Consider the following 56,623-nt stretch of genomic DNA (forward strand, 5'->3'; position numbering starts at 1 on the left):
TAAGCATCTTTAAAAAGATTAGGCCAATACAAACCACTTTCTAGTATACGCGCAGCTGTCTTGTTTGCTCCAAAGTGGCCTCCACATTCCATTGAATGGCAGAATTTAAGGACACTTTCTAATTCAGTTTCCGGTATACATCTCCTGAAGAGCTGATCACTACAATACTTGAACAAAAATGGCTCCTCCCAATAGTAGAATTTGATATCATGAAAATTTTTTTTTCTTTGTTGGTAAGAAAAATTGGGAGGAGGAATTTTGCAAACAAGATAATTAACAATGTCAGCGTACCAGGGGGTTTGAGCATTTGCCACTAGAAGAAGTTGCTCATGAGGAAAGCTTTCATTGATTTATAGCTCGCTTGTGTCTTCTTCCCCCAATTCAAGCCTGGAAAGATGGTCAGCAATGAGGTTCTCGGTCCCCTTTTTGTCGCGAATTTCTAGGTCAAACTCTTGTAATAGAAGTACCCAACGAATGAGTCTTGGCTTTGCATCTTTCTTTTCCAGCAAGTATTTGATGGCGGAGTGATCTGTGTAGACTATTGTTTTAGCTCCAATTAGATATGCCCTGAATTTGTCAAAAGCAAAAACAATAGCTAGCAGTTCTTTTTCCGTAGTTGCATAATTTAATTGTGCATCATTCAATGTGCGACTTGCATAATAGATAACATGCAACTTCTTGTCTTTTCTTTGTCCAAGAACAGCTCCTACAGCATGATCACTAGCATCACACATGAGTTCAAAGGGCAAAGTCCAGTCTGGTGTAGTGATGATCGGGGCTGAGATTAACTCCTTCTTCAACCTGTTGAAAGCATCTAAACATTCTTTGTCAAAATCAAAAGGTACATCTTTAACTAATAAATTGCAAAGAGGTTTAGTAATTTTTGAGAAATCCTTTATGAATCTCCTGTAAAACCCTGCATGCCCAAGAAAACTTCTTATGCCCTTCACTGTGTTAGGGGGAGGTAGTTTTTCAATTACCTCAATTTTTGCCTTGTCTACTTCAATCCCCTTTTGAGAGATTTTATGCCCTAGGACAATACCTTCACTAACCATGAAGTGACATTTTTCCCAATTTAACACAAGGTTAGTATCTTCACATCGTTGCATCACTAAAGATAAATTATGAAGGCATGCATCAAAGGAAGAACCAAATACAGAAAAATCATCCATGAATATTTCAATAAATTTTTCCACCATATCAGAAAAGATGGACATCATGCACCTTTGAAAGGTTGCAGGGGCATTGCATAGCCCAAAAGGCATTCTCCTATAGGCAAAAGTGCCATAAGGACAAGTGAATGTAGTTTTCTCTTGGTCTTCAGGGGCTATAGGTATTTGAAAGTACCCTGAATAGCCATCTAAGAAACAATAAAAAGGATATCCTGCAAGCCTTTCAAGCATTTGATCAATAAAGGGAAGGCGAAAGTGATCTTTGCGTGTTGCTTTATTTAATTTTCTATAATCTATACACACACGCCAACCTGTGACTGTTCTTGTGGGGATTAATTCATTATTTTCATTAGAAATAACAGTCATACCTCCCTTCTTTGGAACAACTTGGACAGGACTTACCCAATTACTGTCTGAAATTGGATAAATGATGCCGGCATCTAAGAGTTTAATAATTTCAGCCTTAACTACCTCCTTCATGTTAGGATTCAGTCGCCTTTGGTGCTCGATTGAAGGTTTGTAGTTTTCTTCCATCAAGATTTTATGCATGCACACACTTGGGCTTATTCCTTGTAGATCTGAGATAGACCATCCTAATGCTTTCTTGTGCCTTTGTAAAACCTGCAACAACCTTTCCTCTTGATCAAGCGTTAAGTGAGAAGAAATAATAACAGGAAAAGAATGGTTCTCACCTAGAAATGCATGTTTTAAATGAGGTGGAAGTTGTTTCAGTTCATGCTTAGGAAGTTCCTTTTCTTTTTCATTCAAGATGCTTGACTCATTAGCATTATTTTCAACATGCAAAGTGGTCTCCACACATTCATCGACTACGTCAATTCTAAAACAGTCTCCATGATCCATAGGGAGTTTACAAGATTTAAGTACATCAAATACAATCTCTTCCTGTCCAACTCTAAGAGTCAACTTACCCTCATAGACATCTATCAATGCTCTTGCAGTTGCAAGAAAAGGTCTTCCAAGGATTAGAGATCCTTCCCTGTCTTCATCAATATCAAGAATAACAAAATCAACAGGAAAGATGAATGTACCTACCTTTACAAGCACTTCTTCTACAATCCCTCTAGGATATTTAATTGAACGATCTGCTAATTGCAAAGACATCCTTGTTGGTTTGAGCTCTCCCATACCTAACATCTTAAAAACTTCATAGGACATAAGATTAATGCTAGCACCTAAATCTGCCAAAGCCTTTTCAAAGTCAAGATTACCAATGTTACAAGGGATAGAAAAACTTCCTGGATCTTTTAACTTTGAAGGCAGTTTGTTTTGGATAATTGCACTGCACTCCTCAGTTAACATCATTGTTTCTTGATCATCAATTTTTCGTTTCTTGCTCAAGATATCTTTTAGGAATTTAGCATAGCTATGCATTTGAGCAAGAGCTTCAGCAAAAGGAATATTGATTTGAAGCTTTTTAAACACATCCAGAAACTTGAGGAAGCTCTTGTCATCTTGTGCTTTCTTTAATCTTTGTGGAAAGGGAACAGGGGGAACATAGGGTTTTACCTTTTCTTTTTCCTCTAAATCAATGATAGGCACTTTTGATTGTTCTTTTTCCTCCTTTTCTTTCCTCAGTGGTTCATCTAATTGTTTGCCACTCCTCAAGGTGATAGCCTGCACTTGTTCTTTTGGATTCTTTTCAGTATTGCTAGGTAACGTACCTTGAGGTCGAGATGCCATCATGTTTGCGAACTGCCCTAACTGAATCTCCAAATTCCTGATTGCAGCTTGCTGGATTTTATGGTTCTCCCTGGTTTCATTCATGAATTCCATGTGTGATTTGGAGAGGGCAGTGAGGAGGTCATCATGAGATTTCTTTTCTGGAGGGTGGAACCCTGGGGGTGCATTCAAGGCATTGTTAGGATTACCATAAGATAGGTTAGGATGATTCCTTAACCTGTTATCATATGAATTTGAATAAGGGTAATTCTTTCTTCCTTGATTCATCACATAGTTCACTTGCTCCAAAGTCTGCGGATTTAAGGAGTCCATGATGCATTCCCCAATTCCATGTTGTCCATTGCACCTATCACACACTTGCATAATCGAATTCACAGGATTAGTAGTTAACATGTCCAATTTCCTTACCATGTTATCTACCTTGGCATTAAGTGCTGTAATGGCGTCTATTTCATAGACTCCTGCGGTTCTTCTTCTTTCGGTATTATTTTGGTAGTGGCTGTTGCTTGCCATCTCCTCTATCAATTCATAAGCTTCATCAATTCCTTTTTTTTCAAAAGATCCACCTGCAGCTGCATCTAGAGTAATTTTGATGTTAGGAGATAATGCATTATAAAAAGTTTGTACCTGTAGCCACTTGGGCAAACTGTGATGCGGGCACTTCCTTAGCAAGTCCTTGAATCTTTCCCAAGCTTCGTACAAGCTCTCTTGATCATGATGAGCAAATGTCATTATCTCATTACGCAGCTTGGTGGTTTTTGAGGATGGGAAGAATTTAGCTAGAAATTTTTGAGCTAATTCATCCCATGTTGTAAAACTTCCAGCGGGACACGATTGTAACCATGATCTAGCTTTATCCCTAAGAGTAAAAGGAAAAAGCCTCAACTTGATTGCATCTTCAGAAACACCATTTTGTTTGAATGTGTCACAAATTTCCAAAAAATTGGTGATGTGAGCATTAGGATCTTCACTAGGCAAACCTCCATATTGGATCGAGGTAGAGAGCATTTGGATAATTGCAGGTTTAATCTCAAAGTTATTAGCTTCTACCCTAGGTCTTGTAATACTTGAGGTTGTCCCATTCAGATTAGGTGTTGTATAATCCCTTAAGGTACGGATCGGATGTTGAAGTGGTGGTCCAACTACGTTTTCGTTTCTATTTTCGTTTTCGTTGGCCATGTCTGCTTGTTGTTCGAGTTTTATTTCTCTTGCTTTTCTCGCAGCGTTGTGCCTACGAAAGGTTCTTTCAATTTCTGGGTCAAAGACTAGAGGTTCAGTCGTCCTTGATCTTCTTTGCATAAAACACCTGGAACAGCACTTAAAAGAAAATTAAATAAAAACGAAAGAGTGTCTAAATTAATAACAGGGTAATTCGTATTGATATTGATACGCCAATCCCCGGCAACGGCGCCAAAAACTTGACAGCGGTTTTCGCAAGTATACGAAATCGCAACAAGTAATATAGAGTAAGAAAGTATCGTATCCACAGGGATTGTTTATCAATTACCAAAATTATGTTAACCTATTATTATTTAGACGATGATAAAAGGAATTCGCTGTAAGTAAATAAAATTCAAAGTAAAAGAGATCAAACACAAAATTTAGGTGAAAAGAAATTAGGGGATTAAGCTACTAGGGAATTTGATTTCATTTAATTCTATCCAGCTTATTCTATTAGTTCATTAATCAAGTTTAATTGTTCAAGTAAGAGAAAACAACCCTAAGGTTACTAACAAGCTCTCCCGATTTATTGTTAGCTATTCTAATCCAATTTAATCACCTATCTTAATAGTGAAATTAAACATGAATCAGATCATTAGGTTTTATGGTTGTTTTATGAATTCACAACTTAATACTTTATTAACTTATGAAAGCCCCCCTTGAGTCAAACCATATAGTTTCCACATCAAGTTATTATTCTCAAGTAAATTATTACCTTGTTCATATCAATAACTCTTCTCCCGAATGTGATTATTGAAATAATTCAATCCAGGGGAATTTTTCTGCCTGGAAGCCTTAAGCACAATAATAAGTTATAACAAGAACAAAGAAAAATAAATCTAATATTATAAGCTGGAATCGAATTAAATTACATCAAATCCCTAGTATAAAAGTTTAGCTAGACATAGTAATTAAATTAAGCTCAATCATACTTGAATCATTCATTATATTTAAAGACAATAATAAAGAAAGAAACAAGATGAAGAGTTTAGAATAAAAACTGTATCACAACTATGTTGATGGCTTCCTTGAATCTTAGCACAATTATTTGAAGCTTGAAATCTTTGAGAAGAAGAGAATTATGTAAAGTGTTGCACAAAAAATGAGATCCCCTACTATGAGAAGTTCCTCCCTTTATATAGAGATCCTGAAGGCAAGTCTGACTCCTTTTAGGAAAATAGAATCCTTATTTAGCACAAAATCCTTTATAGGAGATCATAACTGTTTAGGCTCTTGATTTCTTCTTGATTAGGACTCCTTTTTCTTCAAGAATAGGTCCAGGTCTTGTTTAGTGTGTTTAGGAAACTCCCTGAAGTCGGCCCATGTGAGAAAGGCTTGATTTGCGTGTTAAATTCACGCTGGTTCCGCCTGGGCAGCACGGGCGTGCTTCATGGCACGGGCTGGGCGTGCTCTTCTCTGGAAGTCTGTCTAGAGTTGCCATGGGCGTGCTATGCTTGACACGCCCTGGTCCCATTGTAGCATGGCCGTGCCTTTTGACACACCCTGGCCGTGCTCTCTTCTGTCTCTCCTTTGGTTTACTTGGCTTCTAACACGGGCGTGCCTTCCAGCACGGGCTGGGCGTGCTAGAAGCTGAGTGCCTTGCATTCTAAAGTTCTTTTCTGCGCCAAATTTCTGCAATTTTCTCTTAGATCAAGCGGATTAAAAACCAAGGAAGCTTTTAAACACAATTATACTAAAAGTGATTTAAAATTAAATTAAAGAAGTAAAAACTTACTAAAATTCTAATAAAAACTATATTAAAAACACTATAAAATTTACACTTATCACTAATATTGCTCTTTTCTCTCATATTGAACACTCCCTAACGCAATCTTAGTAGTGTTAAGTTGTTTGAGTAACTTTTTCTCAAACGCTAAAAGCTAAACGTTAGATAGGTTAACTTTTTATAAAACATTATCTTAACCTTTAAAAGTTAATTCAAATATTGTGTTACCAGACACTATAAAAATACACTCTTTGTCATAATATATAGTCATTTAAGGTTTTTCACGGAAATTAAGGAAATAATTAATTCTTTTAAATTATATTAAACTTAAGAGTAACTTGACTATATTATGCTTTATCTCAAAACTATAATTTGTGAATGTAGTTATTGTATCTATTATAAATAAGGTTAGCATTAAAAAAATATTATTTATTACTCCTTAAAATACTCAAAACACTTATATTTTGGGATAAAATAAACACCCAAAAACAACTTATATTTTAGAACAGATGAAGTACCGTTCAATGTTTTGATTAGTCAAAAACGCTAAAAGTTATTTGAAGACAGACCGTGGAATACAACCTAGATAATAAAAGAGGGATGGGACAGATACACAACCTTATGGTGCGATCACTTGTAGAAAACTAGAGTAATTTTCTAGAAAAATTTTCCAAGAAAACTAGAAAACAGAGTTTTGTGTTTAAATCAGTCAGTTTTCTATTTGAAAAACTAGAAAACAGTTTTCTAAAATTTAACTAAAATTTGGAAAACAGTTTTAAGTTGTTTTCCAGAATTTTCCTTTATAACAAAAAAACATGTTTTCCAACTGTTTTCCACTTTTATAAAATGACATTTTCATAATGAAAATTATAATATTTATAAATAATTTTTTCTATAAAATATTTTTATTTGAAAAAATAAAAATATTTAAAATAATAAAATTTTTATATTATGCTTTAATAAATAATTAATTTTATTATTACAAATATATTATATCCTTTATTTTTAAAAAATTTGAAAAAATGATAAAAAATGATATTATTATTATAAATAATCTATAGTAAAAATTCAAAAACTTTTACATACCAAATTTTTAAATTTATTTTATAATATTTTATTTCTTTTAATTATGAAAGTTATGAATAATGTTTATGAAGTTAAATTAAAATATAATTTTTTTTATTATTATCAAGATAACGCATTTTTCATTTTTTATTTTCTAATTTTTATTTTTTTAAAAAATTATTTTATTAAAAGATAAAAAATAAAAAATAAAACATAAAAAAAACGGTTTTTTGTAAGCAAACGCAATTTTAATGTCTTTCTACTCCTAATATCGCTCGTTTCTTTCTTGTTGAACACTCACATCGTAGGCTAGGCTTAAGCTAGTTATAACAGCTATACAAATTAAGACTAGCTAGCCTAGCTGCATAATTTGCTTGTTCATTACCCTCAAAATTTCTATAAAATTAGAAATATATTTAATTATATTACTTTTCTTTAATTGTAATTAATAATTACATTACCTTTTATTACAATTTATTCGTGAAATCATAATTAAGAACTGAAATAAATGACCAATCCTAAAATTTTGATAGACATACATGCATAGATACACACCTACACTAACATATATATATATATGTGAATGAGTATAAATCATTTGGCATTATTATTTTGATAAAAAACCTTATTATAATTAATCTCTTTTGTTCTTTTATCCATTGCATAATTAAGAAATTTTGAGAAGTAATAAAAAACACACACAAAAAAAAAATATATTGATGAATGAGCACAAAATAAAAATGCAAGGATTTTACCTAAAAATTACAAATCTAAGAAATATAAATGAGCTCATTGAATTGATAAACTAAAAATTTAATTATATTTTATCTAAATTGAAAAGAAACAAAATTATACATGTATATAGAATTAAATTGAATCAATCAATTTAATTTGAATTTTAAGCAAATTAACTTATTTTCTATAAATAAACCGAAAATCAAAATTAAAGTTATCTAAATAATAAAAGAATATAATCGATCAATAAAAGAAAATCAAACTATATTAATTCAATTTAACTTTTTTTATTTTACCCTATGTGTGTTAATTTTTTGAAAGAGAGGGAATGTAATTTTCAAGGCACAAGTGAATGGAATATATTTCTTCGGATAAATAAACACGGTTGCTCATAGGTTAGCTAGAAAAGCTTGTAATCAAGTTGATTTTCCCTTGTGTACAAAAAGTTCTATCCTCTCATATGCTATTCTTGGTCAATAAATTATCCCTTTTCATGTCAAAAAAAAAAAAAAATGAATGGAATATATGTCTTCAGGTAATTTTTTTTAATCTATAAGGAATTTAATTTTTTTTAAAAAATATTTTGATTTACACATTGAAATTAATATTGAGTTTAAAATATAATTTATAATAATTAATTTTATTTAATTTTTTTGGATACATATTTAATATTTATTTTCATTTTGATTTCATGTGATGTGATAGACATCATACAGGCACAGGTTGTGGAGAAGCCAAGGACGAGTGACGTTATTAGTTTATTAATTGCAAGAGGTTGACAACTTAAGCTGCCTTCCAAATGGTAACTGAGCACAATCCGCAGGAAATTCTGACCCGTTTTTAAATCTCTTCCTAATTTTTATTTTCAACAAAAATTTAATAGTTTCGAAAGTTTTTTGAAATGAGATAGGTTTTTTTTTTTATTCGAATCAACTTATTTGAAATCCGATTCAATCTGATTTTAGCGATTCCGGATAGTGAATAAACGGATTTCGGACGGATTCAAGTATTTGAGTATCTGCTGCTCGCTACCCTTTATCTGTTATACGTTTAATTAATATTTTAAAAATATTTAAATTAATTATTTTTTTATATATACCTTTTGATTATAATTAATGTCATAATTATATTTAATATTTATATTATATTTTTATTAAGTCAAAATAATTATTTTATAATTTTCACTTACTCTTTATTTTTAAAAAATAAAAATAAAAATATTTTTAATGTTAAATACTGCTTTATGATGAGTTCATGTTCTAAAAGTGAATTTTTGAGTAGATTTGGGTCTTAATTAATAATCGGGTTCGGATAGTGTATTTTTAAGCGGGTTCTCAACCTGTCATCCTTACTTATAACTATTCAAGTTCCATTTCATCCTACCTATTCTGAAAATTGGGTATCTCTCTCTTTTTTTTTTTTTTTTTTTTTAATCTCAAATCAAATCCATAAAAATCACTTCTAGTCTTTTTATTTTTAGTTTTTTTATAGCACCAATCACTCGTTAAGATACTAGCAACATTAAACGAAATAAATGTATTTTTCTAAATATAAAAAATAGATCAATTAATTAAACAAACTTTTCAAAATAGATTTGTCTCTATTATTTTTCTGCATGTATTAAGTAAATCTTTGTGAATAAATTTTTATTAAACACAAAAGAGGAAAAATTAATCCATAAAAAAAAGAAAACATTAACTATAATCTAATTACTACTAATTATACTTAATCCTCTTATTATTTTATTTTGAAGACGAGGTTGAGATTATTCAACTTGACCTACCATGAGAAAACTTATTTTTCTATGGATTTGCTCCCTTCAAGTCAAGTAACAAGGGCAGAAGCTTAAATACAATATAATTTTTATATTTTTGTTTAGATGAATAACTGGGTGATGAAATCAACATTTGACATTTGGATTTTAAACTGCTATTTAAGGGTTTTTTACTCTCCGATTGCCAATTGTCAACTACTACCAGTTAACCGCTAATGCTATGTTTGAGAAGAGGGAGGAAGTAAAATAAAGGTGGAAGTAAAATAAGGGTGTAAAATTTTACAACTTATTTTCATCACAAAATGAAGTGAAAATAGAGTAGAAATGGTGTAAATCAATTTATTTTACATTCTCTTTCATATATCTAACCAAACAAGAGATTTTGAGAATCTCAAGGCATTCTCACCTCTATTCTATATTTTTCTTATATTTTACCTCCATCCAAACAACCTATAATCGCTATATGTCATCAGGTAAATAATTAAGAGAGCAAAAATAATATTTTATATATCAAATCAACATTATCATTATGGTTTGGATTGGTGGAAAATAAGAGAGGAAAAAAATTGAGAAGGAAAATAGTACCAATTTTCTTTCTTCCACTTATCTGGGAATGAAGAAAATATGGAGCGAAGGAAAGTATAGAGAAAAAATGAATTATGGGACCAACATGTCATTTTCTCTCCAATTAGAAAAATGATTAAAATTACAATTTTATCCCCATTCATTGTAATTTATTGCAAAAAAAAAAAAAAAAAAAAAAAAGGTTAAACTCATAATTTTATTATTCATAAAATCGTTTTCCCTCCTTATTTTTCTTTCAAATATCCAAATATGAAAAGGTAAACTCGATGTTCTTGTAGTCTAGCAATGATCCTATGGGATGTAATACTTTTCGTTGTGAAGTTGGTGAAAGGAGAATTGGATCTTCTTACTTGTGCGCGTTCCTCTATTTTTTTTTTTTTTTTTTTTAAAAATACCTAAATGTATTAATCTGACCCATAATAGAGTAACAAAACATTAGTAATAAAGTTCCAATATTGGGAACGAGCATATATGTAGGAGGCTCTAGCTAAGGTGTCAGCCTCCTACATTTACTCATCTCCTAATCCATCTAACGTTCACATTAGATTTTTGATCTAAAATCAACCTGCAATCTGAAATCACAATATCCAATTTCAACAAGTCGCCCTTAGAGGGCTGAAGAGCAAGAACCAAAGATTGAGAATATGAAAAAACACAATCAGGAGAGAAAATATTATTTTCAACCCAGCTTAGATAATGTCAAAGAGCAAGGGCTTCAACCATCAGAAAGTCCCTGTAGTTATTTAAAAAATCTTGAGAGAGCCTTGATAAACCTTCCTTCCATAACCTCAATGACCACGCCATAAGCTGCCATGTGAAGATTGTTGAAAATTATCCAAACCACAAAGCCTTGCCACTCGTGAGTATGAGGGGATTGAGTTGGATGATTTGAAAGAGGAGCACAACCATAAAATTCCATAGACTAATTAGTTAAAGGTGGTTGAGAAGAAATTTAAGGATGTCGACTCGTCGTAATTAACGCTAGAAAATGTAGCTGCATGGACTTGTGTTGCACATGACATATTTGCGTGCTAGTTGGGCACTTTAAATACACAGAGGAGTTGAACTTTGCATAATTCCTCCAATCTTGAATTTGTATACTTGAATTACCGAGAATAAGTAGATAACTCCTCATTATTCTAAAGCAACCAATTTCTAGCCCTCCATAGGTCTTAAACAATAAAAGATATCTTCTTTTTTGTCAGACCTAAGATTATCAATAACTTGCATCAAAAAATTTTTAAAACAAGAAGCATTAAGAGGAACAATAATACCAAAATGATCCCACTGCCTTATGACGCTTATAAAGGACTCGAGAACAATCCTCATCTATGCTACAATTAAGATAATTCCTAACCACATTAATACTGTTGTCACTTCACTTACCACCGGTAGGGATGATACCCATTAAGGCCCTCCAAGTAAATTCTCTCATCTTAGAAGGGATAATTAATTAGGCACCAAATTTTATTACAACTAATAACATCTTCTTTTTCCACCCTCTCCCAAGGATTCTAAGACTTAAACATCCCAATTTAACACTGTAAACGCTCTTTTTCTCAAAATACTAGATAAGTCTATCTACCCTTATTAGCCAAGCTCAAGAGAATATTAAGGATGGCTCTACAATTCCTTAAATTAAAAAGCTCAATTACTTTATCCTTATCCCACTCTTTAGTGCCAGTTTTAATAAGGTCATAAACTCTCATGTCCAGATCAATAAAATATGACCTCCTCAACCATAAAAATATTATCCTTAGGAATCTAGGGATCCATGCAAGCTAAAATACTCTTACCATCCTTCACTCTCTATCGGATGCCTTATTTTAACATATTCGTTGCAAACACAGTACTCTTCCAAGTGAAACTCAAATTATGTCCTATAGACGTCAACAAAAAATCCTTATCAAGAAAATATTTAGCTTTGAGAACATTATGAATAAGAGTATTAGGCTCGATAATTAGCCTTATCCCTACTTGATTTGCATAGCAATGTTAAAATAATGCAAATCTCTAAACCCCATCCTACCATCTGTCTTACTTTGACACATCTTATCCAAGAGAACCAGTAAAATCTTATTATTGTCATTGGCTTTTGCCCCACCAGTAAGCATTCATAATCTTTTGGAGCTCGTCACATATAGACATGGGAAGTAAGAAAACATTCATATGATAAGAAGGCATCACTTGTGCGACAAACTTAAGCAAAATCTCCTTTTTAGCCATAGACAGAGTTCTATTGTTCCTATAATTAATACGATTTCAAAATCTCTCTTTTAATTAATTAAAGATATGCTCTTGTTACTATCTATTAAAGAAGGTAATTCTATATAATTACTGATAATAAAATAAAATAAAATATATGATTATTCTAATATATAAATATATTTAATAAATCTTATAAAATCTACTTGATCCCACTATCCCTAAAAATCCTCAATTAAAAAGGATATTTTGACGGCTAATAGTGGAAAGATTCTCTCCACTACCCCACCTCTTATTTCCCTATGTAAAACGTTGAAACAAATATAGACAGACAATTTTCTAATAATTCATATTCCTTCTAAATCAAACTCGGCTAAAACACAAACTATATTTTTGAGATTAAGAATTACCACCACTTAAGGGATTAAAGACTCCTAAGATTCTGGTGACTAAAACCTTATTATCCTCATAAACATTCGAGCTAAAAATAATGCCCGACTTCTCAAAATTTACAACATGACCTGAGGCCTCCTCATAGCAGCTTTTCACCTTTAATTAATTAGTTTATTTAGATTTCTTATATTTTCCATGAAGCAAATTTTTAGGCTGATTCGCTTACAGAATTTGCGAGTTTGCAAGCTTTGAGTCTTCACATTCTTGATTGCCATCATGATAATATTAATTCATAACTTATCCAAAATGGTGTAGTAGCTAGTCTTTCTTTTTTTGTTTGCATATACAAAAATAAATAAATAAATAAACAACCAAAAGAAATGGAAATTACTCACTGAATACTTCCATTAATGATCATGTAAACTCATGAACTTCACTTGAATTTGAGAAATATAGAAACCTTAACCAAAATGTCTCTAACCAAAACTAATGATTTTACCATTTCTAAAAGAGTGTAAACTATCTTTGCTCTCTATTAACAATAATATAAATCTTGCAAAAAAAAGCAGTACACAAGTATAACATCGCCATTTCAAGCTTTACACTGATAATAAGATTGATTTGTCCTTATTAGGCTTTTGACCATAACTGTGTTATCTTTCTCACTAAATTAAAGATTAAACCCATAACATAACAACAAGAATTATTTTCTTGGTTTATTATATTCCTTCATGTATAAAATGTTCTCATCATATTACATCCGTTTAGTTTTACCTAACATAATTGTTTACTTAAAGAGGTTTAAGGAAAGGCCTTGTCAATCGCATAGCAAAAATTGTACTTTGTAACAATGTCCTGTCTTCTTCATTGCACTTCCCAACATGACACGTTACTGCTATTAACCCTATCTTGAAACTCGCACTTTCACAAATTTAGCAGGTATTCTTAGTTACACAACGACCCACTTTTGCTTTACCTCTCCTGAAATAGAAACTAGTCTTTTTCTTTATTTTCTTGTTTTCTTTTGCTCTGTTATCTTCAAGAATCAAGAAAAGCCTATGCTCCATACACAAAACAGTTATCAGATCTCTTCGTTTTGTATAGTGGGTTTTGATTATCAAGAAGAAAGGAAAAATGGGTCGTGGAAAGATTGAGATCAAGAGAATTGAAAACTCTACCAACAGACAGGTTACTTATTCCAAGAGAAGAAATGGTATTTTCAAAAAAGCTCAAGAACTCACTGTTCTTTGTGATGCTAAGGTTTCTCTTATCATGTTTTCTAGTACTGGAAAATTCCATGAGTTCATTAGCCCTACAACATCGTACGTTCATAGATCAAGTCCCTTCTTTTATTTTTTTTTTTTTTTGAGATTTAGGTTTTGTTTGAAATTTGAATTTAACAAATTTAATCATATTTTGCTATGTATTTTTTTATTTGAAAGCTTCTGATTTTTCTCCTTTTTTTTTTATCTCTCTCTCTATAAACATATATCTACTAATATATTGTTTGTATTTGTTGTTCTTTTTGTTTCCTTGTTTTAGGATCAGGTGAACTTTTTATTTATTTATTTTTTCTTGGATTGAGTTTTTTAAATTTGTTTTGCTATTTTGTTGCTTTCATACTCTTTGATTATAGACCACTTTGATTATTTTTTTTCAATATCCAATTACAGGTTGTTTAGGCATTAAAAAAAATATTGCTGTTGGCTCGCTAAAATACAGATGAAAGGTGAGTTTGATTCTTATTAAATACAAAATTTTGCCTTTTTTTTTTTTTTTTTGTTACCTTTCTTGCCTTTCTATTTATCTCTCTAAATAATAACTATGAATTTAGAAAAGAGTCAAGGAGTTAGAAAATATTAGCTTAAAAAATGTAAAACCATGGCTCTAACTTGTGAAATTATAACATTTTGTTGCTTATGCTATTTAAAAGTTTACTCTACCATTTACCTGTTTTCTATATTACAGAAACAAAAGATTGGACAGCAAAGAGATAGAAAGTTAATTTTATATATCTATATATTCTTGTTTGAATTTGGCTTTACAGTTAAAAACCATGGATACATTTAGTGATACAAATACCAAAATTATTAGATAACAAAATGAAAATGACTCGGTACAAGAGAATAATTTGTTTGTAGATATGAAATCTCCAAGTATTCACTATAATTTTCTTAAAAAATGACAAGCTTTCACCTAGAGGATAATTTGATGTAGATAAACACAAGTCAGTTGGACTTGCTACTATTTTATCTACTTGAAATTAATTCTCTCTGTATATATATAGATAATTTGACTTTTTTGTAATTGGTGTATATATTTTTTTTTCTTTTTTTCTTTTATGTTTTCATTGGGTTTTTTTAAGTTTAAAAATTAATATTGTATCATTAAATAATTGAATTATACAAAATTTTATTGTATATTATTCAAATTGCATTATTTGAATTGTAGAATTTTCTTTATATAGAATTATCTAAAATAAGAAATAGTGTTTAAAATTGTTTGAATTATAAACTCTAACTAAAAATTTGAGAAGAGTAATTGATGTTTACAATTATTTAAATAAATTAACAAAATTATAATTTATATATAACACGGTAATATAATAAAGTAACCCGTGGGAAAATAAATCATTACATTTTATATATTATAAGTTCCCATCATTTATAAATTATAAATTACAAACGTGCAAAGCGCATTATTCATAATTTTCATAATTAAAAGAAATAAAATATTCTAAAATAACTTCAGAAATTTTTTATTTAAAAAATTTTGAACTATTATTATTAATTATTTATAATAATAATAATAATAATATCAATTTTTATCATTGTATAAATTTTTTGAAAATAAAGGATATAGTATACTTATAATAATAAAATTAGTTATATATTATTGCATAATATATTTTTTTGTATTATTTAAATATATTTTTATTTTTTTATTGAAAATATTTCATTAAAAAAACCATTTATAGATATTATAACTTTTATTATGAAAATATCATTTTTTAAAAAAATAAAAAAACAGTTGAAAAAATATCTTTTGTTATAACGAAAAACCGGTGAAAAACAATTTAAACCTATTTTTTAATTTAGTTAAATTTTAAAAAATTGAAAATTATTTTTTAGTTTTCCAAATAAAAAGTTAAATGATTTGGACGCAAAACTCTATTTTTCAGTTTTCTTGAAAAACCTTTTTAGATAACTACTCAAGTCTTCTACAAGTAAACACACCCTCACATTGGTAATTAAATTACCAATTATCTTTTTTGCACATTTATAAATTGTAATATAATTATTAAACTTACCTACTAGCTTCTTTATCGTTTAATTTTACAAATTTTTTAGAATATATAATTGTAGGCTCTGCCACATTTTGAAAATTATAGTAATTGGAATACTATTAAATTATACAGGTGTATATGATTTGTTCAAATTTATCAGCAGTTGCAAATCCATACATTTATATTATATATAGAACCTGGAAATAAAAAAAATACCAAACATAATTTTTGATCGGTCTTTTCCTTTCCTATAAAGATGTAGAATTAGATTTCTTAAAATATCTTCCTTTTGATTGAGATCCTTTTAACCGAAGGCACGCCTCCCTTAGAGCTGCCGCCACCGCGCCCACTTTCGCTCCACCAAATGCTGCAGCTGCAGCCGCAGCGGCAGCAAAGCACAATCGACGTGAAAATCAAAATTACACCCGTAACATTTGTAGCTAATAGAATTTTCGATTCTATCACATTCCGAGCATTTGAATTGGAAATTGACCCATGGTGGCATTATAATAAAATTAAGAGCGTGTACATGACCTTCATATTTAATAATAGTGGGTAAAAATGTACTTTGGATATGAGTTTGAAGTAGGCAATCAGAACAAAATTTTGAGAATTTTTCGCAAAGATTACATTTATATTGATTAGGAAAATCAAAATCAAATGGAACTTTTTTTAAAAAAGGAGGACAAGTTTCCGTCAAACCAATTAATTTGTGATTCAATTCTGCACAAGCTTCGTGGAGGATGAATTCATCACATTCAGCGCACTTATAGATTTTACCAGAAATGAGTTGTTGGCAACAGTTGCATTTGAGCTTCTCAAAACTAGAAATGGAATGGTCTTCAATGAGTGAAAATTCATGTGCATGTCTCTCTGTGAAAGTGCTCTCAATAAGATCAACATTACCTTTAGAAGCATTATCAACAACTTGACGATGATGTGATTCTATAGCCTTGAATACTTCTGCGACAAAGTCCTCTACGACAAAAGTTTTTGTAATCTCGGTACTAATTTTTGGTACTTGCATAGTATCATATTGACAAACGGCTTGAATATTGCCGTTTTCAGTTTTACACTCGATGATAATTAGAGAGACATCTTTAGAAATTGCAAGTTGCCCTAAATCATTGAATTGGGTATTATTAGACAGTAGAGTATTGAGGATAACTCCGAGTTTTGAATCGAGTTGGGTTGAACAGATTTGAGAGGCAATTTTGAAAGGCAATAGGTAAGATTCAATGGAGGAGCTTGGAATGAAATTTTGAAGGTAAGGGATGATATCTTCTTCATCAATTAGAGGATATCGAAGAAATGCAGCTATTTTACGAGATATTTCACTCTTTTTTATATTTGAAGGACCCGTCATTGCTATGATGATTGAGAATTTTGATTGTTTTTGATTATCCTTCTCATGTGATATTTCCATTTCTTTATTTTGAATTTTCGAGCTTGACAATATGTTATGTTTTCTTGCTAAGATCTCATTCGAAATTTAACTATCATTACAGCCAATATAATATCTTTTAGCATCTTATGTTCCTTAGTAGTTAAGTTGATTGTATTTTGATACTAGAATATTAATTATATCCACAAAGATGAATGCTTTTTTATCTGTTCCTCAATCTTGCTGGTGTTGATCATCAAGTTAAGAAAAGAATCAATGAATATTTATGCTAAAACTTGTACTTCTTTCATTCGTGACAAAGGAAAGAATATATATATATATGTGTGTGTGTGTGTGTGTGTGTGTGTGTGTGTGTGTGTGTGTGTGTGTGTGTGTGTGTGTGTGAAAACTAAAAATAAAAAAACAACGAACAAATAAAAATTGAAAAAAGAAAATCACTCTTGTTTCCCATTCACACACTAAAAATAGCATCACTTGAAAATAGCATCTAACCTCAAAATCCAAACTCTAAATTCCACAATCACTGGTTATAAAAATCCATACAAAAACAAGTTAAAAAATAAAAGGAGAAACATTTACTTCCATTGCATTACTTTAAACCAAGTCTCGATCAACCAAGGAAAAATATCTAAACCCAGATCTAATATTTGGAACATTATAACATTTACTAGTAAATTAATTTTTGAAGTTACAGATCCTGACAATTAAATTTCTCTATACAAACGGACTAAATTCATAAGATAGAATAAGTACATAGTTCATCGACCTGGCAGAGAGAAATACGTCGATATATCACCCATTAGTAGAGTTGTAACCAACGTATTTCTTCTCATCTGTAATATGTACAAGAAAAGCAACAAATATAGAACCATGAGAAACCCGAGTTAGGTCAATCAGAAACATGACTTCCCCCACAATTAGATGCAAACTTCTAAAGCAAAATCATAAATCTTGAGTTCATCAAGAATTGGAAGTCTAATTTCAATTTGGAGTGAGAACAATTTGCCAGAAATTCTCTATTTGCGGTGGTGGACTGTGTTTCTGAAAACAGGATAATAAGCATCCAATTCAAGTTGTTCCAAAATCTGTTGTGTAGCCCATAGATATGAAGAGTGGCCTTCAATAATACCAGTTACATCGACCTGCAGAGCACGAAAAAGTACAATCATATTTTTAAACTCTCTTTGATAGAATAAAAAAATTGACGCTGATGCTGGGGAAGAACAAAAGAGAGAAAGAAAGAATGAGACAACCCTTACATTCTCGATTCCTGGAACATCAATTGGTTGAATTCGGACTAATCCTTGAGTAAAAAGACTGTTAAGAAAACAAACTATTAGCTCTTAAAATTATTCTCAAGTTGACAGTAGGTTTTTAAATAACAACTAAAATTTCTATGGTTCGTAAAAGATTGGACAAACAAATACTTTTGCTCAAAACCCCAACAAAAAAAAAAAAAAAGGAATGTCTACTGCAGTTGAGAAAACATTCAAATTGTACCTGGCAAATGAATTACTCAAGAGGATTTGGACTTTCATTATTAACCAGTGACGGCATATAATGGTCTCAATCAGTCCCATTAAAATTTCCGATAGTCCATGTCATTAGGAGACACCAAAATAAAAAAAAAAAAATTATAAATTTGGATACTCAATTGTCACAATTTTCTGTTCGGACACCAAAATGGAAAAAGTTGAAAGTACAAGCACCAAAATTAACATTATCCCGAAAGCTTATGACAAAATGTTGAGGAAAGTACTTTGGTGGATGTTATAAAAAAAAGAGTTTATAATAAGTATATGCACCATTACAGATGTGTATGAAACTGTAGTAATTAGTGTGAGAATAATTGAAAACGAGACAAAGGAGTTTTCCATAATAGTTGGACTACATCAAGAATCTATTTTGAGCTCATACTTATTTACTTAATGGATGAGCTAACCATTAATATACAAGAGGATGTTCCATGGTGCACATTATTCGCAGATGATATAATCCTGATCGATGAAACTAATGAATTATTAAATCAAAATTTGGAACTATGGAGGAGAACTCTTGAGGATAAGAGTAAATTTAAGCTAAGCACAAATAAGATAGATACATGAATTGTAAGTTTGGTTTAAGAAAAAAAAGTAGGAAAGTGAGGTTAGATTAGATTATACAGTGGTACCCAATTGCAATCAATTCAAATACTTAGGCTATGTGCTCCAAAAGGAAGGTCGCACATATGAAGATATTTCTCACAGAATTCAAGTTGGATGGATGAAATTAAGGTACTAAAGGTATAGTATGTGATAAAAAGATATTTAACAAGGCAAAAGGTAAGTTCTATACATGTGTGGTGAGACCAATGATGCTATATGGGGTGAATGCTAGGCACCCAATGCCCAACATGTTCACAAGATGAATGTTGTGGAAATGTAAATATTGAAGTGGATGTGTGGTCCACACAAGGTTGGACAAGATTAGAAATGATCACATTAGAAAAATATGCAAGTAGCAAAAGTTGTAGTTAAAACGAGAGAAGGACACCTGAGATAGTACAGTTATGTATTAAATAGACTCCCACATGGTCCAATTCTTAAATGTGATACTTTGGTGGAGGATGCTAAAAAGGGCAGAGGTCAATCTAGAACTTCTTAAAGGGAAATTGTCAAAAAGGATCTAAGGTCTTTGGATGTTAGGGAGGATATGACTATGAACAGAACATAATGGAAAAAAAAAAAAATCATTGAACAGATCCTAGTTAGTTGTTGCATATATATTTTATGCTTTGTTGTGTTGATTAATATGTCAAAAGATTTTAAAATTCCCTAAAAAATTATTTCTTTTACAAAAGGTATTTAAAAATTTTTCAATTTATATTTTATTTTGCATGATATTAATTTGGTCAGAATAGATATTGGAAATAAAAGATTCATTGAGCTGACCCCAACTAATTTGGTCTAAGATTTAGTTATTATTGTTGTAATTATTCAAAACACATATACCAAAAATACATAAAAATTATCACTGTCATAAAAAAAATATATATGAAATTGCACATCAAAAACTTTCAAATTGATATATAAAGATCAATAACAAATTATTATTTATATATTATTATATTTGTTGCATCATTATTTATGAGATAGCATCATGAAATTTTATTAATTTTTCTGATTATTTTCTAATTTAACTTTCTTTTAATTTTGAATATTGATGAAGGTAGAATTAGTATCATTAATAATAATAGTGGTAAGTTATTCAATTTTTCCAATAATTAATCAAATTAATTAACCATTAAGATTCTTTAATAAAATATTTAATTTTCTATTTTTTAATAATTAATAAAACTATTAATATTATTAATATTTTTTAAATAATAAGAACTAATAATAAATTGCGCATCCATGCAACCTTGAAGTATATTAGCTGACATGGCGCAATACTAAGATATTGATTTATTGCTTTGGAATTTCTTTTTCAATTTAATATAATTATTTTATTGCTTTGGAATTTCTTTTTCAGTTTAAGTGATAAAATAATAAAATGCTTCGATTTTTTTAATAATTAATGAAAATTAATATTATCATTAATATCATTTCAAATAAATAAATAATGTAATATAATATAATTAACATCTATATAAATTATAGTGAAATTAATAATATCATTAATATTTTTCAATTTTCCATTTTAAAGGACATTAATTTTTTCATTTATATATCGATATAAATCTATTTATATATATCTATATCTACTTCGTATTTTTATTTTATTTTATGTTTATTTATTTTGGTTATTTTATAATTTAATTTTCCTTTAGTTTAGACACAGGTTGAGTAGGAATTGATATTATTAATTATATCAATGATATTTTTAAATTTTTTAATAAATTAATCTCCCTCCGTCCCATAATTTTTGTTCTTCTTTCCTTATTCATCCATGCTAAATTGTTATTCTATTTTCTTTTTAAGAAGTGAATAATATTTGAATTTTACTATATTACCTTTATTTAATACATCTATTTGTCCACAAATATAATAGTCAAACTATTATATTATCATTAATTAAATATTGATATAAATAAAATTAACATATCAACTTTTAATCTTCTAATAAAATTCTATTTACTCAAATTTTAATTAATTTCAAGAACAATTTAATATTGGATGATTTAATTTTTGAGATATTAACATAAGGTGTATTAGAAAAAATGAAGCAAATATTATATTTAACTATATTAAATAAATTTTTTACTCTATGTGCAAGTCAAATTAGAACACAAATTATAGGACAAAGGGAGTAATATTAATAACATTCTCTCAAAGTAATAAAACATTCTAATTTTTTTAATAATTAATGAAATTAATAACATCATTAATGTATTTCTGTTATAGGAATTGGTTTTTGATGCCTCCTTTCATTTAACTGATAGTGAACTTCATGATCATAATAATTAAGGAATTCAATAACTCTTATAGTCATACTTAGAAATCTTTGGAAATATCAAGTCTCTTCCTACTCAAAGGGCTACTGATCATGAAATTATAACTTGTATATTTATAATTCTACAATATCACCTGATAAGTACGTTTTAATATATATATATATATATATATATATACATAAAAAATAAAACCTTATATATATTTTTAAAATTAAAATTTTCTAACTGTTTGCATCCTACACACACATATGTTCAATTTATTTAAAATAAATTTTAAAAAGTAAAAATTTTAAAATTTAAAATGCTTAATTATATATATTCTATTTGAAAATTCATTTTTTAAAAAATATATCCAATCAAATTATATAAACATAAAAAAAATATTATAAAAGAATTTACTTTTTTTATTTTTTAATTCTCTCCTTAATAGAGTGTTTTAAATTATAATAAAAAAATAATCAAATATTTAAAAATATATGCTAATTTTTTTATGACGTGTATTTAACTTTTCTGTTGCATATATCTCTTGCACATGTAATACTCGTAGTTTATTTTCATATACAATATTAACTATTTATTATTATTTCTCTCTTATATTGTTTATCTTTTTAATATTAGAACTTTATCTTTTTTATTATGGATGCATAAATAGTTAAAAATAAGTTAAATATTTTAATCAAATTAAATCTACCTATGAGTTTAAGTAATGTATATTTAAAATCATTGATTTTAATAATTTGTATACCTTGTAAGTTTAAAAATTATTTATAAAGTTTGTTAATTTTAAAAAAAAATCAAATATAATCAATTTAATAAATAAAAAATCTAAAATCTAGTGAACTTTTGCTTACATTAAATATAAAAAATAAATAAAATTATATATAAATTATATAGACTTCATTTAGACCAAATAAGATTCAAATAAAATTATTAATATTCCATAAAATTTATGAATAATTACAAGAATATTAATTTTTTGCATGTTTCACCAAATAAGAAAATCATTATATATGATACTTTAAAAAAGTTTTGCTTCATAATCTTTAATCAAATGGTTTTACTTAATAAAATGAGGAATAACTTTTGAAACTACTTTTAGGTAGGTGAGCTTAATTTAAAATCACACTAAATTAAATCAAAATTCAAATGAATTTTTAAAATGAAAAAAGCTTCAAATTAAATATAGTTCAAAATCTAATTAGTTCAATCAGTTTTACATGCACTTTTAGGTTGTTAATTTAAGCGTTTTACTAAAAACAAAGACCAAAAAAAAAAAAATTATCTATGCAAACTAAAAACTAACATAAATATCCTTAACATTAAAAAATATCCCTAAAATTGCAAAGGGAAATAATTTCTCTTTTTTTAAGGAAATCTTACACGATTAATTACTATAATATTTAATTAATTAATCTTATAATAATATTTTTTGAACATATTGAGTAACTCTAACTAAGTGCAAAATAGGTAAAATGTATTGTACAATTTCCTTCTACGTACTATTTGTTATTTTCTTTCTCTCTCTATTCTTGGGATAAATAGTTTAAATGTGTGTATATATTTCACATAAATATATTCAAGAGAAAATTAAAAGAAATATCAAATTTCACATAAACTATCAGATCAATTAAATATTTATCATTCTTATTATTATATAAAATTTTTTTACCTTTGTTGCCATAATCCGATTATTTCTAAGAGATTATAAAAGAAAAATATCACATATTTTTTTCTATAATCAAAAAAATATTAGGTAACTATTTTTCATCTTAGATAATCATCTATAAGACAAAGAAAGTGACGGAAAAAATTAATTAAATATTTTCAAATACACCACTTTATCATGAAATTATTTTTTTTCATAAAAAGAACTAAAAAAAATTAAATATCAGAATATTTATATGTAATATAATTTCAAAAATTTATATTTAAAAATTTATTCTATTTGAAAATTTCTTTTTAAAAAATATATCCAGTCAAATTATACAAACACAAAAAAAAAAATAATAGTTATAAAAAAATATTTTCAAAATATTTGATCAATTTCATATTTATTATTCTTATCATTATATAAGATTTTTTTTTCCCTTTATTTGTCACGACCCATTTCCGTGGGCCGGACCGGCACCAGGACCTGGGTGGGCTTAAGGCCCCCGAAGCCCGTAGTAAGCCTAACTTATTTAAATCTCACATTCTATTCATAATTATGGATTCAGGCCCATTTACTTATTATACATTTGCATCTAAAATACAGTTCATATGTTTAATATGAACTTTTATTATTTATTTACAACCCAACTGGAATACAATTGCGGAACTCTACCTTTATATTTACATCGTTATTTCTATCATTAACAATCTTCTACAATAAGTGTCTCAACTCCATAGGGCTTTCCTTTCTTTCTATTACCTGAAAAAAATAGTAGGCAGGTGTGAGCGCCAAACTCAATGAGTAGGGTTAGATAACCCTCTCACCCCACACAATCACACAGATGCTAAAATATTTTTATCCGGTTACTGTTTAATTATATGATCATGCAATTTGTCACACAAATGGCAATACAACAGCAATCACAAGTATTATCACCTTCATATAATCACATCATGTGGAAATTAGTCAGTGGAGTCACCGAACCCCCGATGAGCCGTCCTCCCACATGGCCCATCCTCTCACGTGTGCACCAGGGAGCCGATCCCCCATACTGGCCGACCGGTCTAATCCTCACTTGACCAGCCCTCTCATTGTTTTTCCATTCTCTCTTTTCTTTTTCATACCAACAGGAGGCAACCCGGTGGTCTCCATCCAATCTAGATCATCAAGCGCTCACAACAGGAGGCCACCCTGCGGGCTGCAATCAAATCTAGACTGTCCGGTGCGCAACGACGAGAAGCCAACCCGTGGTTAACGGTAACGGTAACGGTAGGTGCACACGGGGGCGCCGATCTCCCATTTACCCGGCTAACGGTAATGGATCCATATAACAGTAACGGTATATAACGGTAACGGTAATCAGGATCCATATAATGGTAACGGTCTCACAAACCCATGGTGACCCACTTCATCCCAATTCCACACAAGCAAAGCACAGCAATATCACATCACAGCGAATCAAGCAATACAAATAGTGCAGCACGATATGGCAATTCAACAAAATAATGCATGATAACATTTAGCCGTGAATGCATGAATGCAGGTGGATGATACTAGTTATCTAACACTACTCACAGTTCTTTATTGTCCTTTAAAAGGACTGCCTTTTTTAGCCACATGCTTCCAGCTTTTGTCCTCGCATTTTGTATTTTATAAGCCTTTAAAATAAACAAGAAATTTCTAAATAAGAATTTTAATTCAAAAACTTATATTTCACATTCGTTTATTTATTTTGGCTACCGGTCATTTAATTCACTTGTTATGTATATGCATATATATCTAGGTTCTCTCATTTATATAAATAACTATTCTAATTTATAACCTTTAGATAAAATCTCTAATTATTCGGTGAGAAATATTGTATAATAATAATTCTAATATTGTACAATATTTCTTAATACCTCAAATTTTCGTCGTCACTACTTCTTAAGAATAACTAATTTAATTCTTCATTAAGTGTTTTATTAAAAAAATTCGACAGCATTTCCTCTATAAACTGGACCATCCAAATTTTCAAATTTTCACAAATCCACACACACAGCCCATCTATCGAGCAAATTCATATCCACTAATCCCGTCCGCCATATCCATCATTTATTCGCTCACTTAATTCACATAATCCATTATAATTAATTGTTCTATAACTATTTATTTGTTAATAAAATTCCTAAAATTTATTATTGCCAGGAATATATATATATATATATATATATATATTTTTAATATTTAATTTAATTTACTTAAATACTTAATTAAGTTCATTAATTAATTAAATTCAGAATTTATTCAAAAATTGCGGATTAAGCTTTAGAGTGTACCGATTTAAAATCAGATTTCATTTCCGTGTTCCGCGCGAAGAGGAGAGCATTCTGTCCCTTGAAGTCTCGCCGGAGTCTCGCCGGCCGGTCGCCGGACCGCCGCCGCCGCCACCGTGCACGGTGGCCGGAAAATTTAACCTTCACCAAAATTGACAAACAATACATCATTTTATTCGTTTCGATGAGAGGATCACTAATATGTGTTCAAATCAAGGTGGGTGTGAACCAGTTGGCCGGAAATTGGGCGGAAAGGTTCGGTGATACCCATTTTGGGTTTTCCGATTCCGGCTATTACAGTCGACGAGGAGGCCATCAAATGAAAGAGGAAGAAGAGAGGAGTCATTTGGTACTCACCTTGTGTCCAAGGCTTGCCGGAAACGGCGTGAATCGCCGGAAAAAGGTGTCCAAAACTTCAAGCTCTTCCCCTTCAAAATAGACACAATTTCAGTTCAAATCTAAGCTATAATCTTCTTTCTCGCGTTGAGTAGATATTTTTAGAGTATTCATTTGCCGAATTTGGTGGCCGGAGGAAGGAGATCGAAGGAGAGGAAGGAGGAGGAGGAGGAGGTGACGCAACTGGAGAAGGAGAAGGAATAAACGAAGAGAAAGAGAAAGAAAAAAGAAAAGAAAAGAAATGGGCCGGTCCGGTTCGATTCGAACCGGTTCGGTCCGATTCAGTGATTTAGTCTCATTCCGTTTGGTTTTTGAGTTTTCCAATCGATTTTCGGTTCGGTTTACTACAGTATTCGCACTAAAATATTAATTTCCAAGCTGTCGGTTCATTAAATTTAATTGGAAAATTTTTGAAAATAAAAATTCAGGGTATTACAATCTCCCCCCCTTAAGACAATTCGTCCTCGAATTGAATCTAGTGGGACAGAATAAGAATGGACGCATGGAAAATTGTAAAGTTATAAGAAATTGCTTCCAATACCAAGGAGACAGCTCAAGAGCGAAATACAGGTCAAGGAAACGAAGTGAGTGGGGTACTCTGATTGTACTTGTACCGCTAATCATAATATGTAGAATAAAATTTCGTTCAAGCTATATAGTACCACCTAGCCGATGCTATAGGAATCTCCACACTTTCTATTTAATCGTCGTCCTTACGTCTAACACTTATTCCTTAAATTATCTTATCATTTATCATTAAAAGTTGACTTTCATTATAACCTCTCATTTCTCTTATGGTGCCTTAAGGATATTGAAGCATACTTATTAGGTATTCCTTTCACTTAGTTTCTTTATACTACGAAGTACAATTTTCCACAGCTTATCCGATCACTATTGTTTCAATCTAATATTTATTCTTTCAATAACAGTTCTTAAGTCCCGACCTAACGCTGTCTTACAATTCCAATATCACATCATTTAAGCCGACATCACTAACTCAATTTCATTCACCCAACTCTGCATCAACTAAATAATTTATTCGTTTCCGTATGAAGGTTCAGTTCATACATGAATTATGAAATAATAGTAAGACCCTAATTCATACTTATAATACATAAGCTAATTGTTTAATTTTAAATTTTTTTTTTTCCAAGTTGTAATATATATTATCAATTTATCTATCTCATCCTTTCTTATTTATGCCTAGCAAGGCATTTATAATGTCCTTAAATTTATCCATTCAATCTTATCGACTCTAGTTTCTCAGGTTAGCACAAGGCCACCTGGTGTTATTATCTTAACCTCAACTAATATCAACTAATACCTGCACATTTCACTAATTTAACAACTATTTTCGAACTTTCCTCTTGAAGTTTAATTGTTTAATACATTTATGGGTTGTTTACATCTATTACTGTTATCATTTTCAGATAGCCCCCTGATCAATTTAAGTCAAAGCATTGTCTCACAAAAGGGTCAACGTCGAATTTTTTTTTTTCTTTACCGACAACTATCCTGTCAGGATTTAAATAAATAAATTTTAATATTTATCGAAGAGTCTGAAGAGATTAATTGCTGCGTGTTTAAATTTAAATATCGAGTCCCTCTAGCTCTGCTGTGTCACAATTCATTATAATCTAAAAGGCATAATACTTCAAATTTCAATTCTAATGTATCTATCTCTACGTATCAACGAGATATTAGGTTCTATTTCAATAAATTCATTTATATTAATAGTCTACAACACTAGCTGTCTCATAATGTGAATTTCATCAGTTGAGTGTACTAACTAAGAGTTTGTAAGTAATTTCCACATTCTCCTTTATTAATATTCTCAATACACATTATATTCCATCCATTTGATTTGTTAGTTCATCGTTTAATCCAAAATTCGACTAATGAGTTAGCAACTACCGACTAGCTTGACCATTCTATGGGTAACTGACTATTTAAAAATTTTAAAATAGCTTTCCTTTTTCACTTTTAAAAGCATCAGCATGTCACTCACATATAACTTTGAAATTCTTTTCATAGAAATTTGCATTTCACTTTCATTTCCTTTAAAAACCAATATCAATGGTAATATAAAATATTTTCATAAAGTTTGAAAATCATTACTCAGTGTATTTTCTAAAAACCCTTTTGTATTTAATAAAAATGAATTGTCTATCTCCACGAGGACAATCCTCAAATCATCTAGTTCCAGTCTATTGTTACATATTTCATCCCTAAATGATCCTCTTAAACCAAGAATATTCTAATCTCCATCATTACTATTCCTTTCGCTATTACTAGCCTCTCAAGTAGATTGGTCCATACCTTAAATTTTCCCAAAAGTTATTTTCAGTAATGATTTATATTTATATTATTATTTTGTCTTTGTTTATTTAGTTATTTATTTTATCATCATTTTTTTTTATATATATATGTATATTTCTTACATCTGAATAATTGACCATATGATCATCATCGGTTTGTCTACGATTTAACATCCCCTAGTCTTATCCAAATTCTTTAGCCTTTTGATTCATTTTAATCTTTCTTTTATCCTTCATATCTCCTTAGTGTACCCAACCTCATTTAAGTCTTATCCGTAAAAGAGTTTAATTATGGATACATGAATCGTAAAACCATCATTCTACACAAAATTTAATTTCATCCTAAAGTCATTGCTTCTTAGATTCCCTTATTCTGATTTTTCAATCTCTACTTAATTATTATAAGTTATCTTTGACCTTTATCCCTTTCCAAATGCTATTAAAATATTTATTTCATTTAGCACCTCAATCTACTTGCGTACTTAATTCTTTAAAGCAGATTTTATATAAGTTGCTTATACTTAACTTAGATTAATAAATAGTATTAGTCCTTTCTACGTTAACTCCCTACCTAGATACATCAAATTCCCTTAAGTCATTAAGTTTTCCTACAGCATCTACGTTCCTTTCCCCATTCATTCCCCATTTGTGATTTAAAGTTATTCATCATCTTCTACATTCATTTTATTATAATAGATTCCTATTTAGTTCATGGTTTGTAATTTCTTCTATTAACTATTAATCAATCTTTTCCATATTAATCAAATGTTAAATCCAAACTTTTATCCAATTTTCACTAGCCACTTGTAATTCTACTACAAACACTAAAATTTTACCCTTCACACTAATTTCTCCAAAGGAAATTTTACACGCTTCTTTATTATGTTAACATTATTCTATACTGTTTTAGGTAATTTAACCTATCCAATTAACATTACGTTCTTCACATTCAATCACATAATTAATTTATCTTTTTCTTTTATATTGTTTTCAATACTCCCTTTAAATTCTACATATCGAGATTCACCTCAATTAATACTTTTAATTATTTGTAGATACAATTTATCGTTCCTACATCTGACTCTATTTATTGATTCCAATAAGTCTCTCTTTTCCTCGATGTCATATTTAAGCGATTTACAACTTCTATCTTGGATACGTAAAGATTTCTTGTCCATTATGATTATTTGTCTTAGATCCTCCTTTCCTGACCTTTGATTTAATGTAAATTACAATTTCCACTTTTGCATCCCTAATAGTAACATTTCTAGAATTTAATCTCTATTAGTTTATCATTATTAATTTCTATAGGCCTAATTTAGTCCTCGGGATAGACAATATAATAAAAATTAATCAAACATGCAATCATTATAAATAATTTAAATTCTAAAATCAGAAAAATTTTTTTGACATGCCGACAAAACAAGAAAACTAAACAATTAATTGCAACTTCAAAACAATTTCTAGTAAGCAAATAATAAAACATTTTTTTTTTTTCAAATCATAGTTCAAATAAACTCACTTTCTTACTGTCTTTAAAACTCCGAATTCTTTTCTAAACAATTTCAAATAATTTTTGAAGCAGTGTCTCTTGTCGAATCAAGGTGTACTGGGTGATCAGGCCATTACACCAATTTCCAACTGATCTTCTGCTTCAAAATAGATGGAGGGGATTTTGCAAAACTCAATATTTATTTTATAAACGTCAGTTACCCAGACCCTTTTTATAATTTACTATTCTTTATGTACCTTCAGTTCTCATCCTAAGTTTCATATAGATTTCCTTCCATCCTCGTGCACGATGCGTCCACCGGCACTAAAATGGAATTCAATCCAGACTACAGCTCCTTTGTTGGTTACGGCCGATCCCAACATAGGAGTTCTCTATTTAATTTCCTATGTTCCGCAATTGATTCCTAAGGCCCAACTTATGCTCTGATACCAACTTTGTCACGACCCATTTCCGTGGGCCGGACCGGCACTAGGACCTGGGTGGGCTTAAGGCCCCCGAAGCCCGTAGTAAGCCTAACTTATTTAAATCTCACATTCTATTCATAATTATGGATTCAGGCCCATTTACTTATTATACATTTGCATCTAAAATACAGTTCATATGTTTAATATGAACTTTTATTATTTATTTACAACCCAACTGGAATACAATTGCGGAACTCTACCTTTATATTTACATCGTTATTTCTATCATTAACAATCTTCTACAATAAGTGTCTCAACTCCATAGGGCTTTCCTTTCTTTCTATTACCTGAAAAAAATAGTAGGCAGGTGTGAGCGCCAAACTCAATGAGTAGGGTTAGATAACCCTCTCACCCCACACAATCACACAGATGCTAAAATATTTTTATCCGGTTACTGTTTAATTATATGATCATGCAATTTGTCACACAAATGGCAATACAACAGCAATCACAAGTATTATCACCTTCATATAATCACATCATGTGGAAATTAGTCAGTGGAGTCACCGAACCCCCGATGAGCCGTCCTCCCACATGGCCCATCCTCTCACGTGTGCACCAGGGAGCCGATCCCCCATACTGGCCGACCGGTCTAATCCTCACTTGACCAGCCCTCTCATTGTTTTTCCATTCTCTCTTTTCTTTTTCATACCAACAGGAGGCAACCCGGTGGTCTCCATCCAATCTAGATCATCAAGCGCTCACAACAGGAGGCCACCCTGCGAGCTGCAATCAAATCTAGACTGTCCGGTGCGCAACGACGAGAAGCCAACCCGTGGTTAACGGTAACGGTAACGGTAGGTGCACACGGGGGCGCCGATCTCCCATTTACCCGGCTAACGGTAATGGATCCATATAACAGTAACGGTATATAACGGTAACGGTAATCAGGATCCATATAATGGTAACGGTCTCACAAACCCATGGTGACCCACTTCATCCCAATTCCACACAAGCAAAGCACAGCAATATCACATCACAGCGAATCAAGCAATACAAATAGTGCAGCACGATATGGCAATTCAACAAAATAATGCATGACAACATTTAGCCGTGAATGCATGAATGCAGGTGGATGATACTAGTTATCTAACACTACTCACAGTTCTTTATTGTCCTTTAAAAGGACTGCCTTTTTTAGCCACATGCTTCCAGCTTTTGTCCTCGCATTTTGTATTTTATAAGCCTTTAAAATAAACAAGAAATTTCTAAATAAGAATTTTAATTCAAAAACTTATATTTCACATTCGTTTATTTATTTTGGCTACCGGTCATTTAATTCACTTGTTATGTATATGCATATATATCTAGGTTCTCTCATTTATATAAATAACTATTCTAATTTATAACCTTTAGATAAAATCTCTAATTATTCGGTGAGAAATATTGTATAATAATAATTCTAATATTGTACAATATTTCTTAATACCTCAAATTTTCGTCGTCACTACTTCTTAAGAATAACTAATTTAATTCTTCATTAAGTGTTTTATTAAAAAAATTCGACAGCATTTCCTCTATAAACTGGACCATCCAAATTTTCAAATTTTCACAAATCCACACACACAGCCCATCTATCGAGCAAATTCATATCCACTAATCCCGTCCGCCATATCCATCATTTATTCGCTCACTTAATTCACATAATCCATTATAATTAATTGTTCTATAACTATTTATTTGTTAATAAAATTCCTAAAATTTATTATTGCCAGGAATATATATATATATATATATATATATATATATATTTAATATTTAATTTAATTTACTTAAATACTTAATTAAGTTCATTAATTAATTAAATTCAGAATTTATTCAAAAATTGCGGATTAAGCTTTAGAGTGTACCGATTTAAAATCAGATTTCATTTCTGTGTTCCGCGCGAAGAGGAGAGCATTCTGTCCCTTGAAGTCTCGCCGGAGTCTCGCCGGCCGGTCGCCGGACCGCCGCCGCCGCCACCGTGCACGGTGGCCGGAAAATTTAACCTTCACCAAAATTGACAAACAATACATCATTTTATTCGTTTCGATGAGAGGATCACTAATATGTGTTCAAATCAAGGTGGGTGTGAACCAGTTGGCCGGAAATTGGGCGGAAAGGTTCGGTGATACCCATTTTGGGTTTTCCGATTCCGGCTATTACAGTCGACGAGGAGGCCATCAAATGAAAGAGGAAGAAGAGAGGAGTCATTTGGTACTCACCTTGTGTCCAAGGCTTGCCGGAAACGGCGTGAATCGCCGGAAAAAGGTGTCCAAAACTTCAAGCTCTTCCCCTTCAAAATAGACACAATTTCAGTTCAAATCTAAGCTATAATCTTCTTTCTCGCGTTGAGTAGATATTTTTAGAGTATTCATTTGCCGAATTTGGTGGCCGGAGGAAGGAGATCGAAGGAGAGGAAGGAGGAGGAGGAGGAGGTGACGCAACTGGAGAAGGAGAAGGAATAAACGAAGAGAAAGAGAAAGAAAAAAGAAAAGAAAAGAAATGGGCCGGTCCGGTTCGATTCGAACCGGTTCGGTCCGATTCAGTGATTTAGTCTCATTCCGTTTGGTTTTTGAGTTTTCCAATCGATTTTCGGTTCGGTTTACTACAGTATTCGCACTAAAATATTAATATTAATTTCCAAGCTGTCGGTTCATTAAATTTAATTGGAAAATTTTTGAAAATAAAAATTCAGGGTATTACATTATTGGCATAATCCGATTATTTCTAAGAGTATCACAAAAGAAAATATCACATATTCTTTCTGTAATAAAAAAATATTAAGTAATTACTTTTTATCTTAGATAATCGTCTTTAAAAAAAAGAAAGTGAATGAAAAAATTATTAAATATTCTCATATACACCATTTTATCGTGAAATTATATTATTTTTTCCATAGAAAGAACTAAAAAGAAATTAAATATCTGAATATTTATATGTAATATAATTTCAAAAATTTATATTTAAAAATTTATTCTATTTGAAATTTTATTTTTAAAAAACATATCCAACATTGCAAACATAAAGAAAAACAATATTTATAAAAAATATTTTTCTATTTTTATCTCCCTCCTAAATAAAAAATTTAAATTATAATCAAAATAAAATTAAATAAATAATAAATTTAAAAAATAAAATATAAAAATTTTCAAATGTCTCATTATCATATATATTTATTAAAAATTAATATAAAAAAGATAAAACTTAAAAGATTTTGAATACTTGATTATATATATGTATTTATTTAAAAAATAATTTTTATAAATTATATCCAATCAACTAATAAATTTTAATTTATATATATATATAAATTTCACATAAATATATACAAGAGAATATTAGATAAATTAAATATATATTAATGTTATTATTGTATAAATTTTTCACCCTTATTGCAATAATTTGATTATTTCTAAGAGTATTATAAATGAAAAATATCACATATTATTTTTTATAATTAAAAAATGAAAAACTATTAGGTTACTATTTTTATTTTAGATAATCGTCAATAAGAAAAAAAAAAGTGATACAAAGTGAAGAAAAAAATTAATTAAATATTTTCATATATACCAATTTATCATGAAATTATATTTTTTTCATAGAAAGAATTAAAAAAATTACATATAAGAATATTTATATGCAATATAATTTTAAAATTTATATTTAAAATTTTATTCTATTTGAAAATTTATGTTTAAAAAATATATCCAATCAAATCATTCAAACATTAAAAAAAAGTATTAATAAAAAAATATTTTTCTATTTTTATCTCCTCCTAAATAAAATACGTTAAATTATAATCAAAATGAAATCAAATAAATAATAAATTGGAAAAATAAAATATAAAATTTTCAAATGACTGATTATCATATATATTTATTAAAAAATAAATTACATCCAATAAATTAATAAATTGTAATTTTTAATTTAACCAACAATAACGATAATTTAAAACATTTTAAATTTTATTAAGGGTGACCTAATTAATCTTATCATTCCTATTTTTATATATAGTATAGACTATATAAATATATAAATAAGCGGCATGGAAAATCACTTGCCGTAATAGAGATTTATCTATTAAAAACTTTTACTTTTTGTTAATTACATTTTTATCATACAATGTTTTCTTTTTATTGCTTTTCTTATGTTTTAATAAAATTCTTACCACAATATTTTTTTTTTCACTTAATTCCTTTTATTATTATTTGGTTATATTTTACCTAACATTTTTTTCCTGCTTAACTTTTTAATTATTTTTTAATTATATTCTTACCAGAATTTAAATTTAGTTATTCATTTACAATTTGTTAAATTAAAATTTTAATTTATATACGTGTCACGACCCGTTTCCGTGGGCCGAACCGGCACTAGGGCACAAGTAAGCATAAGGCCCCCGAGGCCCGTAGTAAGCCTAATTACTCAACTATACATTCCATACCATTTAATAGGAACAGTAAGCCCATACAAGTTAAGATATAAATGTAAATAAATGTTATACAATCCGGCCCAATTTTAATTATCTCCAATAAAATTTAGTTTGGGCCTAGTCATTATCAATCATGTTCATAATATGAGCATACTGATTCTCCTATGTCTAATAATACAACCAACCGTTTATAAAACAACGCATACGGCATGGCCCAATTGGAAATACACGACCCTATAACTGCGGAGTTCAATAATATTCTGATAATAGAATAATTTATACATCCAAAATTAAATAACAGAAATATAAAGTTTACATTTATAACTCTGCGGAGAAGATTGCAGAGCTTCAGTTGAATCCGCTGCTTCCTAGTACCTGAGAGGTTTATTAGGGGGTGAGTTTTGCAACTCAGTGAATAATAATAAATAATACACACCACATACAATCAAGCAAAATGCACCCTCGTATACTGAATGAACACACAACAGTCAATCATATGGCATCACATCAGCACCCACAAACAATATCACCTTCAAATAATCACATCACGTGGAAATTAGTCAGTGGAGTCACCGAACCCCCGATGAGCCGTCCTCCCACATGGCTCATCCTCTCACATGTGCACTAGGAAGCCGATCCCCCATACTGGCCGACCGATCTAATCCTCACTTGACCAGCCCTCTCATTGTTTTTCCATTCTCTCTTTTCTTTTCCATACCAACAGGAGGTAACCCGGTCGTCTCCATCAAATCTAGATCATCAGGCGCTCACAACAGGAGGCCACCCTGCGGGCTGCGATCAAATCTAGATTATCAGGTGCGTCCAATAAAGAAACCAACCTGTGGTTTTCCATATCACACAGATTATAGCAGTAGGTGCACACGGGGGCGCCGATCTCCCATTTACCCGGCCAAATTTCATATCATATTCAGGATCCATATCATATATACCATTCTCACAAACCCATGGTGACCCACTTCATCCCAATTCCACATAAACAAATCACAGCATAGCCACAGCACAAATAATCAGACAATTCATTCATCATAATACACCAATTTCATCCAAATGCACAATTATATATAAGTATAATTATAGTGATCGTAACATAATATATATGATAAAATACTTATAATATATTGTAAATATATAAATAAAAATATAATGTTTATAAATAAATATTATGCAAATGCAGTGTTGATATGCATTATTTATTATTACTCACAATGATGGAGAGCGAAGTTCTAGCTTTGATTCTGTCCTGGAGAGGCACTAGATGGACCCGAGCAATCTAAGAAGTTTAAGAATGACACAAAACAAAAGTAACTATATCAGATAAAGTATTTCTTTACCATTCTTAGAATTTTATTTTATACTCTTAATTTTTCTACGTAATCTAATCTCGATATTAATTTCTTTTCTATAATAAATTTTATTTCTCTACCGAACTCTATTTTATTTTTCTTCCGAAATCTATTTTATTTTCTATTAGTTTCTACTCTCTATAAATAATTAAATTTCTATAATGAATTTTATTTGCTACCGAAATTCATTTTATTTTCTACCGAAATTTCGCCAGCATCTCCCCTGAAAATTGGACTATCCACCTGTTAAAATATCAACAATTTATCTAATAACTCCAAATCACACAGCCCATCCATCGGGCAATCAATCAATTCAATTTTCTCATCCTCCATCCGAATATCAATATCAACACGACGTTTAATTCTCAATTCTTCATTTCATTCCATTCATGATATTATCATCAAGATTCCTCAATAAATTAATCAAAGGATTTTAAGTGAATCAACATTCATATTATAAATCAATACTGAAAATTAAATTAACTTAATTTAACTACTCACAATTACTAAATTAAATTAACTAAATTAATTAACTACAATAATAAAATTAATTTAACTAAAATTATTAGCATTAATTTTATTACCCCAAAATATAATCTTTTGTCAAATTTTCGCTAGATCGAGAGTTTTTATGCTTGTCGGATCAAAGGGCAGTAACTGCCAGTGGCCAGATCCAACTGACAGTGGCGGAGAGAGGCGGAGACAGTGGCGATCGGCGGCGATGGCACACGACCTGGCGGAGGAGCGGCTGGCAGCGAGGCTTGAAGCTGGTGCTGCTGTTGTAGGCGCGACAGGCCTGGCAGAGGGCTGACTGTGGTGCGCGGAGGAGCTGCGGGACGTGCTGGCGTGCAATGGAGGCGGTGCTGACTGCAACTGGCGCGCGGTGGTGATCGACTGACGTTACTGGAGCTGCTGGCAGTGACGCAGACACAGTTGCAGGGAAGAAGAAAGGGAAAGAAAGAAAAAGGAAAGAAAGAAGAAGAAGAAGAGAGGAGAGGAGGTGGCGCAGAAAATGGCGAAGGGAGGGTGAAGTTTGCGCTGAATATAGAGGGAAGAGGCTTCTAGAAGTGGTTTGGGCTGATTCGGTTCGATTCTGGTTTGTTTCAGCCCAAATCTTGGTTTTCTTTTGATTTGCCGATTTTCAATTGGTTTTCGATTCGGTTTATCACTGTACAAATTATTAATTTGCATTTAAATAATTAAATACATTTCCAGGCTGTCCGTTTATTAAATTTAAATGGAAAATCTTTGAAAATAAAAATTCAGGTTATTTCAGTCTTTCCCCCTTTAAAAAAAATTCGTCCTCGAATTTTGAAAATAAAAAGAAACTAGGATGCAACAGTTGTTTACGACAATGGTGGTTATGCTTCTCACATAATGATGCAACTGTTAAAAGTTATTACCATAGTTAATTTAAACTTGAGATGTACTATATCTACGAGTCAAATCGAGTAAAACATTCATAACCCAAGGCACAGATTCGACTCTAGTATTCACTGTTAAGCGTAAGAATTTAAGTTCCTCATAACCTCTGCTCAAGTAAGGGTTATTACTCTCATTAGCTATATATAATGTGACCTACATTGATGTATCGCCTCATTTATCTCTCACTAGCTATTATAGGCAACGATCCTTTCTCAATAAGATGCTCATACACAAACCAAGCATTAAATCTTCTGATTCTCGCATCCACATATTCAAATTTACTACTATTCCAATTTAGGATCCTTATTATTATTATTATCAAGTTCTACCATTAAGTACCATTCGATCCTTTCCAATTAAAGAGAACAAATTCATGGCACTACCACAAGCTTATTTCAACAGAATCATGACATTTTTCTAACTAATTGCTATCAATTGATAGGAGATCCTGACTTCTATCCCAATCTCATCACATACTTATCAACTTAACCATTTTCCAACGAAGATAGATATATAATCTCTTTTCAAATCCTACTAATGAGAATTCATACTATACCATTTCTTAACTAATTATGACAAGAACTTATGCAACTAGTCAAGTTATCTGTTGCCATGCCAAATATTCTTAATGTATTTTCTAAAATATGCACACACCATTCTATTACACTCAACTCCATAAAGAAGTCTAGCCTACATTTTTTTTTTAATCTTACTCAAGATGTAAAATTCTCCAAACCGTAGTTTATATTCAATTTATCTATTTCTTTTGTCTTTAATCAATCTTTTAGACCGAAATTTACGTATCTAAAAATCAAGAATCCTAAACAAGTAGTGCCTTTTGCTCTAGCTAAGTACGTGATTAAGAATGTTAAACCATAATTTAACTCCTGAGTAGACTATGTCCATTATTTTATCTTTATTCTTAATCCCATGAATGCCTATGAAGATTCAGATAATAATATATCATTGAGTTATTCCTTTTCTCCAAGTCTATCACCTCCAAAATTTGTAAAATTTATACCTAATACGATCTAGGAATATCCTCAACCTTAATTATGTTCTCTCTACATGCTTTACTCCAAATAGGTTAATGCCTCATTGAATCCTTAAACATCAGAGTTACAATGTACCAGTCCTCGAATTGACCTAACTAACCAAGTATTCCTTTAAACCACAAGTTATATCGCAAACTGCCATTTATAACACAATTTTATTCATTCAATCATAATTTCCACCAATTGCTAAGAAATTCAGAATAGCTTTACATTGACTCCAAATCATATATTAATGACTCTCATCCTAATTGATATCTCAATCATTCCATGAGCAAATTTTAAATTAATAAATTACCAGATTAACACACTTAAGTTGGTCTTCAAGTATAGTTAAGATGTAATCTTAGACCATCTTGTTAACACATCCGATAATCTTATAATTCATGTTTTCAGTTTTTGAATACTTGTGTGCATTCTTCTCCTTAAAATTATCCCAAATTCACTTGTTTATTCTTACACAAATCTCAATATTCCAAATGAACAGTAAATTAAAACCAAGTTAGTTCATTGATATATAAAATACTCCAGATACCCTTCTGTTCGCTAGAGGCATAATTATATCTCCCTTTCTCCATCCAATAAACTAAGTAACTTACAAAAATGCACTAAGTAATAGGAATTTCTTATTCTAACTTCTTTGCATCAAGAAATCACATTTATTCACATTCATCGCCATCTCAAGCTGAATCTCATGATTCTTCATCAACTCTTATTCCCAGTTATTAGTATTAATAACACTTATCACTTGTACATAATACATTTATAAGCTCAATATATGGATTCAATTAATATAACTCATAAAACTATTTTCTAACTAGATGCTATCAAATCACAGAAGTCAGAATTTTCTTATCACTTTTTCTCAAGTAGAAAGTCTATCTTTCCTTCTGAATATAAGTACTAAGTTCTTTCGTCATCGGGATTACAATCCTTGAATCATTTATCTATCTGTCTATCACTAGACATTCAGTAGCTTCCTACATTTGATCTCTTTTTAGAATCAGAATTTACTATATATGAACCACGAAATTCTCGAAACTCACCTCGCAAAGACCCGATTAACTCAGCTCATAAGTTTGGTTATAACATTATCAATTATTTGTTTAATATTCTATTAGAATTATTACAAACAGTGATAATTATTTTAAACCTCAAAGCCATTTTCCTACCTTCCATAGTATACATGTTCCATCATTCTACCTTTAATAATATTCCACTTCTTTTTTTGTCCAACTACATATTCTTAACTAATTATTCTAAAGCATCTTTTAATTTTCTAAATTTTTATAAATCTTAAATTTATTTACCACATCAAATTACTATTCATGATCATTTAAATTCTTAATATCCACCTTATCTCTATTCTCCATGAGATATAACAAGAAACTTTTCAATTATACAAATATTGTTCTCCTCTATTCTTTATATTCAAATTATGTTCAAATTATATTCAACCTATAATTTTCCTAATATAATTATCACCCCAATATAATAGCGTTTCAATCCCAAAACCACTAATTGCCTTTGTTATCTTTTACTTTTATTTTATTATACTTGGTCCATAGACTTAGTCTGACTTATTAAACATCCTACATGTACTGGGATCTTAATTATATCCTATCTAATACACTCCCTAAATACTAAACTTTCACCGTATTAATTCCTAGATTATACTAACTATCCTTTAATCATATATACCACCCTCGTAATTCTATAAACGATTCAACCTCATTACCCCACTTATCATTTTTCTACCAGACATTCCTTTATATTCCTGAATGTCCTTAAGATTAGGTCCATAACTGTTTCATTACTTGTAAATACTCCTATTAACTATTAGTCAATCTTTTTATCAATTCTTGATCAATTTGTCTTAAAATTTATTCTCGTATAAGCATAGCGAGATCGACGCGAACCACAATTTTTCCTACACTCGTGAAATCCCAAAATATAAAAATCTTTATCTTAGATCCTCTGATGTATCATTATTCCTATTTGCATCAAATCTTCTAACAGTTATCCTTAATTTGTCAAACCTCTAAATACTAGCTATCTTCATTTAAATCACATTAATTCATACTCCTCACCTTTATGTATTTGATTCTTTTCTTAATATTCATTCAATAACAGGACTAGATCCATTCTTACTTATCTAATTCATTGGTATAACATCAATTCAATAATTGAACAATTATCTCTCCATGTCCGATGTCATTCATCAATATACTTAATCATCATAGCCCACTATTTACATAACATAAATACCTTAATTCCCTTATAGAGTCGTTCCTCGGATTATAGAATCCCCCGTTAAACAAAAATCATTGTTTATCATTTACATACCATCGAGTGTACAACTATTTTAAACATCAAAAGACTAAATACCATTAGATTTAATTCTTATTTATACCATATTAAACCTTAAAATTCCACAATCCACATAATATCCATCACTAGGTACATAAAGAGCAAAGTAATTTATCTCTTACTATGAATCACAATTTACTTTTCTTATAACAATAATAATTTATATTATTCCCTATATTCATACACTTGAAAAAAAATAGCTGATGAATACTACAATACACTTTACTCTACTAAGCAGTGATTACTCATAAATAAAACTCACTTCATAAAATAATTCTACCAACAGTATTACTTACGGAAAATACTCATCGTCAATTAATATTCCCCGTCACACCAAATCATTTATTTATGAAACTTTGTATGTATCATTTATGTAAATGTACTACTCAAGATATATATATCTCATGCAAAAAAATGCTTATCTCCATAGTTATAATAAATTCCACCAACCAACATCACGTAAACTTCATCAAATAGATATGCTAAAATCAATACTCTAATTAAATAAATCCTAATGTCCTTGAATTAGAACCATCTAGTTTTCTTATCAATTCACACTATCAACTCATTCTCAACATACCCCTTCTATAGGCACACATATACATACACTCATGCATTCTTATAGATGTATTCCACATTCAACACGTATTAAATAAAAATAGCACACTTTCATCATCTAACTTCAACTTATTAATCCTATATAACTTATCTTCTTACATACTTAAATTATATACGAATTATTTATTCCATATAAGGATTTTTGTTTAAACCATCCCGTTAGCATCAGTAACTAAATCACATCTCTAAAGAACAAGGATACAAATTTTACTCATTAAACAACTTGACTCTAACCGGATTGCGAACAACGCTGAAGAGGAAAGCAAGGAAGACTATGTCAAGACATGACAGGAATTACTCCGCAGTTACATCTAGACTTATGAACTTTTGCTCTGATACCACCTTTGTCATGACCCATTTCGGTGGGCCGGACCGGCACTAGGGCCCAGGTAAGCATAAGGCCCCCGAGGCCCGTAGTAAGCCTAATTACTCAACTATACATTCCATACCATTTAATAGAAACAGTAAGCCCATACAAGTTAAGATATAAATGTAAATAAATGTTATACAATCTGGCCCAATTTTAATTATCTCCAATAAAATTTAGTTTGGGCCTAGTCATTATCAATCATGTTCATAATATGGGCATACTGATTCTCCTATGTCTAATAATACAACCAACCGTTTATAAAACAACGCATACGGCAAGGCCCAATTGGAAATACACGACCCTATAACTGTGGAGTTCAATAATATTCTGATAATAGAATAATTTATACATCCAAATTAAATAACAGAAATATAAAGTTTACATTTATAACTCTGCGGAGAAGATTGCAGAGCTTCAGTTGAATCCACTGCTTCCTAGTACCTGAGAGGTTTATTGGGGGGTGAGTTTTGCAACTCAGTGAATAATAATAAATAATACACACCACATACAATCAAGCAAAATGCACCCTAGTATACTGAATGAACACACAACAGTCAATCATATGGCATCACATCAGCACCCACAAACAATATCACCTTCAAATAATCACATCACTTGGAAATTAGTCAGTGGAGTCACCGAACCCCCGATGAGCCGTCCTCCCACATGGCTCATCCTCTCACATGTGCACTAGGGAGCCGATCCCCCATACTGGCCGACCGATCTAATCCTCACTTGACCATCCCTCTCATTGTTTTTCCATTCTCTCTTTTCTTTTCCATACCAACAGGAGGTAACCCGGTCGTCTCCATCAAATCTAGATCATCAGGCGTTCACAACAGGAGGCCACCCTGCGGGGTGCGATCAAATCTAGATTATCAGGTGTGCCCAATAAAGAAACCAACCTGTGGTTTTCCATATCACACAGATCATAGCAGTAGGTGCACACGGGGGCGCCGATCTCCCATTTACCCGGCCAAATTTCATATCATATTCAGAATCCATATCACATATACCATTCTCACAAACCCATGGTGACCCACTTCATCCCAATTCCAGATAAACAAATCACAGCATAGCCACAGCACAAATAATCAGACAATTCATTCATCATAATACACCAATTTCATCCAAATGCACAATTATATATAAGTATAATTATAGTGATCGTAACATAATATATATGATAAAATACTTATAATATATTGTAAATATATAAATAAAAATATAATGTTTATAAATAAATGTTATGCAAATGCAGTGTTGATATGCATTATTTATTATTACTCACAGTGATGGAGAGCGAAGTTCTAGCTTTGATTCTGTCCTGGAGGGGCACTAGATGGACCCGGGCGATCCAAGAAATTTAAGAATGACACAAAACAAAAGTAACTATATCAGATAAAGTATTTCTTTACCACTCTTAGAATTTTATTTTATACTCCTAATTTTTCTACGTAATCTAATCTCGATATTAATTTCTTTTCTATAATAAATTTTATTTCTCTACCGAACTCTCTTTTATTTATTTTCTTCCGAAATCTATTTTATTTTCTATTAGTTTCTACTCTCTATAAATAATTAAATTTCTATAATGAATTTTATTTGCTACCGAAATTCATTTTATTTTCTACCGAAATTTCGCCAACATCTTCCTTAAAAATTAGACTATCCACCTGTTAAAATATCAACAATTTATCTAATAACTCCAAACCACACAGCTCATCCATCGGGCAATCAATCAATTCAATTTTCTCATCCTCCATCCGAATATCAATATCAACATTACATTTAATTCTCAATTCTTCATTTCATTCCATTCATGATATTATCATCAAGATTCCTCAATAAATTAATCAAAGGATTTTAAGTGAATCAACAATCATATTATAAATCAATACTGAAAATTAAATTAACTTAATTTAACTACTCACAATTACTAAATTAAATTAACTAAATTAATTAACTACAATAATAAAATTAATTTAAGTAACTAAAATTATTAGCATTAATTTTATTACCCCAAAATATAATCTTTTGTCAAATTTTCGCTAGATCGGGAGTTTTTATGCGTGCCGGATCAAAGGGCAGTAACTGCCAGTGGCCAGATCCAACTGACAGTGGCGGAGAGAGGCGGAGACAGTGGCGATCGGCGGCGATGGCACACGATCTGGCGGAGGAGCGGCTGGTAGCGAGGCTTGAAGCTGGTGCTGCTGTTGTAGGCGCGACAGGCCTGGCAGAGGGCTGGCTGTGGTGCGCGGAGGAGCTGCGGGACATGCTGGCGCGCGATGGAGGCGGTGCTGACTGCAATTGGCGCGCGGTGGTGATCGACTGACGTTACTGGAGCTGCTGGCAGTGACGCAGACACAGTTGCAGGGAAGAAGAAAGGGAAAGAAAGAAAAAGGAAAGAAAGAAGAAGAAGAAGAGAGGAGAGGAGGTGGCGCAGAAAATGGCGAAGGGAGGGTGAAGTTTGCGCTGAATATAGAGGGGAGAGGCTTCTAGAAGTGGTTTGGGCTGATTCGGTTCGATTCTGGTTTGTTTCAGCCCAAATTTTGGTTTTCTTTTGATTTGCCGATTTTTAATTGGTTTTCGATTCGGTTTATCACTGTACAAATTATTAATTTGCATTTAAATAATTAAATACATTTCCAGGCTGTCCGTTTATTAAATTTAAATGAAAAATTTTTGAAAATAAAAATTCAGGTTATTTCAATAAGTCAAGCTTAAACGAGTTTTCCAATGATTTTTTGAATGCATAATTATAAATAATTTGAATAGTTCATTTTGTAATATTTATAATTGATTTACTATTAATTTATATATAAAAAATTATCAATGGTTAAGTTTCTTTGTTAATTTGATTTATTTCAATACTTTTTATTTTTTTAGACCCAATTAATCAATAAATATCATGTATATTCTCTTATAATATGAAAATCATTATAATTTAAAAAATTTGGTAGTTTATGTACGTCCATATTATTATTAACCATTGTTCTTAAAACTGAACCGGACCGGTCTCCGATTGATTTAGCCATAAACTGGATTATGGTCCGGTCTGGGTTAGATAATCAAAATGAGAGAAGAAATCGCTGAGAATCGATGAAAATTGGATAAGAACGGGCAAACTGGTTTGAGTAATTACTACAATTCAAATCAAACCAACAAATAAAAAGAAAAAAGAAAAAAGAAAAAATGAAAGTTGGCGCATGTGGATTGTTCCGAAAGCCAATGGTGGCCGAACCACTTTCGCCTGAAGCGGATTGCCGAGCTGTTAAGCCTGATGTTGGCGGTGAGGCTTACATCGCTATGGTCGGACTTCAACGATAGATTTAAAGTTTATCTTTCCATAGTATTTTGTTTGTATGAAATAAAAAGCTAAGACTTTCGTTTTGCCTTCCTTCTCATGTTTCAATGCTTGAGAAACACTTTTTTAATAGGCACGTGGTTTCTACAGTTCCATTTATACCATCTTATTGTTTTAATATACTGTTTAGTTGGCAATAATAATAGTGGTAAAGTAATAAATAAATAATATACTAATAATGGTAAAGTAGCAAAATAATGGTAAAATAATAATAGTAATAATTGTAAAACAATAATAATAATAATATTTTATTTATTTTATTATTATATTTTTCAAAATAAATCAAAAAATTTTTTAATAATTATTTAAAAGTTTTTATTAACTTAGGTTTTATATTTATATATGTTAGGCTTATGTAAGTTAAAGAATATAACATATATAATTTTTATCCGTTTTATAAAATTATTTTAGATTTATAAATCCTATATTTTTATTGTATTTAAAAATATTTAAATATTAAATATAAAAATTTAGTTGAAATATATTTTAATTATTATATTTTTAATATATTATCCTCTCTCGTTTTAATTATAAACTAGATATATTAATTCTCTCTTAATCGTGTTTTAAAGCTAAGTTGTAGATGTATATTATTAATTTATTGGACTCATTGTTAGAAATTTTAAAGTGGATTAAGAATTACCTTTTCTTATTTAGGTGTCTTATTTTTCAGTAAAATGGCCTTAATTATTGAAATAAAAAATGTAATATAACATTTGAAATTCAACTTGAATGGTGCAGAAATCTCGAACTCAGGCAGCCACGTGGAATGGGTGGACCAATTTTTTATGTTGAGCCATATAGTTTTGATAAACATTAATTCTTGTAACCTTTATCTTTCTATCTTTCTCCTCGCTAATATGGGAATTGTTGAAGTGGGATGATTTGAAGTTTATTTCCAAGTAAAATTGTCAACATTACAAGCATTTTCTATCGATATTGATTGGGATGATACACATTTTTCCAATCTAGAGCTCCGTATGTACTCTACTGGGGGGATTTATAGGTCTTAGACGATGAAGATTATGGGTTAGGTTGGAGACCCTAAAACTATCATTATTGTTGATAGTGACGCTTCTCATACTTTTATCTTCGATTAACTAGTATGTAGGCTCAATCTCAAGGTAATTCTCATTCCTCCTTTGTTTGTTTGGGTGATGGTTGCAGGGTAACTACGTTTGGAGTTTACAAACAACTTTAAATTCAAGCTAATAATTATGTGATCAAAGCACACTTATATGTCTTTTCCTTAACGATGTTAACTTCATTATAGGGCTAGTATGGCTGGAAAACGTGGGGGGAAATACAAATCAACTAGGTTAAAATGTACATGAAGTTCCTTTACATTGACAAGCCTATTCTCTTAAATGGCGATCCGTCCTTAACCAAAGTTCAGACGCAATTATAGTCCCTTCATAAAACGACTAATGTTGAGTTCGGTGCTCTGTTATAGGAATTGGTTTTTGAGGCCTCCTTTCATTTAACTGATAGTGAACTTCATGATCATAATAATTAAGGAATTCAATAACTCCTATAGTCATACTTAGAAATCTTTGGAAATATCAAGTCTCTTCCTCCTCTAAGGGCTACTGATCCTGAAATTACTCTAAAGCTTGGGCAAGAACCTCTGGATGTCATGGCTTACCACTATGGTCATGTACAAAAGGATGAAATTAAGAAATTTATTGCTAAGATGTTACCCGCTGGGATCATACAACCTAGCTAAAGCCGTTTCTATAGCCCGATATTACTAGTCCGCAAGAAAGATGGAAGTTGGCATTTTTGTATTGACTATCACTAGTTAAATAAAGTAACCATTCCGAATAAATATCCCATCCGGATGACTCAAGAGCTGCTAGATGAATTACAAGGAGCTTATTTTTTTTAAGGCATTCTATTAGGTATTGCACTCTATTAGGTATCGCCAATCATTCTAAGGCATATTGCACTCTATTAGGTCGACATGATGGATATGATTCAAAAGTTTATTGCGGCTTGCCCTCACTTGTTAACAACATAAATATGAGACCCAATCTCCAGTTGGCTTACTACAACCCTTACCAATACTGGATATGATATAGGAAGAAATAAAGCTGGATTTCATTTCAGGCCTGCCTCTCTCAAATGGTGTTGATTGCATTTTGATAATGGTTGATAAACTATCAAAGAATGCTCACTACCTCTCCTTGCTCATCCCTTCACCACAGAGCCAATAGCTGAGTTATTTACAACTAAAAATTATCCGATTAGATGGATTTCCTAAGACTATGATCAATGACCGTGATTCACACTTTTTTAGCAATTTCTAGAAGGAACTCTTTAGGTTGCATGGTATATAACTCAAGTTTAGTTTTTACCACCCTCAGACCGATGATCAAACTGAGGTTTTAAATAGAATCTAGAGTCCTAGTTCCGTTGTTTATGCTCGAAGCAGCCTCGAACATGGTCTAAATGGCTAGGGTGGGCTGAATATTAGTACAATGCTAGTTTTCAAGGAGTTGCTGGAAAGACTCTATTTGAAATTGTTTATGTGAGACTCTCTCTCCATCCATGCAATAATTTATTCCAGGAGAAGCTCGTGTGGAGGAAGTCTCTTCTTATCTCTAGGATCGTGATGAGATTCTTCATCAGCTGAAATTTAATCTTCTTCATGCTCAACAATTGATGATTAAATATGCAATCATCGTCATCATGATGTTCAATTCCAAGTAGGAAATCAAATAATCCTCAAGCTCAGACCTTATAGGCAGCAATCAACAATCTCAAGGGTTAATGCTAGGCTAGCAACATGTTACTACAGGCCATTTGAGGTTATAGGTAAGGTCAGAGTTATTGCTTATAAGCTTCTACTACCTCCTTCCTCTCGCATACACCCAGTCTTTCATGTGTCTTAATTGAAGAAAGTAGTGGGTAGTCATAAACCAATTTCAGAACTTCCTCCACAATTGCTAGTTAGTGAGGAACCTTTGGCTGAGCTAGAAAAAGTGATTCAGACTCATTCCATTTCTATAGACAATCAGATTATCAATCAAGTTTTGGTTTAGTGGGTGGACAAATTAGCAGAAGAGTCTACTTGGATTGATGAGGCAGATATGCTAAGTCAGTTTCTAAGTTTCAGCCTTGAGGACAAAGTTGCTCTGCCAGCAAGTGGTATTAATAGGAATGGGCCCAATCCAAAGCCTTTCAAGATGTACACAAGGAGGGCAAATAGTGGCATCAACATGAGGAACAACCTGGGGCTTTTATGCGGAGAATAAGCCCATGAAGAAGGGAAAGCTAGCCTAATTAGTTACACTGAAGAGAGAGAACAATGATATGAAGCATAAGCAGTACCCGAGGGGAATAATCTTTGGAGATTATTCCCATTGATAGATTTATTTCTATAGAGAAACTTTTGTTCCTTGGCTTGGTTGCCTTTGGAGCCTAGTTTCCTTTTATGTTTCCTTCTTTCTATTGAATTATAATTTACAGTTTCTAAATTTCAATATTGAATTCTCAGTTATTGAGATTTTAATCCAAAATTATTTTATCCATCTTATTTCTTATTATTAATTTCGAGTTAATTTCACTAGTGGTGCATCAACTTAGAGCCTCCGCTCTTAAATGTAACTATACTTCAATTTATAACTTAAAAATGCTTAAACCTCAGTTATGTAACATGAAAAATACCTTCGGTTGTTTCAATTGATTTTTCAGCATCAGAAAGCCCCGCGAATAACACGTGACATATAAAAAAGTAACGTATTGTCCAAGTGGCATATTTTATTTTTTTATTTTAAAAATATTTTTAAGTAATAATGATCACAAGAGAGAGAGAGAAAGAGCAAAAGGCTCTGGAAACATTCTAACATCAATCGCAACCTAGATCTCCTCTCCCCCGCTCTCCGATCACCAACCGACCGTCATGAGGCAGCAATCAACTCCTATCACAATGGTGATCTCATTTCTGGCCTTTCTTTTATAAATCGAAGGTTATTCTGCACGAATCGAAGCCTTCTCCTGTAATATTGATTTGCCGGTGAACAACACCATTTCTCGACCACCTTGAGTCCTGCAGTAGGTATCACATGTTTGCTCTTATCTTAATCTTCCATTAGATTCCTTGTTGATTTTTAAGGCCAAATTTGAAAGACTATGTACAATTTGTTAGAAATCTGAAGCCATTGGAGATGATTGTTCTAATCTTGTCAAGTTGAAGGTGAAAAGATACAGATAGATAAGTAAAGCATTCAAAAAAACTAAGGAAGAAAAGAAATGGGGTTGTGGTTTCCGTTCTTACAGTAGGATCTATGATTTTTCATTTTTCATGTATTTATTTTTGTTTGGTGGCTTGTGTTCAAGTAGCGCAGGATTTTCGGTTGCTGCGCTTGGTGGTGGTTATAGTGGTTTTGCTAGAGCTGCATCTGGTGGATTGACTGTGCATATAATAGTTCTTTTACTGCATAGTCCTCTTTGTTTGGTTTAACATTTGCCAAAGTCCTTATTGGTTTTTCAGTAATTTTTCTCAGATGGACTTGGGATTTCAAATGCCAACAAGGAGCTAGAGCATTCGGTGGCAATGCTCCACCAACTGGAAAATATTTTTGAAAGATTTTTTTTTTTTTCAAATATTTTTTATTACTTAGAATTTTTTTAAAAAAATATAATATGACACGTGGATAATATTTTCCGTTTTTTATATGCCACATGTTATCCACGTTGCACTCCGGCATGGGAAAATTAATTGAAACGCTAAAGGCATTTTTTGTGTTACACAATTAAAGTTTGAGCATTGGCACAATTAAAGGCAGAAGTCCTAAATTGAGGATCGTCAATGAAATTAACCCTATTAATTCCTAGTGCCCTAATTTGGTTATTATTTTATTCTTTCCTCTGCCGGTTTTGATAAGAATGAGTTTTGCTCTAGTTTATTTTTGAAGAATCAATTGTGTTGTTGATGCATTGATTGTAAATCTTAATGTTTATTTTGAAACTTTTTAAATTTTTATTTTTGACTTAATGTATAATTTTGACCATGAACTATCACCGTTTCTATCACTATTTCTATTAATGGCTTTTGAATTTTGCGAGAATTATATCATAATCTTAAATTTTCATTTTCTTCCATAGCTATGCACCTCGCTAATAGGAGACTGAAGATCTAATTTTTTGGCCAGGTATGTGTCCAACGTGGCATGACAACCTCTAATTGTGAATATTAATAAAAAAACTATTTTCTTTACCCATTTCTTTCACCCAAATCATTCAAATAAAAAAATGATTTTGAAATCGCTCTATCTCTGAAATTATTTTGTTTCTCCTTTGTGAATCGCATTGAAACATTGAAAAGGGCAAAAAAAAAACCCAAAAGAAATCATCCAACTGGGCTGTGTTTTTTGAGGAATTGAAGGTAAATAGAGTTTTTTTGAAATCAAATTTGAAGCTCCCTCTTGATGCCATGGATTATTTGCAGTAACCTCTTTGTTAAGTTGCTTTCCGTAGTAGTTTCTGCATAAATTCTCTTCCATAGCTACAAATAAAAACTGTAAAACTAAATTATCGTCAAATTAAAGGTACCCAAATCATAAAAACTAGTAAAGAGACCAACCCACTTAAATTTAAAACCCACCAACAAAACCCAACACCACCGCCGATCAAAAAGGTATCGAGAAAGGAGATCTATTTAAACCTGGATAAGGATTGTAAAGATAAAAAAAAAGAGAGTAGGAATAGGAAGAGAGATCAGAAAATACCTTTTAATTCAATTCTTTATCAATTGCCTTTTTTTTTTTTTTTTTTTTTGTCTTTGACGTTGTGTTTTGTGCTAAGAAAAACAAAGTGAACACATAAAGACAGTTGAAAGAAAGAAAGGAAAAGGAGGGGGTTTTAATATTAAAGGCAAAGGAAGATGGAAGTTGCTTTTCTCCTTACACGAGAGACATAAACCAAAAAAATTCCAGCTGCATAAACCAACAACAATAAACAGAGGCTCATGATGGCTGGAAGTCTGGTCTGGTGCCTACATGTGGACCAATAGACATCCAATGTGTGTAATAGTTAATGAAGGAAATGAAAGTCTAAAGTTCTGATACAACCCCGCAAAGTTCAAGGGCCATTAGACAAAAGAGCGATAGTTTAATGGCAAAGTTATGCATTAGCTCGTTTATTTTTCGATCTCTTACAAATTTTGAATAATAAAAAAATTCAATAAAAATTAATCAAAGAAAGATTTGGCAGAGACGAAAGATGGTGGGCTCCAAAAAATGGATAAGGGAGGGTAATATAGTACTTCATTAAAATTTAACATTGAAAAGCTAATTTTTGGATGAAAGGACCAAATTATTAGAATGGAACCAAATGTTAGAAATTACTCATGGAAATTACTTTTTAGGTTTACCTAGGGGTACTCATGAAAATTATTTCTAAAAAAGAAAAATACACTTAAAAAATTAAAAAATGATTCAATTAAATTTTTTTTTTGAAAAGACTTGAATTTAATTATTTTTTTTTAAAAAAAGTACGAAATGCAATAATTTTTTTTTTAATTTTCCAATCATTATCAATCCAATGACATGTAATGTCCATATAAGAATGCATTTGCCAATGATCACTCTAAATATCACAACAAATTGAAACATAAATTTTCAGTTCAGAAAATAAAAAATCTTTTTTTTCCTTTTTTATATAAAGAAATAATAGTTCGTTTTACAGTATTTCTTGGCACTCTTTTAGCAGAAGGATTTAAAGCTTTTTGACAATATTGATTAAAACCTACTTTTGCACCAAACTAAAAGATAATTGTTCCATAGAAATCATTTTTGCTAATTCTTCTTTTTGTGTTTTTTCAGAATATTGAAATAAAAAAAGGTTAGAAGATGTGTACTTGTAAATTTGTGTTTGAGACCTATCAACTCCTATTTTTGTTGAATGTTTTATCTCCAAATGCTTTCAAAATGATCCATAGTTGCCCGATTGGTTAAATTTATAAGATTTTCCACAATAATTGCAAATTACATTGAACATTTTGTCACCTTTGAATTTTTTCGTGAAATGAATGTCGAACTTTTCGAAGAAGTTGTGTACCTTGCTCCATAGCCGCCCGATTGTTTAAATTTATAAGATTTTCCACAATAATTGCAAATTACATTGAACATTTTGTCACCTTTGAATTTTTTCGTGAAATGAATGTCGAACTTTTCGAAGAAGTTGTGTACCTTGCTCTTGCTCTTGCTCTTGCTCTTGCTCTTCCTCTTGTTGTAATTGCTCATTATTAAATTCAGATTTTTGAGTTGGAATTTCTATATTTTCATTTGGATATCCCTCAAAATTAAATCGGTTGGGAGTGAAATCGAAGATGTCATTTGTAGAGATAAATGAATATTGTGTTTCTCCAATCTTTCCCTTCCCTTAGCAGAATTTGAGTTTCCTCCACCTGTCATTATACGAAAACAATATATAATTTGGAAAATTGAATAAAAAAAATTAGAAAGAATAATTAGAGATTGGAATTAGAGATTGGAATTTGAATAGATTAATTCACAATAAATTGTGAATGAAAATTAGAGAAATTGTAGAGTAGAGAAGAATGATATAGAGTAGAGTGTAGTAGAGTGTAGAGAGAGTAGAGATTTTTGTGTGAGAAAATTGTAAATGAAATTGGAATTGAATGAGGTATTTATAATAAATCCAAAAAATCATTTTTCCACAAAATACCCTTGAAACTAGCCGTTTTATAGCCGTTTATAGTTATTAGGAGGGGTAATTAAGAGATTCCACAAAAAAATTTTTTAAAAAAAGAGCTACTAACAGTTTGTAACGGCTAGAACCCCGGTTCGAATCGGTTCAAATCGGCAGTTCGAACCAACAGTTCTAACCGGCCAAAAAACCGACGATTCCATTCGGTTCCGACCAATTTTTGGAACCGCCGGTTTGTGGTTCCCAGAATATTGGAACCAAAACTGAACCGTATACCTCCAGTTTCGATTTTGATTCGGAACCAATATATATATATATATATATATATATATATATATATGATAGATTCACATTTAAAAGACTTTCCCTTTCATACATTCATATTAAAAAATCTTACTTGAGATATTAAATTGATAAAATATTAATTTTTATTCAAAATAATGAGTTATAAAATTATAATGAGTAAATTACTTAAAAATAATAGATACAATACTAATTTTGACTTTTACCAAATGGTTTAGCGGTTCGTATCTGAAATGACCAGAATTATTAATTTTAAAACTAAACAAATTTAGTTAAATTCTAAATTCCATGTAAATACCATCTCTTCAAATCGAAGTTATATCATATAATCATAATTGGTTTATGCGGACCGAGTTGAAACTCGACTTGGCCCAAATCAATTCCTTTTAACCTAAACCAACTTCCTAAAGAAGTTGTTGACTAAAATATCTATAATAATAATAATAATAATAATAATAAAACTACCCAAAGGCCTTTGCCTTTTTTGTTTTTTCTTGATCTTTCTCCTCTCCTTCGTGCGACAGCCCCTGCCCCCCTCCTTATTTTCCATTTCCAGCCATGATACATCATCTCCGGCGAAGGGACACACTACAAGGACCTACTCGACAATTGAATCATGGTTGTAACCTCCATTGATGGCATTATTCTTGTAGCCGTTAGAGGATCAAATGAAGGAATACAAATTAGTTAATATGGCTTGAATTGTGAGTAGTACGAAGTATTATTTATATTTAAACCATGCATATCAACTGACATTATTTAATTGATCTTATCATTCTAATGGCATTAAACATAAAGTTATTTTAGTGTGAATAAAGTGTTCTCTTATTTTATATGCTTACCTTGGATGCTTCATGTTTAAATTTGCACTTACTAAATGTGTAAATGTTTCGATACTTGAATCGTGGTCACTTGTGATTACTTGCAAACTTTTGATTTGTTTATTAATGTTTGATCATGTGATTAAAGTGCCTTGCTGTAAATATTTGTTTGACTCGTGGAAGTGTATATGGATGAATGTTGTGTGCTGCGGATATGGGAAGCGGAAAATGAGAATATGGGAAGGAAACCCACGTGGTTGATGGTACTTTAGCCATATTGGGGATCGGTTTCTCGGCTCATATTTGGGGGATGGACTCCTCGATCCATATATGGGGGATGGACTCCTCGTGCCTCAGTAGAGGGATGGGCTCCTCTATCATGAAACTATGGATAACATTTCTATGAATTGATAAAGATGTGATGTGTAATTTGTTTATTGTGAAATGTGGAATGATGTGATCTTGGCTTTGCGATTTTTGAATAATATTTATTTGAAGTGATATCTTGCATTATAGGCCACACGGGCACAATCGTTTCTACCTCGTGTATAAATTTCATGATGAGTTGGCATATGACATTGTGTGATTGAAGTATTTGACATTCTAGATATTAAGGCAAAGCATCTGCGTGACTCTGTGTGGTATTTAAAATACTTATTACTATTCACTTGAGCTGAGGCATTCACCCCCACCTCATTTATTTTTCCCAGGTTATTAGCTTCTTCTTTCAACTACCATAGGCGCCTCTGGAGCAGCTAAATCTATTCTTATAAAAAGGACCTTGTTAAAGTTTTGCAATTACTGTAATCGTTTGGAATTGTAAACAAACTTAAAAATCTGAATAAAGGATATTAGGAATGTTGCTTGTCCTTGCTCATAATTGTAAATACTTGTATTCATGTAAATATGTATGTATAGAATCAATAAGACTCTTAGGTTTGTGGATTAAGTGTTGGGCGCTAAATAATGGGCTTAGATTAGTTATGGTCACGAAAGGCTTGCTACGGATTTTGGAGGCTTTATGCTTACCCAAGCCTTAGTGTCGTCCGGTCCAAAGAGATGGATCGTGACAATAGCAGTTGTTGGTAGCAGATGGCTGATAGCGGTTAGTTGATTACTATTTGCGTTTGGTAAAATGTTAGTAATGGTTGTTTTTAAAATATAAAACGATTATTAAGGGCATAATGGTTTTTATGTATTATGATTTATAATATATTATATATATTATTTTTTATTTTAATGTATTTATATTAATAAAATAATTTTTAACAATTTTAAAATAATACTTTACAGAAATTATTTTTAAATAACTATAAATGAAATTATTATAAAAAAATATCAATTTGAAAAAAAAATTATTAGCAATTATTTTTACGAGGTTAATAAAGTAAAAAATAATATAATATGAATCAGCAATCAACTGATGTGAAAAAGTTCCAAAGTGTAGCTGATGGAAATCAGAAACTGATTGAGATTTCTATAAGCTATCAGCTGATGATTAGAAAATTTATCAAACACTTACAACATAGCTGTTGGGTATGAAACAAGTATCAGCGGTATGAAATAGCTGGGTTGGACCAAATGCCCCTTTAGATGTACATATCATTTAGTATAGATGTAAAAAAATATATATTTTTTTACTGTCTATAATATTTCACGTATCTATTTTTCAATAATTATTAATATAATTATTTTTCATTTTGATTGGCCATTAAAATATTTTTTAAAATTTAATCATATTTATATTTAAAGAGTTGTATTGATATTGTATCTTTGTTTGACATTTGAATTTAACAAATTTAATCATATTTTGCTATGTATTTTTTTATTTGAAAGCTTCTGATTTTTCTCCTTTTTTTATCTCTCTCTCTCTAGAACCATATATCTACTAATATATTTTTTGTATTTGTTGTTCTTTTTGTTTCGTTGTTGTAGGATCAGGTGAACTTTTTATTTTTTTTTTCTTGGATTGAGTTTTTTAAATTTGTTTTGCTATTTTGTTGCTTTCATACTCTTTGATTATAGACCACTTTGATTATTTCTTTTCAATATCCAATTACAGGTTGTTTAGGCATTAAAAAAAATATTACTCGTGGCTCGCTAAAATACAAATGAAAGGTGAGTTTGATTCTCATTACATACAAAATTTTGCCTTTTTTTTTTTTTGTTACCTTTGTTGCCTTTCTATTTATCTCTCTAAATAATAACTATGAATTTAGAAAAGAGTCAAGGAGTTAGAAAATATTAGCTTAAAAAATGTAAAACCATGGCTCTGACTTGTGAAATTATAACATTTTGTTATTTATGCTATTTAAAAGTTTACTCTACCATTTGCCTGTTTTCTATATTACAGAGACAAAAGATTGGGCAGCAAAGAGATATAAAGTTAATTTTATACATTTATATATTCTTGTTTGAATTTGGATTTAAAGTTAAAAACCATGGATACATGTAAACGATTATTAGATAACAAAATGAAAACGATTCTGAT

At 30.8% G+C, this 56,623-nt stretch overlaps 1 protein-coding gene, 4 long non-coding RNA genes and 1 other non-coding gene across 8 annotated transcripts; 1 reads left to right on the top strand and 5 right to left on the bottom strand.

Annotated features, from left to right (window-relative positions):
* Nucleotides 1–3,516: 3,516 nt before the first annotated feature.
* On the top strand, nucleotides 3,517–3,623 carry LOC119369928 (small nucleolar RNA R71). The gene has a single exon (XR_005177481.2). It is a non-coding gene; the product is annotated as a small nucleolar RNA R71 (small nucleolar RNA).
* A 12,377-nt stretch (nucleotides 3,624–16,000) lies between these two features.
* LOC149496689 (uncharacterized) lies at nucleotides 16,001–17,447 on the bottom strand. The gene has a single exon (XM_089720112.1). The coding sequence runs from the start codon at nucleotides 17,287–17,289 to the stop codon at nucleotides 16,189–16,191; it is 1,101 nt and encodes a 366-aa protein (XP_089576238.1). The 5' UTR covers nucleotides 17,290–17,447; the 3' UTR covers nucleotides 16,001–16,188.
* Nucleotides 17,448–23,876: 6,429 nt separating this feature from the next.
* Nucleotides 23,877–26,270, bottom strand: LOC119369923 (uncharacterized). Of its 2 annotated transcripts, XR_016320383.1 has the most exons (4): nucleotides 26,024–26,269; nucleotides 25,670–25,807; nucleotides 24,927–25,009; nucleotides 23,877–24,110 (listed from the first exon to the last, which is right to left on the bottom strand). It is a non-coding gene; the product is annotated as an uncharacterized LOC119369923 (long non-coding RNA). The 2 variants fall into 2 exon arrangements; XR_016320382.1 differs by having other exon boundaries at nucleotides 25,670–26,270.
* A 3,783-nt stretch (nucleotides 26,271–30,053) lies between these two features.
* Nucleotides 30,054–32,978, bottom strand: LOC149496690 (uncharacterized). 2 transcript variants are annotated; one of them, XR_016320386.1, is made up of 3 exons: nucleotides 32,208–32,817; nucleotides 31,461–31,543; nucleotides 30,054–30,644 (listed from the first exon to the last, which is right to left on the bottom strand). It is a non-coding gene; the product is annotated as an uncharacterized LOC149496690 (long non-coding RNA). The 2 variants fall into 2 exon arrangements; XR_016320387.1 differs by lacking the exon at nucleotides 31,461–31,543 and having other exon boundaries at nucleotides 32,208–32,978.
* A 1,804-nt stretch (nucleotides 32,979–34,782) lies between these two features.
* On the bottom strand, nucleotides 34,783–37,277 carry LOC149496691 (uncharacterized). Its single transcript, XR_016320372.1, has 3 exons — nucleotides 36,717–37,277; nucleotides 35,994–36,059; nucleotides 34,783–35,143 (listed from the first exon to the last, which is right to left on the bottom strand). It is a non-coding gene; the product is annotated as an uncharacterized LOC149496691 (long non-coding RNA).
* A 4,771-nt stretch (nucleotides 37,278–42,048) lies between these two features.
* Nucleotides 42,049–44,424, bottom strand: LOC149496692 (uncharacterized). The gene is made up of 3 exons (XR_016320371.1): nucleotides 43,989–44,424; nucleotides 43,259–43,305; nucleotides 42,049–42,408 (listed from the first exon to the last, which is right to left on the bottom strand). It is a non-coding gene; the product is annotated as an uncharacterized LOC149496692 (long non-coding RNA).
* Between the last annotated feature and the right edge of the window lie 12,199 nt (nucleotides 44,425–56,623).

The sequence above is a fragment of the Jatropha curcas genome, chromosome 4, assembly GCF_041381405.1.
Source record: "Jatropha curcas cultivar XTBG-Jc1 chromosome 4, XTBG_Jcur_1.0, whole genome shotgun sequence".
NCBI lineage: Eukaryota > Viridiplantae > Streptophyta > Magnoliopsida > Malpighiales > Euphorbiaceae > Jatropha > Jatropha curcas.

Coding starts and splice junctions, on each gene's coding strand:
- LOC149496689 (XM_089720112.1), bottom strand. CDS start 17,289: ATGGAAATATCACATGAGAAGGATAATCAAAAACAATCAAAATTCTCA.